The 72089-nt window shown below is 45.4% G+C and overlaps 1 long non-coding RNA gene across 1 annotated transcript; it reads left to right on the top strand.

Moving 5' to 3' along the window:
- Positions 1 to 30532: 30532 nt before the first annotated feature.
- LOC141095363 (uncharacterized) lies at positions 30533 to 58698 on the top strand. Its single transcript, XR_012233362.1, has 3 exons — positions 30533 to 30614; positions 53708 to 53760; positions 57963 to 58698. It is a non-coding gene; the product is annotated as an uncharacterized lncRNA (long non-coding RNA).
- Positions 58699 to 72089: the final 13391 nt, after the last annotated feature.

Below are 72089 nucleotides of genomic sequence, written 5' to 3'. Positions count from 1 at the left end.
GGACACTTGTGGATTGTGTGCGGCCCACTGATATCTGAGTGCTATGTGACACGCTCGATGGCACAGCTGCCTGTGACCAAAGTGACGAGAGGATAATGGAGATTTTGAATCTCTGCGTACACTTGTGGACAGTGGACACTTGTGGATTGTGTGCGGCCCACTGATATCTGAGCGCTATGTGACACGCTCGATGGCACAGCTGCCTGTGACCAAAGTGACGAGAGGATAATGGAGATTTTGAATCTCTGCGTACACTTTTGGACAGTGGACACTTGTGGATTGTGTGCGGCCCACTGATATCTGAGCGCTATGTGACACGCTCGATGGCACAGCTGCCTGTGACCAAAGTGACGAGAGGATAATGGAGATTTTGAATCTCTGCGTACACTTTTGGACACTGGACACTTGTGGATTGTGTGCGGCCCACTGATATCTGAGCGCTATGTGACACGCTCGATGGCACAGCTGCCTGTGACCAAAGTGACGAGAGGATAATGGAGATTTTGAATCTCTGCGTACACTTGTGGACAGTGGACACTTGTGGATTGTGTGCGGCCCACTGATATCTGAGCGCTATGTGACACGCTCGATGGCACAGCTGCCTGTGACCAAAGTGACGAGAGGATAATGGAGATTTTGAATCTCTGCGTACACTTTTGGACACTGGACACTTGTGGATTGTGTGCGGCCCACTGATATCTGAGCGCTATGTGACACGCTCGATGGCACAGCTGCCTGTGACCAAAGTGACGAGAGGATAATGGAGATTTTGAATCTCTGCGTACACTTGTGGACAGTGGACACTTGTGGATTGTGTGCGGCCCACTGATATCTGAGCGCTATGTGACACGCTCGATGGCACAGCTGCCTGTGACCAAAGTGACGAGAGGATAATGGAGATTTTGAATCTCTGCGTACACTTTTGGACAGTGGACACTTGTGGATTGTGTGCGGCCGACTGATATCTGAGCGCTATGTGACACGCTCGATGGCACAGCTGCCTGTGACCAAAGTGACGAGAGGATAATGGAGATTTTGAATCTCTGCGTACACTTTTGGACACTGGACACTTGTGGATTGTGTGCGGCCCACTGATATCTGAGCGCTATGTGACACGCTTGATGGCACAGCTGCCTGTGACCAAAGTGACGAGAGGATAAGGGAGATTGGATTGCTTTTAAAAAAGCAGTTTGCGGAGCAGTGGGTAAACAGCAATGCCAGCGTGTCAGGAAGCCTTAAAAGGCAGCCCAACAACCAACACCACTGATACACCACAATATAGCCTCCCCTTGCACTGCACACACAGTGACTTGTGTGTTGTGCAGGCCAAATCGCTAGCAGCAGAAGCAGTTTTTTTGTCTTCTTCCCTGCCTAACGCTCTCCCTACAGAATCAGCAGCAACCTCTCCCTATACTAAGATCGGCAGAAGTAAGATGGCGGTCGGCGTGCACGCCCTTTTATACCCCCTGTGACGCCCACCAAAGCAAGCCAATCACTTGCATGCCCTTCTGAAAGATGGTGGTGACCCGTGCCTATGTCATCACGTTGCCCACAGTGTCCGTGGATCCTGATTGGCTGAAAAAGAGCGCAAAACAAACTTTTGAAACGCGACTTTGGCGCGTAAGTCGCCGACCTCGTGGCCGACCTCATCCTAGGGTCGGGTTTCGTTTCATGAAACCCGACTTTGCCAAAAGTCGGGGACTTTTGAATTTTTTCGACCCGTTTCGCTCAACTCTACTCAACACTACTTATGACCATGTGATATTTCAGTTTTTCTTTTTTAAAAAAATTGCAAAAAAATCTACATTTCAGTTTTTTTTCTGTCAAGATGGAGTGCAGAGTGTACATTAATGAGAAAAAAATAACTTTTTTGAATTTACCAAATGGCTTCAATGAAACAAAGAGTGAAAAATTTAAAGAGGTCTAAATACTTTCTGTACCCACTGTGAGTCAGCGAATGGAGTCATATGTGAGGGTCGCTATGTGTCCCCCAGGATACGCTCAGAAGTGTACTAGATCCGCTGGAGTGCCTTGTGGTCACAGCAGTGTGTCTCTGACTCACAGGGCGGAATAAAATGTAAGTTTGAGACTGGTCAAGTTATTTGGACCAAGGAGCTTGTTCAGGAAAACCCGGTATGGGCTTTTATTTTTGAAACGGACTGCAGGAAGGTAGTGGGGTCTGGTCTATTTCCTCCAGCCCAGGTCTTATAAGTGGCCTATGGCCACAGATTGGAGAAAAGGAAATAAAACCCTGCAGAAAGAGTTTTTGGCTGTGTCAGTTCTGGCTTGCACAGACACAGAGCAGTGGTCTGCAGAGCTCCCTGTGTGAGGCAACACAGGGCAAAGCTGAGCCAAGGTCTGGCACTCCTTGCATACCCGGGCAGCGCGGTCGCTCACAGCAACTGGCCACGGACTGTTTTGTTGCTTCCCGGCTGCGATCTGGAGGATATAGCGTGTTGCTGTTTGAACTTGCTGGGTCACTGCCTCATTACTGCTCAGCGTGGACACCGCTGCTTTACATTTGGTGGAGAATGTGGACAGTGTGAACTGAGGCACACCCAAAGCGTGCTGCATGTCGCATATTAGGCCTGCAATGCTGCAGCTTAAGTCGACTGATAAGATGGAGTAAATACTGAGACAGTTGGCCGCCTACCAGGTGCGACAGCAGAAGCTGCAAGAGGAGCAGCAGCAGACCAACAATTTAATTCCGCAGCAGATTGCGGCTCTGCGAGAGGCAGGTTCCTCAGCCACCACATACCGATCAGAAGACCGGTACAAGGTCCGCTCAGCACTGAGGAAGATGGCACCTGAGGATGACATGGAGGCTTTTCTCACCATTTTTGAACTCACTGCATAGCGAGAGAGCTTGCCGGTGGCTCAGTGGGCTGAGGTGGTGGACAACTTCTTGATGGGAGATGCACAAAAGGCCTACCTGGACCTTAATCGGGATGATTCCCTGGACTATGGGAAGCTGAAAGGTGAAAGCTGAAAGGTGAGATCCTTGCCTGACTGGGGGTTAATACATACACTTAGGTCCATATATATTTGGACAGAGACAACTTTACCACAATGAATTTTAAACAAAACAATTCAGATGCAGCTGAAGTTTAGACTTTCAGCTTTCTTTTGAGGGTATCCACATTAAACTTGGATGAAGGGTTTAGGAGTTTCAGCTCCTTAACATATGCCACCCAGTTCTTAAAGGGACCAAAAGTAATTGGACAGATTAAATAATTGTAAATAAAATGTTCATTTCTAGTACTTGGTTGAAAACCCTTTGTTGGCAATGACTGCTTGAAATCTTGAACTCATGGACATCACCAGACGCTGTGTTTTCTCCTTTTTGATGCTCTGCCAGGCCTTCACTGCGGTGGTTTTCAGTTGCTGTTTTGTTTGTGGTCCTTTCTGTCTGAAGTTTAGTCTTTAACAAGTGAAATGCATGCTCAATTGGGTTGAGATCAGGTGACTGACTTGGCCATTCAAGAATATTCCACTTCTTTATTTTAATAAACTCCTGGGTTGCTTTGGCTTTGTGTTTTGGGTCATTGTCCATCTGTAGTATGAAACGACGACCAATCAGTTTGGCTGCATTTGGCTGGATCTGAGCACACAGTATGGCTCTGAACACCTCAGAATTCATTTGGCTGCTTCTGTCCTGTGTCACATCATCAATAAACACTAGTGACCCAGTGCCACTGGTAGCCATGCATGCCCAAGCCATCACATTGCCTCCGCCGTGTTTTACAGATGAATGTGGTATGCTTTTGATCATGAGCTTCACCATGCCTTCGCCATACTTTTCTCTTTCCATCATTCTGGTAGAGACTGATCTTGGTTTCATCTGTCCAAAGAATGTTCTTCCAGAACTGTGCTGGCTTTCTTAGATGTTTTTTAGCAAAGTCCTGTCTAACGTTTTGATTCTTGAGGCTTATGAGTGGCTTGCATCGTGCAGTGAACCCTCTGTATTTACTTTCATGCTGTATTCTCTTTATGGTAGATTTGGATATTGATACGCCTACCTCCTGGAGAGTGTTATTCACTTGGTTGGCTATTGTGAAGAGGTTTCTCTTCACCATAGAGATTATTCTGTGATCATCCACCACTGTTGTCTTCCGTGGGCACCCAGGTCTTTTTGCATTGATGTGTTCACCAGTGCTTTCTTTCTCAGGATGTACCAAACTGTAGATTTTGCCACTCCTAATGTTGTAGCAATTTCTCTGATGGTTTTTTTCTGTTTCTGCAGCTTAAGGATGGCTTGTTTCACCTGCATGGAGAGCTCCTTTGATCGCATGTTTCCTTCACAGCAAAACCTTCCAAATGCAAGGACCACACCTCAAATCCACTCCAGACCTTTTATCTTCTTATTTGAAAATGACATAATGAAGGGATTGCCCACACCTGTCCATGAAATAGCCTTGGAGTCAATTGTCCAATTACTTTTGGTCCCTTTAAAAACAGGGTGGCATATGTTAAGGAGCTGAAACTACTAAACCCTTCATTCAAGTTTAATGTGGATACCCTCAAATGAAAGCTGAAAGTCTGAACTTCAACTGAATCTGTATTGTTTTGTTTAGATTTCATTGTGGTAGTGTCTAGAACCAAAATTAGAAAAATGTTGTCTCTGTCCAAATATATATGGACCTAACTGTATGTGAGGGCCCAACGGGTGTTCCAGTGGTCCTTTTCTGAGACTCGGCCTATGACTTACTGCAGCTGGTTAAAAAATGGCTACAGCCTGAGACTTTGACCCCGATCCTGATGGTAGAGAGGGTGGTGGTCGACCGGCTGGTGACGGCCCTGCCAGCCATCATACAACTTTGGGTGGAGCAAGGGGACCCGGACACTCTGGACCAGGTGGTAGGACTGGTTGAGCGGTATGCAGCCACTCAAGACTTTATACGGGACACTGCCCCACTTAGGCTGTCAAGTAAGGCCCTGTCAGCTCAGGAGCCTGGGAAAAGTCTACAACCCTCAACCATGGCCAATACGGATCGTGCCTGTACTGAGTGGATATCTCGGAAGGAGAGGGTCAACCGCCCCATGTCTCCTAACGTAGCCCCAAGGTTCCCTCGAGCCCCAGTCCTTAAGTGTTGGCGGTGCCAAGAGCCTGGACATGTGGTTGCTAACTGACCCATAACAACCAAACCCATGGATGGTGGGTATACCCGCCGTGTATCTATATATGCCCAGCCAGTCTGAACTGCCACTACAGACCCTGCCGGTACCGAACCTCAGTGGTGCAAGGTACTCATTATTGGGTACCAGACGGACGCTCTCTTGGACTCAGGGAGTTTGATGACCCTGGTACACGGGTCCCTGGTTGCCAGGGATAGACCTAATGGATGGAAGGTGGGGTGTTGTGAGTTCATTCTCCCCTTCACCTTTGATGTCTGAGGAACTCCCTGTGCTGGTGAAGAGAGGTAGTGAAATTGATTGGGATGGGAAGAACCAGTCATCTGAACAGGCGGAGTGTGATTGGACATCTGGAATTTCTGAGTGGATATAAGGCAGCCGACGCCCTGCAGGGCTGCTGGTGATCCTTTCTGCTCTGAGCTCTTGCATCCAGTTTAGTTCCTGTCTACTAAAAGCTAAGTTTTTGCCCTGCTATTATTCCATGAGATTTTGTCTGGTTTCCTTAGTGTTTGTATTCAGCCAGTCCTGGTTGGGACGGTTGGGACATTTTTGGTAGGGTTTTTTGCGGATTGCAGCCAGCATCTTTTCTGTCCTGTCCTATCTAGTTAGTTGGGCCCCATCGTTTGCTCAGCCTGTCTTTCTGTCTGTGTTTGTGTTTTCATCTGTATTTCACCGGCAATACATGTTGGGGGCTGTCTATTGCTTTGGGGTCTGCTCTGGGGCAGTTTAGATGTCCCCTTTCCTTCTTTAGGCTTATGTAGTTCTCCGGCTGTGACGAGGGGTCTAGGGCACCGTAGGAACCCCCCACGGCTACTGTTAGTTGTGGTGTATAGGATCAGGGGTCTGCAATCCGATAGCTACCAACCTCTCCGGTTTTCTGGACTTAGCTTGTATTTTTGTTTTCTCCTCCTCCGGTGACTCATTCATAACAGTGGGGGTAGTGTACATACATGGGTACTTCCGTGAGTACCCGACTGAGGAGGTCCCGTTCTCCATCCCATGTGGGGAGATAAAACAGGTGGTGGGAGTGGTAAAGACTCTTCTGTATGGGACTGTATTGGGAAGAGACTTTCTGGTCCCTATGGGAGACCAGGGTTAACCCTCTCAGTGTAAATAATATTCCAGGCGCCGAGCCTGAAGATCCCAAGTCAGGGATTACTGCCGTACGGGTCACCACCATAGGGACAGAGTGTAACCCCGATAGGTTTCCCCTAGAGGTGTTGGCAGGAGAATTTGAGGAGAACTCACCGATTCCTGAGCTAGAGGTGTCATCTGGTAAGTTTCAATACAAAAAGGGTGGGGGAACAAGAGGCGCAATAGTGCCCTATCACTAGTGACACTACGATGTGAGTGGTGTAATGCAGTTCCACTCACCTATTCCGGTTGTGTGACCCACAACTGGCTTGAAGACATAACTCAGTATCAGCTGCTGCAGGACCTCCACCGACCACTCCAAAGTGGAAAAACTGCCAGAGAATATGGGAAGCAAGATGTGCCACAGTCCGCGCTGCTGAATCCACAAAATCACCTGGGATGCAAGATGTGGTAACAAAGTACTGCTTTATTCCTTCCTACGCATTTCAGCGCCCTTCCTGGCACCTTCCTCAGTGATCCCTGAGGAAGGTGCCAGGAAGGGCGCCGAAACGCGTAGGAAGGAATAAAGCAGTACTTTGTTACCACATCTTGCATCCCAGGTGATTTTGTGGATTCAGCAGCGCGGACTGTGGCACATCTTGCTTCCCATATTCTCTGGCATCTGGTAAGTTTGGAACTGCCCAGCTCCAGGACAGAGCCGGGCCAGGGAAAGAGTAATTGTGGTGAATGGGGTGGCTCAACAACCAGGTGCATAGAGGGAGTTTTCCCCAATGGAGATCAACCAGGAGTTACTGTACAGGGTTGATAAAATCTGGGATGATGTGGTAGAACAGATGGGGGTGCCTCAACCCTATCGTTGGGATGTGCTGGATATGGCTCACTCTCACATGCTGGGAGGGCATTTGGGGGCCAAAAAGATGCTAAAGCGCATATTGCAGTGTTTTTTATGGCCTGGGGTCTATGTTGAGGTCAAAAGGTATTGCGACACATGTCCAGAGTGCCAACCCACCACGAACTACCGGAGTCTTTTGGTGCCTCTGCCCATTACAGAGGTACCTTTTGAGCGGATTGCGATTGATCTGGTAGGGCCATTAGTAAAGTCTGCCCGTGGCCACCAGCACATATTAGTAGTCGTAGATTATGACACCCGGTACCCAGAGTCGATACCACTCCTCCACACTTCGGCTAAACTAATAGCCCGTGAACTGTTCACCATGTTCTGTCGCCTAGGGCTACCCAAGGAGGTCCTTACCGATCAAGGTACTCCATTTATGTCTAAGGTGACCAGGGAGCTGTGTAAGCTACTCCAAATCAAACAGCTACGTACGTCGCTGTACCATCCACAAACCGACGGGTTGGTGGAGAGGTTTAATAAGACCATCAAAGCCATGCTAAAAAAGGTAATCGCCAAAGATGGGAGGGATTGGGACATGTTACTGCCCTATCTAATGTTCGCCATTTACGAGGTACCGCAGGCATCCACAGGGTTCTCCCCGTTTGAGCTATTGTAAGGCAGGCACCCAAGAGGACTGCTAGATGTAGCCAAAGAGATGTGGGAACTGGAGCCCACTCCCCATAAGAGTGTCATTGAGTATGTGACAAAATGCAGGATCGGATTGCTGTTGTACGGCCCATAGTAAAGGAGCATCTGTCAGATGCCCAGGCCACTCAGAGCCACACGTATAATAAAAAGGGCCGCAGTCAGGACCTTTAAAGAAGGAGACCGGGTGTTGGTACTAGTACCCACCCCAGAGAGTAAACTCATGGCCAAGTGGCAAGCTCCTTATGAGATACGGGGAAAAGTGGGGGGAATTGAATTATAAGGTGTACCAACCTGGGAAAAGAAAAGCCGAGCAGCTGTACCATGTAAACCTGCTAAAGGCCTGGAAGGACTGAGAATGTTTGATTACAGAAGTGACTCTGGTCATACAAACGGAAGTCCCTCTGGCTATGGCTAAGGACACAGTTGGGTGTGAGGTAAAAGTCAATGACGCCCTCACAAAACAGCAGCAACGGGAGGCTCGAGCTTTAGTGCAGCAGAATACGGATGTATTCTCAGAGCTGCCGGGGCGAACCTCGGTGATACAGCATGACATTGTCACAGATCCCCAAGTAAGGGTACGGATGAAGCCATACCGAGTGCCAGAAGCCAGGAGGCAAGTGATAGCAGCTGAAGTGAAGCAAATGCTTCAATTGGGAGTCATTGAAGAGTCCGGGAGTGAGTGGGCCAGCCCCATTGTGTTAATACCAAAACCGGACAGGTCATTGCGCATCTGTAATGACTTCAGGAAGTTAAATGAGGTGTCAAAATTGGACCTCTACCCAATGCCTTGGGTGGACGAGCTAACTGAAAGATTGGGGAAGGCCCAGTACTTCACCACGCTCGACCTCACCAAAGGGTAATGGCAGGTTTCCTGACAGAATTGGCTAAAGAGAAGACAGCATTTATCATGCCAGAGGGTCTGTTTCACTATGTTGTCTTACCCTTTGGGTTACATGGGGCTCGGCCACATTCCAGAGGCTGATGGACATAGTGTTAGAACCGCATCGAAAATACGCATCGGCCTATTTAGATGACATAGTCATATTTATTACCAACTGGGAGACCCACCTGTCCCAGGTACAAGTCTTGTTAGAGTTGCTCTGAGTCGCGGGGTTAACAGCACACCCAAAGAAATGTGCAATAGGGCTCACAGAAGCTCGGTACTTGGGTTACGTGATCGGTCGCGGGCGATCAAACCCCAAGTAAACAAGATCGAGGCAATCCAAAACTGGCCTAAGCCCTTAAGTACTAAGCAGGTGAGGGCATTCCTTGGCATCATTGGCTACTACCGCCAGTTTATACCCAATTTTGCGGGGCAATCAGCACCCCCAACGCACCCCTTAAAACGTAAAAGGACAGTCATGGTCTGATGGAATCCTCAGGCGGAGAAAGCCTTCCAGTCCCTGAAGTTGGCGTTGTGTGGACAGCCGGTCCTCATCAGATCTGACTTCAAGAAGACCTTTATTGTCCAAACTGATGCATCGGAGGTAGGTCTAGGAGCGGTGCTGTCACAAGAGGTGAATGGGGATGAGCATCCAGTCACCTACTTGAGCAGGAAACTGACCTCGGCTGAGAAAAATTATAGGGTAGTGGAGGAGTGCTTGGCGATTAAATGGGCCTTGGAGTCCCTATGCTATTATTTGCTCGGGCGTCAGTTTAGTAATGGACAATTCCTCCCTCGACTGGATGAGAAATGCAAAAGAGAGGAATGCCCGAGTCACCTTATGGTTCCTGTCCCTACAAAACTTCAGTTTTTCAGTGGAACATAGGCTAGGGCAATCACAGGGAAATGCGGATGCCCTGTCACGGGCCCCCTGTATGGTGACAAATGCTCAACCCCACAAATTAATGTAATGCCGCTCTGATAGTGTAAAATTAATGAAATCCAAGTTGCTAGTGTATCTGGAAGAAAGTCTTGAGGGGTCTGTATATTGTATATTGTGCAACCACTCTCCATCCTGGAAGTAAGACCTTTATGATGTTCACTTGTGAAACTCTTTTCATGCCAATACCAATGTGGTAATAGCACCATAACATATCCCCCGTGAGTTGCAATGGGTATACTTCTTTTCTGACCCTAGGTGAAACACATCTGTTGTTTGATACATCATAACAAGTCCATAAAATTGGCAGAACTAGAAGCATATCAGTGTTTTAGAGATTCAGGTTCAGATCGTTGCCTACCATTATGCATTAAGAGATCAGAACTGTCTTTACTTGATATGGTGAGCACAAGTCTTCAATACTCTGGTATAGCATTTAGTATTTTATAGGTGCTTTGACTTTGTGAAAAAAAACCTTAAACATAATGTAGAAGATTTATATTTTTTATTAGACTGTGAGTAAATATGATATCATAACCAGCCTGATCAGTGTAGCATTTCACAAAACTGCTTTATTCCTAATCTTAAAGAGACATCAATATGGTCAGGCTCATATAAGTTGAAACTTTACATAGTGGATTTTCCAGAAAAGGAATTATGTAGGGATCTATGTTTATTCCTTGAGAATGTTTGTGGTTGTTAAAGCATTTTATTTCACAATAAGGTTTAGTTTGTTGCAGCTTGACTACTTTGTCAAACCTGAGAGAATCTGCCATAAAAAACAGGTTTATAAATCTAGAGTTTACACATAAATCCCCCAGGATCAGACAAGTTTTAGAGGAAATGTTTAAATAATGGAGCATAAATGGCCAAAAGAACCCAACACTGGTAAACTGCAATCTGGAGAAGTGAATATAAATTCTCCACACCTGATTGGAACAAAGTAGTTTTCCTTCTTTAGAGGAAAAAATGAATTCAGGCAATGGAAAAAGTCTATTGTCAAACTCGTTAGTAACTTTCTGAATTACAAAGAGGTGTTTCCATTTGTGGGAGGACAATTCTGTAAAATGATGCCTGCTATACTGATATTGTGTTCTAGTGATAATGTGTAATTATAAATAGAAATCTACATCTTGGACTGGGGAATTCAGGATTTGACTGGATAACCCAGGCATGAGTAATCTGAAGTGTGGGCTGCCGCATCCTTAACTTTTGGTGGGGGTGAAGGACACAAGGAAAGGGGTTTTTTATGATCAGAACCCTGAACTGTCGACTCCGTGCTTGCAGTTTTCGAACGTTCAGAAGAAGAGGCAATTGAGCTGGTGGCTGTTTTGGCAATGTACGCCAAAACCTGTTCCTGATGCTTCGGCTTTAAAAGTGGTTTTCCTACTTCAAGAAAAGGGAACCTTACAGGCCTTCTTGGGCCAGACGATGATACAGGCTCAACACCTCCTGCCTTAGCTGCTATTGTGCTTTTGCCAGAACCAGCCAATGCACCACCACCATCAGTACCAGCTGCGCCCCCCTGCCCATGTCCGTGGCCTCTTCCACCATACTTCCTCATGTTTGGGAAAATATACCAAAATTACCAGCAGAGAGATGGTACTGTATGAGGAGCGTCCACCTGTGTAAGGTGTATTAAAAAAATTAAATCTACGTATATATTTTGTTAGTCACAGATGCTCTCAATATACGGAACTGTATCAGAAGTGTACAGCTGTATGCATTTTTTGTGTAACTAACAACCTCTGTATATGTATCTATGGAGTGTCACACACACGCTGACTCTATAGATGTGACTGAAATGCGAACGGCAAATATACAATACTGTTTGAGAATCGGACAGTTCTATACGGTGTCTGTATGGAAAATTGTCAATCTCCGTCTATTTTTATACGGACCTACACACGCTGTCTCTGTCTAGTTTTGACCATTATCAAACAGCAGATATATGAAACTGTTTGAAAAGCGGACAGCTCTCTAAGGTGTAGGTCTGGAAAAATGGAAAATCTCCTCGGCTTGTTTTTCCAGAGTCACACACAGATAGCTTCTATTTGTCCGTGATACCAGCCGGTACATGGTAGTGTGTGAGGAGCATACACCGCTATACGGTGTGTATGGAAAATTGTCAATCTCCGTCTATTTTTATACGGACTGACACACGCTGTCTCTGTCTAGTTTTGACCGTTATCAAACAGAAGATATACGAAACTGTTTGAAAAGCGGACAGCTCTATAAGGTGTAGGTCTGGAAAAATAGAAAAACTCCTCGGCTTGTTTTTCTAGAGTCACACTCAGATAGCTTCTATTTGTCCGTGATACCAGCCAGTACACGGTAGTGTGTGAGGAGCGTACACCTTTATACGGTGTGTGAAAAAATGAATGCTCAGTAACTCACCAGAGCAAAATAATAAAAGTTGGAGTGCTTTGAAAAAAGCAGTTTGAATAGCAGTGTGCACACAGCAATGCAGCTAGCAGGTAGCCTTAAAAGGCAGCCTAATCACCACCAGAGCTGCTGCACACAACAAAAATCTTCCCCTTTCACTGCACACTAACTGTACAGTGAAAAACGCTATCAGCAGAAGCAATTATTTTTTTCTTCTTCCTTGCCTAACGCTGTCCCTTTTCAGAATCTGCAGCAGTAGCAGCACCTCTCCCTATTCTAAGATTGGCAGAAGTAAGATGGTGTTCGGCGGTCACGGCCTTTTATACCCACTGTGACGCCACACAAAGCCAGCCAATCACTTCAATGCCCTTCTCTAAGATGGTGGTGGCTGTTGCGCATGTCATCGCATTGCCCACAGTGTGCGTCCTCCATCATTGGCTGAGAAAAGGCGCTGGAAGCATTATTTGAAACGCGACTTTGGCGCTCTGCTCGGTGACCTCATGGCTGACCTCACGCTATGGTCGGGTTTCGATCGTCGAAACCCGACTTTAGCTAAAGTCGTCTATTTTTGAATTTGACCGACCCGTTTCGCTCAACTCTACATATCAGTATATGAGTGAAATATATCCAAATATGATATCAGATTAAAAAATCACATTGTAGCTTTTCACAAACTAAATATGCACTGTGCAAAAAATTAAAGGGAACACTTAAGCAACATAATATAACTCCAAGTAAATAAAACTTATGTGAAATCAAACTGTCCACTTAGGGAGCAACACTGATTGACAATCAATTTCACATGCTGTTGTGAAAATGGAATAAACAACAGATGGAAATGATTGGATATTATCAAGACACCCTCAATAAAGGAGTGGTTCTGCAGGTGGGGACAACAGACCACATCTCAGTACCAATGCATTCTGGCTGATGTCTTGGTCACTTTGGACTGTTGGTTGTGCTTTAACACTCGTGGTATCATGAGACGGACTCTACAACCCACACAAGTGGCTCAGATAGTGCAACTCATCCAGGATGGCACATCATTGCGAGCTGTGGCAAGAAGGTTTGCTGTGTCTATCAGCGTAGTGTCCAGTGGCTGGAGGTGCTACCAGGAGACAGGCCAGTACACCAGGAGACATGGAGGGGGCCATAGGAGGGCAACAACCCAGCAGTAGGACCGCTACCTCCGCCTTTGTGCAAGGAGGAACAGGAGGAGCACTGCCAGAGCCCTGCAAAATAACCTCCAGCAGGCCACAAATCTGCATGTGTCTGCACAAACGGTTGTAAAATGACTCCATGAGGATGGTCTGAGGGCCTGACATCCACAGATGGGGGTTGTGCTCACAGCCCAACACCGTGCAAGATGCTTGGCATTTGCCACAGAAAACCAGGATTGGCAAATTCGCCACTGGCACCCTGTGCTCATCACAGATGAAAGCAGGTTCGCACTGAGCACATGTGACAGACATGAAAGTCTGGAGACACTGTGGAGAGCCATCTGCTGCCTGCAACATCATTCAGCATGACCGGTTTGGCAGTGGGTCAGTAATGGTGTGGGGTGGCATTTCTTTGGAGGGCCGCACAGTGTTGGGCTGTGAGCACAACCCCCATATGTGGATGTCTGGCATTCAGACCATCCTCATGGAGTCGGTTTATAATTGTTTGTGCAGACACATGCACATTTGTAGCCTGCTGGAGATCATTTTGCAAGGCTCTGGCTGTGCTCCTCCTGTTCCTCCTTGCACAAAGGCTGAGGTAGCAGTCCTGCTGCTGGGTTGTTGCCCTCCTATGGCCCCCTCCACATCTCCTGGTGTACTGACCTGTCTCCTGGTACCGCCTCCAGCCTCTGGACACTACACTGACAGACACAGCAAGCCTTCTTGCCACAGCTCGCATCGATGTGCCATCCTGGATGAGCAGCACTACCTGAGCCACTTGTGTGGGTTGTAGAGTCTGTCTCATGCTACCACGAGTGTGAAAGCACAACCAACATTCAAAAGTGGCCAAAACATCAGCCAGAAAGCATTGGTACTGAGATGTGGTCTGTGGTCCCCACCTGCAGAACCTCTCCTTTATTGAGGGTGTCTTCATAATTGCCAATCATTTCCATCTGTTGTCTATTCCATTTGCACAACAGCATGTGAAATTGATTGTCAATCAGTGTTGCTTCCTAAGTGGACAGTTTGATTTCACCGAAGTTTGATTTACTTGAAGTTATATTCTGTTGTTTAAGTGTCCCCTTTATTTTTTTGAGCAGTGTATATATATTTGCTAATGAAATCAGATTGTCAAACTGGCTCATCTTTTTTTTTTCATTAAACTTTTGATTGGGAAGGAGTTAAAACAGCCTGCAAAGTTGGTAGATCCCCTGGGGAATGTAAGTCCCAGTAACTACAGAAGTCTTACATTTCATGGCTGCATAAAGGGAGTAGACAGGTCCAAAGACAGTGGAACTTTATTATCCCCATGAATTTTAGTGTATGCCACAAATGAGCACAGGCTTGTAATGATCCAGGCCATAGGACCTATTCATCTGCTTACTGGAATCACAAAGGGAGTTTAAAACCGAAAAGGTGCATGTGTTTCTATAATTAATGGGCTCATAAAACAAAATTCAGAACTCACTGATTGGTTGAATTATAGTATTCAGATTCAGTGTTTAATTCTTAGTGGTTGCGGTTGATAGAGGCCATCTGCTCTGATGGGGGAGCAATAATGAGTAATATGCAGGTATGGGCTGGGCGGTGAATAATTCCGTGAGAAATTTCAGGCTGTGCAGATATTAGTGAAGGTCCTGCTAAAGATGTAGGCTGTGTAGTTGACATTTTGATTATGAATCAGAACAGATGGCTGAAGTTTTAATTTTAGATCAATACAGTGATATTCCTCTGAATGTTAACATCAAATAAAGGGACTTTTGAACAATTTTATAATTAGTACCTCTTTCTACCTTGTGTTCATTCTTTCACATGCCTGTGTGCGTGTGTGTTAATTTTGTGCACCCCCTGCTTTTAAACTTTCCATATTATATATAAAGATTATATATAGATGAACGTTATGTTCAATTTGAATATGTTCTTTAAATGTTCATAGAAAGGAACTTGAAACAGCAGAGAAAGAAACATAACCATTTTGTACTAAAACAATAAGTTATGTAAAATAACATTTACTACAGAATAGTAATGTTACAAATCTGTCCCGGCATCGGCAACAGGCCCTGCTCCCTTCTATTATAGCCACGTCCATTTGATATAGTCCAGGGCAGGTTTTTGAAGTAACCTGGTCAGCTCTTTTGACATTTGACATCATCATCCAAAACCTTTTCAGGCTGAGCCAAACAACTATGTGATTTCTAATAATTTGTAGCTTTGTAATCAGTTACAACATGTGCATCAAGAGTTCTCTTCATCATCCATTTTTTTCAGTTAATTAATCATCTTTTCAGTGAGTTCATGCTTTTATCATTTACATGCATTAACCTCCTTCGGCTGTTAACCATTCATCTGCTGTAAGCATAAAAAACTCTTCTGTTGCTCACACCGGTATGCTGCTGCAACAGTGTGCAATCTTGGTAACAACAAAGATTGTGTACCTCCATGCACCTTGCCACAAATCTTACTTCGGTCATGAACTGGAGAAACATTTTGGGAGTAAGATACAGGATAACTTGTCAAGTAACAATTATGATTTCTGCCATTAAACACTTATCAAAGTGTTTTACGACACAAATCCTGGTAAAAAAAAAGTTTGACTAATCAGAACCTTAGTGTTTTCTAGATCTATTCTAGAATGGCACTTGCCCTTTGTCCTACTGATTTATTTACAATTACAAATCCTAGTAAAAGATGAAATGATAACTTTCAGTGCTTCTATCCTTGTGGGTGCTCTCTTTAATTGAATTGTTGCTTTTGAGTATTTTTACAAATGATGCAATTATAAATAGAATGCAATCTGTATAAAACAGTTTTATTCTATCACGAAAGCTGAGCTGATCTGCCATAGAGTTTTTACAGATAATAAATCTATCAAAGCTCTGGTCTCAAGACTCATCGTTGCTAACCCACTTTGGGTTTTATAGAAAATCTGTTGCACAAAATAGCAGCTAAAACAGCTAAGAGTTTTGCTGTGGATTGGTTACAATATTTAGCCTCCTTCTTAGACCACGTCCTGCAGATCGACTATAAACTGCTAGCAGGTGATTATTCCAGGATTAGTGAACTTTGAACTGCTTATTCTGATGTTCACAGTTCTGTAAAAATATTAATGGGCGATTGAAAGTGATCTGTTAGACTCACTGTCTTGTTTAGGCAGTAGCAACCTGACTGCAGCTTCCTACGCCTTGCTGATAAACATAACCATTACATATATAAGAAAAAGAACAAAGTAAGGAGAAACAGCGAAATTACACTATATTAAAATAATAATATGAATAAACAATAATATATCGCTGGCGAGTGTTGGACTGTTAATAGGACAGTCGTGTTGAAAACACCAAACTTACAGAAAAAAACGACCAAAAAGTCCCAGAAAGGTAATATATTTATTAAGTCATTATAAAAAATTATTAAAAAACATTCCATTAAAATATATAATACATATACTGAACAAAAAAGAGGGGTTATGCTACCCAGGTATGAAGCATAAAATATATGTGACAAAAATGTATAAAGATAAGTGGTGATTAGACAAAATAAATATTGATATTTATAAAAAATAATAATAAACAATAAACAATATAAAGTGCACAGACACCAAAAAGTGTATACCATGAACCATAAACATAAGTGTAAACCGCTACCACTGTAAACCTGTATATATCAATATGCCAATATAGTGCATCTGTGTGGTAAAGCTGAAAAAAGACAAAAGACACAATATGTGTCACCGTGAATTGAGGTGTCTACCGACCAGGAAAGGGAAAAATTGTACAGAAATAATAAAAATATGTGAAAATACATACAACCTCTCCTGGTCTCCTGGGAAAGCAACCCGGTCCCGACGCGCGTTTCGGCGCTAAGCCTTCATCAGGGGGTGAAGGCTTAGCGCCGAAACGCGCGTCGGGACCGGGTTGCTTTCCCAGGAGACCAGGAGAGGTTGTATGTATTTTCACATATTTTTATTATTTCTGTACAATTTTTCCCTTTCCTGGTCGGTAGACACCTCAATTCACGGTGACACATATTGTGTCTTTTGTCTTTTTTCAGCTTTACCACACAGATGCACTATATTGGCATATTGATATATACAGGTTTACAGTGGTAGCGGTTTACACTTATGTTTATGGTTCATGGTATACACTTTTTGGTGTCTGTGCACTTTATATTGTTTATTGTTTATTATTATTTTTTATAAATATCAATATTTATTTTGTCTAATCACCACTTATCTTTATACATTTTTGTCACATATATTTTATGCTTCATACCTGGGTAGCATAACCCCTCTTTTTTGTTCAGTATATGTATTATATATTTTAATGGAATGTTTTTTAATAATTTTTTATAATGACTTAATAAATATATTACCTTTCTGGGACTTTTTGGTCGTTTTTTTCTGTAAGTTTGGTATAACCATTACATAGAGGATCTCATGGACATCTGTATGGAACCATTTTTACTGCCAACAAGGAGGAATCTCCCCCAAGCCAAGCCGGTGCATCATTTTTGCCTAATCAGCTCTCGAAGGTATCATGCACTAGGCAGCAATATCTACCCTTGAAATAAACTGTCATTACAAGTGACATTTGCAATAATCATTACTGATCAATATTATTTTTTTTAATTCTTTTTGAATTTCAATGGAATTTTAGAAACGATTACAATGATTGGTCAATGTACAATGGGATTTTGGAAAGGTGCACCATGAGTTTAGTATGTGAAGAGAATCCAGACTCCCTATCACAGACGGTGTGGTTGACACATAGGTGCATTTTGCCTTTTTTTTCGTGGGATGGGGTATATCAATTAATCATACTAGAAATAAAGCACTTACCCTATTGCTTTGTACTGTTTGTCTGTTGTAACTGAGAATCCTACTGGGCATATTTTACCATGGGTCAAAGCTGTATTATATTCATTTAGTTCAATTTGCATCATTTTACCACTTGCTCATTTCTTCTCCCTCCCATTCTTTTGTTTTTAATGATTTCCCATCTGTGTTTCGCTTTTCTCAGGGTTATAACCACACAAATACCGACATTAAATGTAACAGGTAGAATTCAGCTCTGGTGAAATCCTCCAAGTTGTGGATTTGTTTTTCTAGCACCAGTGATTTAACTGCGCATGCTGCAAAATAACTTGCAGTGTCTACGCCAAGGTAAATCATGACAACATATTTGATCTAATGTGTTGCTTTCTGGACCTGCCAATAATAAATCAATACCCCTAGGCTTATATAACAATCAAATGGAAGTATTTTGGTCGACAACGATAGCCTTTTTAACCTCAGAGTACATTACTGTGCGAGCGTAAACTGATGGATTTCAATGAAAGCCAGCTGCCATAACCTCTGGACCATCTATTATCCTTGCAACACGTGAAGAGAAAACTGCCACAATATGGAAACAATTAAGCAATCGGTGGACCTCATTCCACAGTTAAAGCAAACTAAACGCCACTGTGCATAAAACTTCTCGTTAGGAAATATGTTTCTAGTTGTGGCTTCTAAAGTCAGCTTTTAAAGGTAAAGCTAAACCATCCTAAAACAAATTGCCTCTGATATTTACTTATGTTTAGTATTTTTTTAATAAAGGTTTCTCAAGGAAGGAGATGAAGTGAGGGGCCCAGGGTATGAAAGGAGCATATGAGACCAGCTTCAATGCACAGCTATAAAACACGCCATTAAGCCCCATCATATGCATAGTGTCAGATGGTGTAGATATCTGAGTATAGTTCTTTTTTTATCAATAAATGGGCACAAAAAGAAAACATTAAAATACTACAAAAGTGCCCGCAGCATAAATTTTACATTACAATGTTATTGATACGCTTTTGTTCCAGATTTAGCGGGAAACATTGTAGGAGGATTAATCCTTTAGCTTCACATTTGATGGAATTTCCTACACAGCCATGGACATTTCCTCACTCAATCCATGGCAGAAGACCATGACCTGCTGTTGTACAATATGTAAATTAATAAACAAACTTCACTCCAATTCCTTAACTGATAGTTTTGTCAAATCATCTTATTTCATATTGCAGCTAAACTTGAAAAATCTAGAATATATATGTATTTTTATGTGTAAATAGTACAACACAATCTAAGACTGTGAAACAACTGGCTGAATAGGAGCCTCCCCTTTCCTATATCTGGCATAGGATGCCAAGTCAACAACGTTGCTCTTCGTCATCAGGTTTTGCCCCCCAAAATAATTTGTCAGCAAAAACGGAAAGGATGTGGAGTAAATAAACCAGTGGAACTACTTTTCTGCACCTTAAACCATAGCTTTAGGATTCTTTTCTGAGAGGAAATTCCACAACTGCTCCATACCTTGTTCATGCCTCCTTCCCACTTCCTACACTTTCCATAATCGTAAATTTGGGTGCTGACAAAGCTTTCCAAGCCTATTTTCTGGTATGTTTTGGCAAGCCATGAATGAACTCTAAAGATTGTCAACTTCTCTGGAAGTCTTGAACGTCTCTTCTTTTTCTAGAAGCCTCCCAGACAATTCATGAATGTTTGCTATTGCGTCTTAACTTCTGGGCCACACATGGTAGTATGGCTGAATTTATACCAATACCTATTGTAGAAATTATCCCTCATGTTATAATATGAATTTATCCTAGAATAATTATTTTAATATAAAAATATTGTATTCCTTACCATCATTTTTAAACACGAAAACCAATAATTGGTTCTGATGCACCAAAAAGATGACCTCAAACTTAAAAAAAGAAAATAAAAGATTTGTTGCCATTTCTTACTTCAAAAAGTGATATTTATAGAAAAATACTGTGGCCTTTATTGAAATTCTCATGGTTTATTGTGTTTATTTTGAAATATTTCATACTGCTCTACTGTTTTGTTCTTAATTTTTAAAACATAGTTCAGAAATTAGTTTTGTATTGTGAAGTGATAGGAGAATTATATAATAGCTCAGACAGGTTTACAAGCAACATACTACTGCAGTGTATGCTGATCACTTAGACTACAGAGCGCAGAAGATGATAACCAATGTGTGCGCTAGTGTTTCATATCCTGACATAAAATATAAAGAGAAAAATACTTTGGACTTCACAAATCAGTTTCAAAGCCAAAATGTTGCTTCAATTAGATGCCATGATATGTAATATAGTGCTAGATTGTGACTCCCATTTCTGAAAATGCTCTGCATCATGGATTAAAGAATAAGATTTGCCCTGTGAATATCTGCAGACGTCTGTTTACTGTCAGCTCAACTTTCTTTGCTAATTTTTTGGGGTATTATATTACTGGTTTCATAGACAAAAAAAAATTTCTTGAAGTTATAGTAAGAATTAGTCAATTTGTGGTAATACATAGATAAACAATTTGGGCCCGATTCATCAAAGCCTTTGAGCTAGAATTCTTGTACAAAAGCTTGGACAAAATTGCAAAATTTAGGTGCAACTCAGACTTGTACCTAAATTTTGTGACTTTTCGCATTTTTAATCCAGTTTCTTCAAATTCCACCTAAATGGGTAGAGCTGGGGCGGGGTGGTGACATTGTGCGGATGTGACATTACAGCTTGTCTAATTCATGATGAGCTGTGGCGTTGTTCCGTATGTGCACGCCACTCGTCTGGTGCTCCAGATTCATGAACAGGTATGCACCTCTCCAAGAATCAGAAGCAGCATCTCACTCCAGCATACTCCCTTATCAAAACCAGCTTGAACAACAGCAGTTAGGTACTTACAGGTGTCACGCATGCAGGTGGAATAAGTGGTTCGGGGACCCACTGTGCAACAAACTGGACTTACCATGGAGGGGTATGACTAAGCAGCTACCTTGATGTTCACTGAAGCCTCTAGTGGTGAGGTCAGGCTTGTGCAGCAGTTAGCTTCCAGATGCCACTCCAGGACAATGTCCGGCAGTAGCAGCTGACCCCAAGAGTCTAAGCAATTAATCAGATTATAAGATGGGGCAGGATGCCACTTGGGACAGGTTCAGATTATGCAGGCAGGTTGGCCACTTGGGACAGGTTCTGATTGAGAAGACAGTACGGTCATTTGGGACAGATTCTGATTGAGCAGACAGGATGGCCATTTGGGACAGGTTCTAGTACTGCCAATGTGGCCACGGAGTACAGATACCACAGATGTAGTTCCATGATACGTGTGCTACCGTAGCAGACAGTAACAAGGACAAATTATACTGACTAACGGGACACAGGATACAGGAATAACTTTATAATATACTATGGGAGCACAGGACATAGTACAATAATAGCAAAAACAGACTAGGGATGGGGACCTGGCAACATACAGTTTCACACATCAAAATCACCTAGCAGAAAACTATAGGGGTTGCTCAAGCACCTCCCAAATAGGGAGGGTGTCTTTTATACAAGATGCCTCTCAGTTATTACCTGGCAGACACCTTGTATGTACACATATAAACTAAATGCCTCCCAGCTGCTAGCTGGGGACATTTTACCATGTGTGCACGCTGCCTTTTTAAGAACACGGGAGTGCATGTGGAGCGCCCGCCAGGGCCTTGGGGATAATCGGTACCAGGCCGTTTCTTAAGGGGATGTGTCATGGCAGTAGTGACCCGGTCCGTGTTCCTGGGCATCCAATAAAAATGATGGAAAGGGGAAATAATAGTTTATAAGGGATAATTTATGACGCCACCTGTGGTATTCGACAAATAATGTGTTAGCCAACCCTGCCGATTCAGTCCGCTGGGACCGTTGTTGATGCAGCAGAGTTGGTTCAGCTCTCCACAGGCAGAACTGGGCCACAGGGTAGTTGTACTGATATGATTTAAGATGGTGGTAGAGGTGGTAGTGCAGTGCAGGGTGGATGACGCAGTAAATAATTCTGAGGACACAGCAGAGTGCAGTCTTCACACTTTTACTCACAGTTCAACTGTTACAGTTCCCAACTGGGGTGCTGTGTCCTCCAGTCTTGTGGTCCAGACAGCTCTCAGGTAGCTTGGGGTGTGTGTTGCCAGGGCTCCCTTTGATGTTCCTTTCCTGGCTATCTCATTACACTGGCTACCACCTCTCCTGCCCTGCGTCTTCACACACAGTGTCCCGAGCCAGCAGACATAGATCTTGTCCCGCAATGTCGGTCAGGTCTCGAGATCCTATGTCTGCCTTTTCAGCGAATGAGTGTGGATTGGCTGTAGCACTTACAGATACTGCCGCTTCTGGTTTCCTAGCTGAATCCTTTGTTTCTCCACTAGTTTTGGGGTCAGTCCCCTAACTGCGACCTGGTCTCTCCACTGACCACGCCGGTGGATGCGGGCCCCACGGATGGATGCTCAATATCCATGCCCCTAAGACCTCTTCTTTCTCTCCTTCTGGAGTTTTCCTTCTTTTCTTCTCTATCTTCACTTCCACTCTCTCACTCTCTTTAGTCTGGAGACAAGCTGCACTCAGCTTCAATCTCCACAAGCGACTCCTCTCTCCCTCCTGGCTGACTGCTGTCCTCTCACACCACTCTCTGACTGACTCTTTCCAGAACAATCTCCTTAACGCAGCACTATCTCCTCCCACCAACTGTCACTCCCTTAAGCTCTGCCCCTTCTCTACTTTCTCCACCCACACCCTCTAATTAACTTCCCCCTGGCCAGATGAGGACTAATGTTGGGTGCTGGTGTGTGAGTTCTGATAGTACCCCTTCCTTACCTGAGAGCAGAATACCACACCTCTGGAAGTGCACTACCGTGTGGTGGCTGAGACCACAGGGGCACCACTCAAGCACACTGCCAAAAACAGCATGACAAGCACAGGGAAGGAGGCATATGGAATAGCTGCTGCAGCCAGGGTGATGAGTAAGCTTGCATCACTGCAAGGATAGGGGAAAGAGAACCATGCAGAGATGCTAGCAGACATTACAACAGGACAGAAAAGAATAGTTTATTTGCTCACTAAAGTGTATTATTATCTGCAAAAGTTTTATTTCTGTGCTGGGAGACAGGGTAGTCAGAGAGGCCAGTCACCTATTGTGAAACATCTAAAATATGGGATGCAGTTTTTGGCTCCACATTTTAAATAAGGATATTCAGAAGTTAGAATCAGCTCAAAGGTTGGCAACTAGATTATTAAAAGGGATGGAAAGCCTCACATAAGAGGATAGGTGATAAAGTTGGGCTTGTTTAGCTAAGAAAAAAGACGCCTCAGAAGAGATCTCATTTACATGTATACATCGGCGGACATACCGCCGGTTCAACCGCTGCAACCGCACCCGGGCCCAGAGGTGGAAGGGGACCCCTGAGCATACTGCCCATAGCGGCAGAGTATGCAGCCGGTATGGGGCCAGAGTCAAGACTGTGGGTGGCAGGAGTGTAAGGGGCCCGGTATTATGCTGCATCGCCCCCTCTCACTTCTTGCTGTATTCACGTGAACACCCAGAGCTGGGGAGAGAGCTGCACGGGAGAGCAGGAGTTCAATAAGGCTGGACAATGAACGCTTTCCTCTCCAGACTGAGGAGTGCACTCACTGGCTGCAGTCTGTTCTCCTGCATAGCATGTCACAAAGGTTAGTACTCACCGGTTGTCAGGGGCCCGGGCCGCACAACACACAGGGGACTGAAGTGGAGGAAGAGCAGGACTTACAGTGTGTACTGTATACTGCTTCCTCCACTGTGCCATTCCAGGCAGGCTGCAGCATCTAGGAGCACAGGTCAGGTGAAGAGGCTCACTGCATGGGACATCTCACAGAGGAGGTCAGGGGAGGGGAGCTCACTGCACTTGTGAGCTCTGCAGCAGCAAGGAGCTGAAATCCTCTGTGCTGTGTGTCCCCATCAACCACAGTGGGCCATGCAGTCCTCTCCAGGCTTCAGCTTATCTCTGCACTATGTGGCCGACCTCTATGGCTCATCTGAGCAGAACACCTGAGGTCATAGATAAGTGTGTGTTTGTTTGTATATGTACATATGTGTGTGTACAGTAAATGTATGTGTGTGTGAATGTGTGTAGCTGAGTAGGTATGTATGATATATGTGTATGTATCTATGTATGTATGGTATATGTGTGTATGTGTTGTCTATGTGAATGTATGTATGTGTGTATGTTTGGTATATATGTATGTATATGTGTATGCTATATGTGTATATAAGTGTGTGTGTATGTACGGTGTGAGTATATACAGTATATGTATGTGTATGTAGGTGTATGTGTGTATGTATCTATGGTATATGTGTATGTACGACATATCTGTGTGTATGTACAGTATTTATGGTGCATGTATGTGAATGTACTGTATATATGTGTTTATCTGTGTGTATGGTGTATGTTATGTGTATGCATGTATGGTATATATATATGTATCTGTGTGTATGTACGGTATATATATGTATGATATATGTATGCATGGTGTATGTGTATGCATGTACACATATATATATATATATATATATACAGTCATGGCCAGAAGTATTGACACCCCTGCAATTCTGTCAGATAATATTCAGTTTCTTCCTGAAAATGATTGCAAACACAAATTCTTTGGTATTATTATCTTCATTTAATTTGTATTAAATAAAAAAACGCAAAAGAGAATGAAGCAAAAAGCAAAACATTGATCATTTCACCCAAAACTCCAAAAATGGGCCGGACAAAAGTATTGGCACCCTCAGCCTAATACTTGGTTGCACAGCCTTTAGCCAAAATAACTGCGACCAACTGCTTCCGGTAACCATCAATGAGTTTCTTACAATGCTCTGCTGGAATTTTAGACCATTCTTCTTTGGCAAACTACTCCAGGTCCCTGATATTTGAAGGGTGCCTTCTCCAAACTGCCATTTTTAGATCTCTCCACAGGTGTTCTATGGGATTCAGGTCTGGACTCATTGCTGGCCACCTTAGAAGTCTCCAGTGCTTTCTCTCAAACCATTTTCTAGTGCTTTTTGAAGTGTGTTTTGGGTTATTGTCCTGCTGGAAGACCCATGACCTCTGAGGTAGACCCAGCTTTCTCACACTGGGCCCTAAATTATGCTGCAAAATTTGTTGGTAGTCTTCTGACTTCATAATGCCATGCACACGGTCAAGCAGTCCAGTGCCAGAGGCAGCAAAGCAACCCCAAAACATCAGGGAACCTCCGCCATGTTTGACTGTAGGGACCATGTACTTTTCTTTGAATGCCTCTTTTTTCTCCTGTTAACTCTATGTTGATGCTTTTGCCCTAAAAGCTCTACTTTTGTCTCATCTGACCAAAGAACATTCTTCCAAAATGTTTTAGGCTTTTTCAGGTAAGTTTTGGCAAACTCCAGCCTGGCTTTTTTATGTCTCGGGGTAAGAAGTGGAGTCTTCCTGGGTCTCCTACCATACAGTCCCTTTTCATTCAGATGCCGACGGATAGTACGGGTTGACACCGTTGTACCCTCGGACTGCAGGGCAGCTTGAACTTGTTTGGATGTTAGTGGAGGTTCTTTATCCAACATCCGCACAATCTTGCGTTGAAATCTCTTGTAAATTTTTCTTTTCCGGCCACATCTAGGGAGGTTAGCCACAGTGCCATGGGCTTTAAACTTCTTGATAACACTGCACACGGTAGACACAGGAACATTCAGGTCTTTGGAGATGGACTTGTAGCCTTGAGATTGCTCATGCTTCCTCACAATTTGGTTTCTCAAGTCCTCAGACAGTTCTTTGGTCTTCTTTCTTTTCTCCATGCTCAATGTGGTACACACAAGGACACAGGACAGAGGTTGAGTCAACTTTAATCCATGTCAACTGGCTGCAAGTGTGATTTAGTTATTGCCAACACCTGTTAGGTGCCACAGGTAAGTTATAGGTGCTGTTAATTACACAAATTAGAGAAGCATCACATGATTTTTCGAACAGTGCCAATACTTTTGTCCACCCTCTTTGTTATGTTTGGTGTGGAATTATATCCAATTTGGCTTTAGGACAATTCTTTTTGTGTTTTTTCATTTAAGACAAATTAAATGAAGATAATAATACCAAAGAATTTGTGTTTGCAATCATTTTCAGGAAGAAACTGAGTATTATCTGACAGAATTGCAGGGGTGTTAATACTTTTGGCCATGACTGTATATATATATGTGTATCTGTGTGTATGTATCTATGGTATGTGTGTGTGTATGTGCAATATATCTGTGTGTATGCATATATGATGTATGTATGTACTGTATATAAGTGTTTATCTGTGTGTGTGTATGTATGTTATGTGTATGTGTGTATGCATGTACGGTATATGCATGTGTATCTATGTGTGTGTATGTATGGTATATGTATGCACAAAGTATGCGTGATCCAGCAGATCATGGATAACTTGCTAATTACTGGGGATTCAACTCCTGGGCCCCCCAGCTCTATTCATTATCTATAGAGCTGCTGAGCGCTGCGCTCGGCTATTTCCATCAGTTCCATAGACAATGAATAGAACAGATACCAGATGATACAGGCACCAGACATAACATGTAATATATACATGGTTGGGCTCTGCTGTTTCCAGTAGTTATCACGTAACCATGAGGAGGCGCTCTGCACACTTGCTGTCATGTGCCAACTAAAGTGTCAGCCATGTCTGCAGTGTTCTAGTCACTGACATAGCGGACACTAGTTGTCACCTGACTGCAAGTCTGACTGCGCTGGAGCCAGCAGAACCGCATAATAACGGATATATATATATATATTTATTACACTCACACACAGTATATATATCTCCATCTCAGTGAAAAAATATCAATAATATATTTTTAGAGGTGTGGGGCTCAAATAGAACTTTTGCTATGGGGCCTTGTGAGTGCTATGTACGCCCCTGCTTGCAGGGCACTAATAATGAGGGCGATCTGGCTTGTTTCTCGGAGCCCGAGGCTCCAGGGGTCCCATTGCCAGATTGCTGTCATCATAAGAAATGTAGCGGACAGGGAGGGGGGCCCAGACACATTTCTTGCACAGGGGCCCCAAGCTGTCAGTGTCCGCCCCTGCATGTATAAATATATGTGTGGCAAGTAAAAAGGACTGGCATATGACTTATTGTTTCCAAGGAGCATGCCAAGGACCAGGGATGACCAATTATGCGTGGAATAAAGGTGATTCCGACAGCTAAATACGAAAGGGATTTTTACAGTTAGAGCAGTTAGACTGTGGAATGTCGACCACAAGAGTTAGTAATGGCAGACAATGTAACAGTTTTTAAAAAAGGGCTGGACGATTTGCTTGATAAACATAACATTGCGGGTTATAGTTAAATTAGTGACAAAATGCACAATTGGTGGAGAAAGATTGAACTTGATGGCCCTCGGTCTTTTTTCAACCTTTGTAACTATGTTTGTGTTAAAAAGGGCAACACTCATAAAACCTATTTAACAAAGTGTCTGAGGAACTGGTGATTCTCTAAATTCTGCAATCTAGAGAGAAAGAGCTTTTCCATTTAATTGAATTAATTTATTAATTGTCCATCTAATAACACATAATTTACAGAATTTTAGGTATTGTGGCTGGAAGGCACATTCAGAGGCCCCTGCCTGAAGCACTAAGTGTGATCATAGTGTGATCTGATTCTCTCGTGTGGGAACATGATAGCACGGGTGAGGAGAAGATGGAGAACAAAATTTCTCCATCTTTTCCATTGTGTCAGTGCACTTAAATCGGAAGCCATTCAAGTACAGTCTGATAATTTCCATGCACTCATTGACTTGTATGGCAGAGTGTGATCCGAATATCGGTTCAAACTTGAAATGCTGCGATTTTTTTTCTCAAACTGGCTGAGTTCAAGGAAAAAAATGGACATGTGCATAGCCTCATAAACTGACATTGGCCTGAGTGTGATCTGATATTTTGTCAGATCGCACACGGATGGAAAATACGGTGGTGTGCACCTGGTCTTGTGGTGCATAATTCGCTTCCATGTATTCCTATTATTTTCAAGTGTTAAAGTTACAAATACTCTTACGATTTCTAAAATAGTTTCATATTGAAAAGGTTAAAATCCCAATGAGGTTTTCATTTCCTATGCTGCAATAAGTATTCCATTTCATGTATGGAGCCTATGTATTTGTAAATGTAATTGCACAAGACTATTTATTTTGGACAATGTAACAAATCCCGGTAACAAGTAACATGTTTAATGCTCAATGTGCACTGTAAAACATGTGGCTTCTGCATTTATAATACCTGCTGAAAGTTTGAAACCACACTAATTGGAGCTAAATGCACGGACATATATCATATGTATTATTGAGCATCATGGTGAGCCATTGTATAAACAGTTCAGCACATGAGTGAGTGAGGTGGAATAAACAGGAGCCTGTGGAAAGAAGGGAAAGATGAAACTGTTTACATAGTGAAGAACCATTCCATATTTCATCAAAAGGAACGAGTTTCCCTTAAGATGTTTAGTGTTCTGTTGTTTATGTTCAGCAATGCTTGGTACACATGATACTTGTCCCTATGGGTTCCTGTAGGTATCCTTCACTAGAAAACAGACCGTTACTTTATGGTTAAATATTGCGGTGTGTAATCCAAATAACATGACTACGACTTTAATTGAAGAGATTTATGACTTTGCTTTCACTAATGGTTTTAAATGACACAGCAACAAAGTAAGAAGCAACAATTCCTTAAAATCCGTATATATTAATTTATTCAGAAGCAATATGATGATTACATTAAAGAGGCCATCAACCCCTTTAAAAAGGGGACCTAAGAAGTCTTAAAAAAAAATGAATGATCATTCATCGATCCCTGGATTCCCTTTCATATCGTTGCCTGGATCCCCTACCAGTACAAAGCTTCCAGTGGGAATGGCACATGACCACTGTGGCCAAAGCTAACGAGTTGGTCACCGTGCACATAGCATTACAAGCTCCAACCTCACAGCCCGTGGCCTTCGAGGTACTCTGCGCATAGCCAGAGCAGGGACACTTAACCAATTGCTCCCAGAGCTGGCATTTGTCTTCTCATAATTATTTTGACAATATAATGTACTTTTATATGCATTATTTCTATAAAACCTTAATTGTTTTAGCCATATAAAAGTCCTTTCTTTTTCTTGATACTCATTGCATTTGGAGCAGCTGGTTGGTCTGTAAGCTATGCATTGTTTTACTTTATGGTGTAGTTCGTAAATTAGATATGCTTCCCCTGGATTTGGTATTAGATGTATTTACATGTTTTAGATTTGTTGCAGAGATTTTTGCCGCTGAAAATCTGTTGCATTGAATGGGGTTGCTTGGATTTTTGCTGTCCCATTCAGATGACTGAAATAGCATCAGAAACTAGCACGGCAAATCTGCCATGTGTAACTATACACTGATAGAACAATTTCCTAGATTGATCATGATTTGAATCATTCCTGCCACAAGATGCCTCGATAGAGGTGCCATCTAGGGATGCAATCTAATTTAAAAGGGTCATTCTAACCTTGCGTCCCAGGAGCGCTCTGCTCCTCTGCCTCCCAACTCCCTGCTTAATAGGGGGCAGTGCGCTTCTGATGACTGACAGTTCAGATCAGTTGCATGTTTGCGCTGCTGGTCTGAACTGTGCACTCTCCGATGCTGATATATGAGGCAGCTTTGCCTCTTCAGTATCAGAAATGTGTAGGGGTAGCGAAGCTACCGAATCCATTGACGATGAGAAATCCTGAAATGCCAATATCTTCCAACCACAGTGCAGCATTTTGATAAGTCAGGCTCACTAGGCAGGTTCATAGTATATGCCACAGACTCATATTAAACACGTTCATGCATTTTAAAAAATACATAGTGTTTAAAGTGATAACTCATCTTAAACATTAATGCGCTAATGTCCTAAATGTCTGATTCGGGTCTCACTTTTGGGACCTCCTAGTAATAAATGCCGTTTCATGCAATGTAAAAGATGTTTTATTTTACACTCATATCCACAGATCCTTTTCTATATTTCCACGTAAAAGGTTTGTTTAATACATGTGCTGTAATGAAAGTTTCTTATTTGATGAGTGGCTTATAAGGCAAAGTATTTGACTATTTTCTACTTCTTAGACAGGATTCTGTGGGGGACACAGCTGGGAAATAACATGGAGCATTAGACTGTATCAGCTTACTTAGATCACATACTTAAAAGATGTTGTATTTGGAGCTAATATTTATTGAAATAAAATACAGTGTATTGAAGATCAAATATTTTGAGAAAAGCAGCTCACTTTTCTGTGCAGCAGAACCTTGCCGACAGTATTGCGCAGTACATGTGAAATATATTGGAAAAACGAATTTAGGGATTGCCTAAGGCAATATCTAGGAACTATATCTCCCAGCATGCAATGCAGTCCTGGTCCACATTTCGCAGTTATAATTGTAGAGTTGCAATATTAAATGACTATTACTATTCAATTACTATAGCAACATTTTACAAACGCTCCAAATTATTGTGCTAATTGGATTTAAGTGTCGTAAAAACATAATTTTTTGTTTTTCCAATAGACTCATGGATGTTATCGTGTCTCAGAGCTGTATGGATCACTGAAATCAATCTCAAACGCCGGTGATAATTAGCTTGCCAGGTGAGTAGTATAAAGAAAAACTACTTATAAAGGACGTTCCACATTATTAAGCAACCACAGGTTTCATTTAGTATGGGAAAGAAAAGGGATCTCTCTGCTGCTGAAAAGTGACATATAGAGCAATTACTTGGACAAGGTATGAAAACGTTAGATATTTCATGAAAATTTAAGTGTGATCATTGTGCTATGAAGTGATTTGTGGCTAATAGAGAGCAAAGAGTCGTTTGTGCACATAAAGGCATATTGAGTTAAGGCCCCGTCTCACTAAGCGATCTCGGTAGCGAGATCGCTGCTGAGTCACAACTTTTGTGACGTAACAGCGATCTCACCAGCGAGATCGCTGTGTGTGACAGCGATCAGCGAGCGGCCCCCCTGCCGGTATCGCTGATCGCTGCAAGAAACCTCTGGACATTTCTTTGGTCGCTGGTCTCCCGCTGGCCAGCACGCATCGCTGTGTGTGACAGCGGGAGACCAGCGATCAGGTGTAAAAAAATAATAAAAAAAAATATAGTTATTCTCACCTTCCGACGTCCAGTTTAGCCATCCCGCCTCTCTCCACACTCCGGTCCCAGTGATCCTTTGCATGAATGACTGCGAGACTTTGTTATCCCGAGAGACCGTGACATCTCGCGGTCATTCGTGCAAAGGATCACTGGGACCGGAGTGTGGAGAGAGGCGGGATGGCTGAACGGGACGTCGGAAGGTGAGAATAACTATATTTTTTATTTTGATACTAATTTCTACAGCGATAGCCAGCGATGCCGGGCGCTCGGCATCGCTGTGCTGATCGCTGGTGAAGCTGTCTGTGTGACAGCTCACCAGCGATCACATAGCGACTTACCAGCGATCCTGACACCTTGATATCGGTGTCGGGATCGCTGGTAAGTCGCTTAGTGTGACGGGGCCTTAAGGTTTCTACCAGACAAAAACAAAGGCTTAAGTGAGCAGCTGCTAAAATACCATTACAAAGCAGCAAACAGGCACTTGAAGCTGCTGGTGACTCTGATGTCCAACGAACCTCAGGGTGTAGGAACCTCTAAAGGCTTGCAATACCATTTTAATTGAGAGTTTTGTCCAATAAAGTTTTATTTTTCCTCTGATGGTTAATGATTTGAACTTCATATTGACTCATTTACATCAATCATTTAGGAAAATCAAAGAAAAAAAAGCATTTGCATAATAATCTTGGGTCTAGGAGAAGGCAGCGGTAGGTGAGTATATTAACACATATAAACTACGGTACATATACATACATACGCACATTTACTATAAGAAAAATCTTCATGTGATGGCTTCTTTAGGTTCTATTCAATTTCTATCCTTGAACAATGAGGTTGGTTGCTTTTTAACATTTACATGCTGTGATTGTCTAAATGCTAATGAATTGAGATGAATGGATCAATTGAAATTGGAATGCATTGACTTTGCCGCATTTTTACCAAAAATTCGATCTACATTAAATAAATTTGCATGACTCTCAATACTGGAAGATTGTGATTGCTCAAAAATGCATGTTTGGGAGAGGAAAGAAAGTGAGAACCCTGCTGATCATAAGAGCTTACACTCTACAGAGGAGAGAGAGAGGACCCCACTGACCATAAGAGCTTATACTCTACAGGAGAGAGCGAGAGGGACATGACTTCACTTATCATAGGAGCTTACACTCTACAAAGGAGAGAGAAATGACCCCACTATCCATAAAAGCTTACACTCTACAAAGAAGAGAGATGACCACACTGACGATAAGAGCATACACTCTACAGAGGAGAGAGATGACCCACTGATCATAAGAGCTTACAGTCTACAGAGTAGAGAGATCATAGAATCATAGAATCGTAGAGATGGAAGGGACCTCCTGGGCCATCTGGTCCAACCCCCTGCTCAAAGCAGGATTCGCTAAATCATCCCAGACAGATATCTGTCCAGCCTCTGTTTGAAAACTTCTATTGAAGGAGAACTCACCACCTCTTGTGGCAGCCTGTTCCACTCATTGATCACTCTAACTGTCAAAAAGTTTTTTCTAATATCTAATCTGTGTCTCCTCCCATTCAGTTTCATCCCATTGCTTCTAGTCTTTCCTTGTGCACATGAGAATAAAGATGATCCTTCTGCAATGTGACAGCCCTTGAGTTATTTGTAGTCAGTTATTAAGTCTCCTCTCAGTCTTCTCTTTGCAGGCTAAACATTCCCCAATTCTGCAACTTTTCCTCATAGGACATGGTTTGCAGACTGGTCACCATTCTGGTCGCTCTGTTCTGAACTTGCTCCAGTTTGTTGATGTCTTTTTTAAAATGTGGCACCCAAAACTGGACACAGTATTCCAGATGAGGTCTGACCAAAGAGGAGTAGAGGGCATTAATGACTTCACGTGATCTAGACTGTATGCTTCTGTTAATACATCCTAGAATTGCATTTGCCTATTTTGCTGCTGCATCACACTGTTGACTCATACTCAGTCTGCGATCTATTAGTATACCCAAGTCTTTTTCACATGTGCTGTTGCTTAGCCCTATTCCTCCCATTCTGTATATGCTTTTTTCATTTTTATTGCCCAGATGTAGTACTTTGCATTTTTCCCTGTTAAAAACCATTCTGTTAGTTGCTGCCCACTTCTCCAGTTTATTTATATCTTTTTGAATCTTCTCTAGTATAAGCTATCCCTCCTAGCTTTGTGTCATCAGCAAATTTAATCAGTTTACCTTCAATTCCTTCATCTAAATCGTTGATAAAGATGTTGAACAATACAGGGCCCAGGACAGAGCCCTGTGGTACCCCACTTGAGATATTCTTCCAACTGGATGTGCAGCCTGTTATGATCGAGTCACCATAGGAGGCAAAAACAGAAATGCTAGCTAAGTCCTGAAAACCAGAGAAGTTGGCAACTATCAGATTGCAGACCCCTGAACCGATCAACACAACTAGCAGTAGCCGTGGGGGGTTCCTACGATGACCTAGACCCCTCGATCACAGCCGGAGAGATACATAGGCCTAAAGAAGGAAAGGGGAAATCTAACTGCCCCAGAGCAGACCCCAAAGCAATAGGCAGCCCCCCACATATAATGACGGTGAAGCAAGATGAAAACACTTACACAGACAGAAAGACAGGCTGAGCAAAGACGGGGCCCAAAAACTACCTAGATAGGAACGGATAGGAAGGCTGCTGTCTGCAATCTGCCAAAACCCTATCAGAGACAAAAGCCAACAAGCTGATATAAAAATGGCCCTGAAGCAACTAAGCTTCAAAAACTAAATCAGCACTCAGGTACCTTCAGAAGACAGAGCTCACGGAACACTGCACACTCCAGCAGGGAGTGGCAGAATCCAAAAAGCAAGAAAAACAAAAACAAATCTTAGATGCAAAAATGCAAAACAGAAAACTTAGCTTTAGGAGAGCAGGAATCAGACTGGTGTCCAAGAGTCCACAGAGAAATCACCCGCAGGGCAGAAATGTTTATAAAATGGAAAGAGGGAGGCATATCTAAAGAAGAATATAATGCTGTCTGCAGAACCTGCAGGGCACAAATCAGATTATCTAAAGCTGAAAATGAATTGAGGCTTGCAAGAGATGTCAAAAACAATAATAAAGGATTTTGGGGATATGTCAAAAGTAAAAGAAAAGTCAAAGATGCTATAGGATTTTTACAGGATGAAAATGATGAAATGGTAAGACAGGATGTTGAGAAGGCTGAACTTTTAAATTCCTATTTTGCATCTGTTTTCTCTCAGAAAGGAAATGTAACATCAACTGTTATTCACTGTCCTATTAAGGGAATAGAAGAATCCAGGATATCTATAAACAGAAAGATAGTGAGGAAACACTTAGCTAACCTAAATGAATTCAAGTCTCCAGGTCCAGATGAATTACACCCCAGAGTACTGAAGGAGATAGCAGAAGAAATTTTTGAACCACTCTCCATAATCTTTGAAAATTCTTGGAGAACAGGAGAAGTGCCAGAAGACTGGAGAAGAGCAAATGTTGTTCCTATCTTCAAAAAGGGGAAGAAGGTGGACCCAGGGAACTATAGGCCGGTGAGTCTGACTTCTATACCAGGAAAGATCTTTGAACAAATTATTAAACAACATGTATGTCAATACCTGGATAAGAATGAAGTGATTAAACAGAGTCAGCATGGGTTTGTAACTAATAAGTCATGTCAGACTAACTTAATTTCCTTTTATGACGGTATCACTGATTGGGTGGATCAAGGAAATGCTGTAGATATAGTATATCTTGACTTCAGCAAAGCATTTGACAAAGTCTCTCATACAATCCTTATTGAAAAAATGACTAAGTATGGAATGGACAAGGCAACTGTTAGGTGGATTCATAACTGGCTTAGTGATCGGACCCAAAGAGTGGTCGTAAATGGCTGCACATCCAGTTGGAAGAATGTCTCAAGTGGGGTACCACAGGGCTCTGTCCTGGGCCCTGTATTGTTCAACATCTTTATCAACGATTTAGATGAAGGAATTGAGGGTAAACTGATTAAATTTGCTGATGACACAAAGCTAGGAGGGATAGCTAATACTAGAGAAGAGAGAGAGAGGATTCAAAAAGATTTAAATAAACTGGAGAAGTGGGCAGCAACTAACAGAATGGTTTTTAACAGGGAGAAATGCAAAGTACTACATCTGGGCAATAAAAATGAAAAAAGCATATATAGAATGGGAGGAATAGGGCTAAGTGACAGCACATGTGAAAAAGACTTGGGTATACTAATAGATCACAGACTGAATATGAGTCAACAGTGTGATGCAGCAGCAAAAAAGGCAAATGCAATTCTAGGATGTATTAACAGAAGCATACAGTCTAGATCACGTGAAGTCATTATTTCCCTCTACTCCTCTTTGGTCAGACCTCATCTGGAATATTGTGTCCAGTTTTGGGCACCACATTTTAAAAAAGACATCAACAAACTGGAGCAAGTTCAGAAAAGAGCGACCAGAATGGTGACCGGTCTGCAAACCCTGTCTTATGAGGAAAGGTTGCAGGATTTGGGAATGTTTAGTTTGCAAAACAGAAGACTGAGAGGAGACTTAATAGCTGTCTACAAATATCTAAAGGGCTGTCACATTGTAGAAGGATCAACTTTATTCTCATTGGCACAAGGAAAGACTAGAAGCAATGGGATGAAACTGAATGGGAGGAGACACAGATTAGATATTAGAAAAAACTTTTTGACAGTTAGAGTGATCAATGAGTGGAACAGGATGCCACGAGAAGTGGTGAGTTCTCCTTCAATGGAAGTCTTCAAACAGAGGCTGGACAGACATCTGACTGGGATGATTTAGCGAATCCTGCTTTGAGCAGGGGGTTGGACCAGATGGCCCAGGAGGTCCCTTCCAACTCTACGATTCTATGATTCTATGATTCTATGAAATCCAGTCAGTGACTCCACTCAGCCAATCGTCTTCATTAGTCCCAAGTGTCTGATAATCAGGCTCACCACCTTCCTTCACTAGAATAGGGAGTTCACCAGGCCTCAGTGACGGAGGGGAAAATGAACTCACAACAGTACCCCCCCCTTGAGGAGGGGTCACCGAACCCTCAACAACGCTACCAGGACGATCAGGGTGAGCCCGATGAAAGGCACGCACCAATCTTTTGGCATGAATATCAGAGGCAGAGACCCAGGAATTATCCTCCTGACCATAACCTTTCCACTTAACCAAATACTGGAGTCTCCGTCTAGCCAGACGGGAATCCAGAATTTTCTCTACCTCATATTCCAAGTTACCTTCAACCAATACAGGGTCCGGAGGTGCCACCTCAGGCACAACTGGCTCAACAAACCTCTTCAACAAGGACTTATGGAACACATTATGGATCTTAAATGTGACAGGAAGAGCCAAACGAAAAGAGACCGGATTAATAATCTCCAAAATCTTGTAAGGTCCAATAAATCTAGGCTTAAACTTAGGAGAAGCCACCTTCATAGCAATATTTTTTGATGATAACCACACCATATCACCAATCTTAAACTGGGGACCAATGGTCCTATGTCGATTGGAAAACCGCTGGGCCTTTTCCTGGGAGAGAGATAACTTATCCACCACTTGGTCCCAGATCTGGTGCATTCTCTCCACCACAGTGTCAACACCTGGGCAGGCAGAAGGCTCCACCTGCCCTGAAGAAAATCAAGGGTGAAAACCAAAGTTACAAAAAAAGGTGACATCAAAGTGGCAGAACTAGCTCTATTATTTAAAGCAAATTCGGCCAAGGGCAAAAATGAAACCCAATCATCCTGATCAGCGGAAATAAAACATCTCAAATACGACTCCAAGGTTTGGTTTGTTCTCTCTGTCTGCCCATTGGTCTGAGGGTGAAAAGCAGAGGAGAAGGACAACTGAATTCCCAACTTGGAACAGAACGTCCTCCAAAATTTAGACACAAATTGAACTCCTCTGTCAGATACAATGTTCTCAGGAATCCCGTGCAAGCGAACCACCTGTTGCAAAAACAGAGGCACCAACTCAGAGGAAGATGGCAACTTAGGGAGTGGTACAAGATGAACCATCTTAGAGAACCTATCACAAATCACCCAAATAACAGTCATTCTTTGAGAGACCGGCATATCAGAGATGAAATCCATTGAAATATGGGTCCATGGCCTCCTGGGGACCGGCAAAGGCATCAACAACCCACTAGAGCGAGAACAAGATTTAGACCGGGAGCAAGTCCCACAGGACTGCACAAAATTCCTGACATCATGAGACAAGGTGGGCCACCAAAAAGAGCGACTCACCAGATCTCTAGTACCAAAAATACCTGGATGACCAGCCAATGCAGAGCAATGAACTTCAGACATCACTCTCTTCTTCCACTGGTCAGGAACATACAACTTTCCACTGGGGCAACGCTCAGGTTTGTCCTCCTGGAACTCTTGCAGAGCAAGTCTCAAATCGGGCGAGATGGCAGAAAGAACTACCTCTTCGCCTAAGATGGTGGCAGGCTTGGTCACCACAGGAGAATCAGCAAAGAAACTCCTAGAGAGGGCGTCTGCCTTGACATTCTTAGTTCCAGGAAGGAAAGAGACCACAAAATCAAAACGTGTAAAAAACAAGGCCCACCTAGCCTGTCTAGGGTTCAAGCGTTTAGCCGACTCTAGGTAAATCAAATTTTTGTGGTCAGTGAGGACCACAACTTGATGTTTGGCTCCCTCTAACCAATGTCTCCACTCCTCAAATGCCCATTTCATGGCCAACAGTTCCCGATTCCCCACATCATAGTTACGTTCAGATGAAGAGAACTTACGGGAAAAGAAAGCACAGGGATTCATTTTAGATGTAAACGGATCCTTTTGGGACAACACCGCTCCTGCACCAATCTCAGAAGCATCCACCTCTACCTGGAATGGGAGTGAGACATCAGGTTGCCTCAGAATCGGGGTGGAGGTAAATCTACGCTTCAGCTCCTGAAAGGAAGCAACCGCCTCCGGAGACCAATTCAACACATCTGCACCCTTCCTGGTCAGGTCAGTCAATGGTTTGGCAATACTAGAAAATTTTGCTACAAATTTCCGATAAAAATTAGCAAAACCCAAAAACTTCTGGAGGGCCTTCAAAGAAGTGGGCTGAACCCAATCATAAATGGCCTGTACCTTGGCCGGGTCCATTTCAATAGTTGACGGAGACAAAATAAATCCCAAAAAAGAAATTCTCTGTACTCCAAAAAGGCATTTTGATCCTTTGACATACAGAGAATTCTCTCTCAAGATCCGGAACACAGTCCGAACATGTTCCACATGAGAATCCCAATCCTTGGAGAAGATCAAAATATCATCCAGATAGATAATCAAAAATTTATCGACAAAGTCTCGGAAAATATCGTTCATGAAGCACTGGAAGAAAGAAGGGGCATTAGTGAGCCCAAAAGGCATCACCAGGTACTCAAAATGTCCCTCCGGAGTATTAAACGCCGTCTTCCATTCATCCCCCTGCTTAATGCGGATAAGATTATACGCCCCCCTGAGGTCAAGCTTGGTAAACCAGCAAGCACCTCTGACTCTAGAGAATAGATCCGAAATCAGGGGTAACGGATACTGATATTTAATAGTAATTTTATTGAGGGCACGATAATCAATACAAGGCCTTAAAGAACCATCCTTCTTGGCCACAAAAAAAAAAACGGCACCTAAGGGTGAAGAGGATGGTCTAATATGACCCTTCTCCAACGCCTCCTTAATATAGGACCGCATAGCCTCGTGCTCGGGTACAGATAAATTGAAGAGCCGACCCTTAGGAAATTTACACCCCGGGTTTAGTTCAATTGCACAGTCATAACTCCTATGAGGAGGCAAGGACGCAGACTCATTCTCACTAAATACATCATAGTAGTCCGCCAAATAGTCAGGAACCTCATGCGACTGAGGAGAGGTGGAAAAAACCAGAGCCTCACTAAAGGTACACCGGCAACCCCAACTCACCACAGACACAGACTTCCTGTCACGCGGCGGCTGCCGCGCGCTCCTCTCTCTGCCTCCTCCCGGCCGCAGCTTACCCTTCCTCCGGCATCCTGCTTCCCTCTGCGCCGGCGTCCGCGGTCTTCTCCACGGTCCTCCCCGGCTCCTCTTCTCCGTCCGGCGGTCCCCTTCGTCCGGTCTTCCGGACCGTGCCGGGTGCACGCCCCCGCCCCTCCTGCTCGGCGGGCGCGCGCACATACTGTGCCTGGGCACGCGCGCGCCTCCCCCTCCTCCTCCTACTGAGGACGCGCGCCTGCTCTCTCTCCTTTAGGTCACGACCCGGAAGTCCTCCTACCAGTCCCTATATCTGGCCGCCTCTCCCTGCCAGCGGTGCCTGAGTATCACTGTTCTTTCCTAGTGATTCTGGCCGTCCTCTTTGCACGCCTTCGCGCCCTGTCCATCCGTTGCTCGTTCACCTCTCCATTTTCCTCTCTCCTAGGTCCTGTGTCTTCCAGCCGTGCCCGCCTATCCGGTGTCTCCCAGCCGTGCCCGCCTATCCTGTGTCTCCTAGCCGTGCCGCCAGTTCTGTGTCTCCCAGGCCGTATCCACCTGTCTCGTGTCTCTAAGCCGTGGCTGTCTGTCCTGTGGTTCCCAGCCGGTACCGTCAGTCCTGTATCCCCAACTCGGCTCTAGCAGTCTGTCTGTCGTTACCTCCCAGGGTACCAGCTGCCATGGTAATAGTTACCCGCGGGCTTGCCCCAAACGCTCCCTGTATAGGGGGTGGTCCACCTGGTCAGCTCGCCCCCGGGAGGTTCGTTGCCACGGTCTAGCGGGTCCACCCCAGATGTACCTTACAGAATACTCAGGCCCTGGATTCCGCTGGTACCCCGACCCAAAAGGAACTTTTGTTCCTTCGTGAGAATCAGGCGAGGATCATGTCGTTCCTCAAGTCAATGGAGTCCAGACTTTCATCTCTACAAACCTCCGATCTGGGGATTGCCTCCCAAATCTCCGGCTTACAGCAGGAGCTTGCTCAGCAGCGCGACACCCAGGCCCATATTTTAAACTACATAGCCTCTGTAGATAACCGCCTTCTAGCTCTACAGACGGCGGCCGCTGTCCCTGCGCCTGCGGCAGCTTCCCAGTCCTCGCCCCGCTTGGCTAAACCCCCACGCTATAGTGGGGATCCCAAGCTCTGTCGGGGGTTCATTAACCAGTGTCAGTTGCACTTCGAGCTGGCATCCCTGCAGTATCCCTCCGACCGGGCCAAGGTGGCCTTTATGATTTCCCACTTAGAGGGTGAGGCATTGGCTTGGGTGAATCCTTTGTGGGAGCGAGATGACCCGATAGTCTCCCAGCTCGCAACCTTCTTGGAGACATTCCGCAAGGTCTTTGATGAGCCCGGGCGTCTGGTCTCCGCTACCGAGTCCTTATTTTGCCTTCGCCAGGGTGCTCTCTCTGTGGGACAGTACGCCATCCAGTTCCGTACGTTGTCTTCTGAACTAGGATGGAACAATGAGGCTTTGGTAGGGGCTTTTTGGCGTGGCTTGTCGCCCCGAATCAAAGATGAGTTGGCAGGCAGGGATACACCTACGTCTTTGGAAGATCTCATCTCGCTGGCAACGCGAATTGACCTGCGTTTCCGGGAGCGTTCCCGCGAGGCCGTCAGGGAGAGAAGACCCACTCGGTTCTCTCCTCTGATGCGCAGTCCTCCCCGCGCTCGGCCTTCCACCTCGGCGTCAGCCCCTGAACCCATGCAGGTTGACCGACTCAGGCCCGCAGAGCTACGCCGCCAGGAGAGACTCACTCATGGTCTCTGTCTCTATTGTGGCAGTGCCTCCCACCTTCTACGTTCCTGCCCTGTGAGGCCGGGAAACTCCTCCGCCTAGGACAGGTAAGAGAGGCCTCCCTAGGTGCCTTCGACACCTCTCTACCTTTGACCCTTCCTGTTTTGTTTATCCATGGATCCAAACGTTTCTCGGAGCTAGCCTATATTGACTCAGGGGCTGCTGGTAATTTCATCCAACTCGAGGCGGTGAAGAGATTGGGGATACCTGTTAGGTCCTTGGAGGTTCCCCGGCAGTTAGCCTCAGTCGACGGGATTCCCTTGCGCGAGACCGTAACGTTGGTCACTGAAGAGCTGGAATTACAGATCGGGGTCCTGCACCGTGAGAGAATAACCTTCTTCGTGCTGCCGTCTCTGTCCCACACCTTGCTCCTGGGCCTTCCGTGGTTGAGGATGCATGAACCTGTCCTGGATTGGCGGACCGGAGACATCCTTCGCTGGGGCTGCGTTTGCCAGACTAGATGTCTTCGTCCAGTACAACCCCTCAAATGCTCGTCTCCTGTCTCGGGTCCTGCGGATTTGCCCTCGGCCTATTGGGCTTTTTCAGATGTCTTTGATAAGAAAGAGGCAGAGGCTCTTCCACCGCACCGGCAATATGATTGCCCCATCGAGCTTGTACCCGGCTCGACTCCGCCCCGGGGGCGAATCTATCCGTTGAGTCCACTCGAGTCCCAGGCCATGTCTGAATATGTACAAGAGAATTTGGCCAAAGGCTTCATCCGAAAGTCTTCTTCTCCCGCTGGGGCTGGCTTCTTTTTTGTTAAGAAAAAGGACGGGTCTCTCCGCCCCTGTATTGACTATCGAGGTCTTAACCAGATTACCATCAAGAACAGATATCCTCTGCCTCTCATCCCCGAGCTGTTCGACCGGCTGCGAGGTGCGCGAATCTTCTCTAAATTGGATCTCCGTGGAGCCTATAATCTTGTCCGTATTCGCTCCGGAGATGAATGGAAGACCGCCTTCAACACCAGGGATGGACACTACGAGTACCTCGTCATGCCCTTCGGGTTGTGCAACGCTCCCGCAGTTTTTCAAGAATTCGTGAACGACATCTTCCGAGACCTTCTGTACTCCAGTGTGGTTGTATACCTTGACGATATCCTGATCTTCTCTCCCGATCTGTCCACCCACAGAAGAGATGTCCGCCGAGTGCTGTTCCGATTGAGGGAGAATCGCCTGTATGCCAAATTGGAGAAGTGCGTTTTTGAACAGTCCTCCCTTCCATTTTTGGGATATATCATCTCCGACTTCGGCCTGCGTATGGATCCGGTGAAGGTGTCTGCCGTGCTCAACTGGCCACGTCCCCAAGGGGTGAAAGCCGTTCAGCGATTTCTCGGCTTCGCAAATTATTATCGGCAGTTCATCCCTCATTTTTCCTCATTGGCCGGCTCTATCTCATCTTTGATTCGTAAAGGAGCCAACCCGCACGTCTGGACCCCTGAAGCAGAGGAGGCCTTCCTATCTCTAAAACGAGCTTTTACCACGGCTCCCGTACTCCATCGTCCTGAGGTCAACAAACCGTTCGTCCTCGAAGTGGATGCATCAGCAACTGGAGCCGGAGCGGTTTTGTCTCAAAAATCTTCTTCCGGTAAACTCGTCACGTGCGGCTTCTTTTCCAAGTCCTTTTCCACCCCAGAGCGGAATTATTCCATAGGGGACCGAGAACTGCTGGCCATCAAGTTAGCTCTAGAAGAGTGGAGATACTTATTGGAGGGCGCCGCACATCCCTTCACAATCTTCACAGATCATAAGAATCTAGCTTACCTTCGGTCTGCGCAGAGACTCAACCCACGCCAGGCCAGGTGGTCTCTGTTCTTCGCTCGATTCGATTTTGATCTACATTTTCGCCCAAGCAACAAGAACCTCAAAGCTGACACCTTGTCCAGGTCCTTCCTTCCCGCAGATGTCGAAGAAGAACCCATGCATATCTTGGATCCATCCCGGCTCATCACGGTGGCACCACTTTCTCTTCTCTCACCTCCACCTGGCAAGACTTTTGTGCCGGAGAAGGACCGAGGACGAATCCTCCACTGGGGACATGCTTCCAAGCTGGCTGGCCATCTCGGGCTTAAGAAGACACTTCACCTGACATCCCGCTACTACTGGTGGCCGACTCTTCCCCAGGATGTCCGGGATTTCGTCGCCTCCTGTCTCTCCTGTGCCAAGATCAAGGTGCCTAGGCAGCTGCCTTCTGGGCTTCTACACCCGCTTCCTATACCCTCGTCCCCCTGGCAACACATTGCCATGGACTTTATTACGGACCTACCCCACTCTGCCAACTGTACAGTCGTCCTAGTGGTGGTTGATAGGTTTTCTAAGATGGCACACTTCGTTCCCCTTTCCGGCTTGCCATCGGCCCCAGCCTTGGCGAAGATCTTTGTTCAGCACATCTTACGTCTTCATGGACTGCCCCAACATATTGTTTCTGACAGAGGAGTCCAATTTACCTCTCGCTTCTGGAGAGCCCTATGCAGATCGATGGATGTCACTCTCGACTTCTCCTCATCTTACCACCCCCAGTCCAACGGTCAGGCCGAACGGACAAATCAGTGCTTGGTGAACTACCTCCGGCATTTTTCCAATGTCCACCAGAACGACTGGGCTGAACTTCTCCCGTGGGCTGAGTTCGCCTATAATAACCACGCCAGCGAGTCTTCAGGCAAGTTCCCTTTCTTTATTGTCTATGGGCAACATCCTGGTGTACCTCTACCGGTTCCTCCTGCCTCGGGTGTACCGGCGGCTGACCTTCTGACCGGGGAATTCTCCAGGATCTGGCAGGAGACCAAGGCCGCTCTCGAGTTGGTACGTAACAGAGTTAAGAGACACGCCGACAAAAGACGCCTGGATGCTCCGCCATATCACCCTGGTGATAAAGTTTGGCTGGCCTCCAAGTTTATTCGCCTCAAGATCCCTTCCCATAAACTGGGTCCCCGTTATATTGGACCTTTTGAGATCTTGTCCCGTATTAATGATGTCTCCTATAAACTACGGCTTCCTGCCTCTCTCCGTATCCCTAATGCCTTTCATGTGTCCTTGCTAAAACCAGTCGTCTTCAATCATTTCCTTTCTAAGGCCCCTCACTCACCTCCGCCTGTCTCCGCAGACGATGTATTTGAGGTTAAAGATATTTTGGCCATGAGGAAGCAAAAGGGGAGAACCTTTTTCTTGGTTGATTGGAAGGGCTTTGGTCCCGAGGAGAGGTCCTGGGAGCCCCAAGAGAACATCCAGGCCCCTCGAATCTTGGCCAAATTCTTTTCCGGACTGCGGAGGGGGGCGCGTAAGGAGGGGGGTACTGTCACGCGGCGGCTGCCGCGCGCTCCTCTCTCTGCCTCCTCCCGGCCGCAGCTTACCCTTCCTCCGGCATCCTGCTTCCCTCTGCGCCGGCGTCCACGGTCTTCTCCACGGTCCTCCCCGGCTCCTCTTCTCCGTCCGGCGGTCCCCTTCGTCCGGTCTTCCGGACCGCGCCGGGTGCACGCCCCCGCCCCTCCTGCTCGGCGGGCGCGCGCACATACTGTGCCTGGGCACGAGCGCGCCTCCCCCTCCTCCTCCTACTGAGGACGCGCGCCTGCTCTCTCTCCTTTAGGTCACGACCCGGAAGTCCTCCTACCAGTCCCTATATCTGGCCGCCTCTCCCTGCCAGCGGTGCCTGAGTATCACTGTTCTTTCCTAGTGATTCTGGCCGTCCTCTTTGCATGCCTTCGCGCCCTGTCCATCCGTTGCTCGTTCACCTCTCCATTTTCCTCTCTCCTAGGTCCTGTGTCTTCCAGCCGTGCCCGCCTATCCGGTGTCTCCCAGCCGTGCCCGCCTATCCTGTGTCTCCTAGCCGTGCCGCCAGTTCTGTGTCTCCCAGGCCGTATCCACCTGTCTCGTGTCTCTAAGCCGTGGCTGTCTGTCCTGTGGTTCCCAGCCGGTACCGTCAGTCCTGTATCCCCAACTCGGCTCTAGCAGTCTGTCTGTCGTTACCTCCCAGGGTACCAGCTGCCGTGGTAATAGTTACCCGCGGGCTTGCCCCAAACGCTCCCTGTATAGGGGGTGGTCCACCTGGTCAGCTCGCCCCCGGGAGGTTCGTTGCCACGGTCTAGCGGGTCCACCCCAGGTGTACCTTACAGAATACTCAGGCCCTGGATTCCGCTGGTACCCCGACCCCGACCCAAAAGGAACTTTTGTTCCTTCGTGAGAATCAGGCGAGGATCATGTCGTTCCTCAAGTCAATGGAGTCCAGACTTTCATCTCTACAAACCTCCGATCCGGGGATTGCCTCCCAAATCTCCGGCTTACAGCAGGAGCTTGCTCAGCAGCGCGACACCCAGGCCCATATTTTAAACTACATAGCATCCCTGCAGTATCCCTCCGACCGGGCCAAGGTGGCCTTTATGATTTCCCACTTAGAGGGTGAGGCATTGGCTTGGGTGAATCCTTTGTGGGAGCGAGATGACCCGATAGTCTCCCAGCTCGCAACCTTCTTGGAGACATTCCGCAAGGTCTTTGATGAGCCCGGGCGTCTGGTCTCCGCTACCGAGTCCTTATTTTGCCTTCGCCAGGGTGCTCTCTCTGTGGGACAGTACGCCATCCAGTTCCGTACATTGTCTTCTGAACTAGGATGGAACAATGAGGCTTTGGTAGGGGCTTTTTGGCGTGGCTTGTCGCCCCGAATCAAAGATGAGTTGGCAGGCAGGGATACACCTACGTCTTTGGAAGATCTCATCTCGCTGGCAACGCGAATTGACCTGCGTTTCCGGGAGCGTTCCCGCGAGGCCGTCAGGGAGAGAAGACCCACTCGGTTCTCTCCTCCGATGCGCAGTCCTCCCCGCGCTCGGCCTTCCACCTCGGCGTCAGCCCCTGAACCCATGCAGGTTGACCGACTCAGGCCCGCAGAGCTACGCCGCCAGGAGAGACTCACTCATGGTCTCTGTCTCTATTGTGGCAGTGCCTCCCACCTTCTACGTTCCTGCCCTGTGAGGCCGGGAAACTCCTCCGCCTAGGACAGGTAAGAGAGGCCTCCCTAGGTGCCTTCGACACCTCTCTACCTTTGACCCTTCCTGTTTTGTTTATCCAGGGATCCAAACGTTTCTCGGAGCTAGCCTATATTGACTCAGGGGCTGCTGGTAATTTCATCCAACTCGAGGCGGTGAAGAGATTGGGGATACCTGTTAGGTCCTTGGAGGTTCCCCGGCAGTTAGCCTCAGTCGACGGGATTCCCTTGCGCGAGACCGTAACGTTGGTCACTGAAGAGCTGGAATTACAGATCGGGGTCCTGCACCGTGAGAGAATAACCTTCTTCGTGCTGCCGTCTCTGTCCCACACCTTGCTCCTGGGCCTTCCGTGGTTGAGGATGCATGAACCTGTCCTGGATTGGCGGACCGGAGACATCCTTCGCTGGGGCTGCGTTTGCCAGACTAGATGTCTTCGTCCAGTACAACCCCTCAAATGCTCGTCTCCTGTCTCGGGTCCTGCGGATTTGCCCTCGGCCTATTGGGCTTTTTCAGATGTCTTTGATAAGAAAGAGGCAGAGGCTCTTCCACCGCACCGGCAATATGATTGCCCCATCGAGCTTGTACCCGGCTCGACTCCGCCCCGGGGGCGAATCTATCCGTTGAGTCCACTCGAGTCCCAGGCCATGTCTGAATATGTACAAGAGAATTTGGCCAAAGGCTTCATCCGAAAGTCTTCTTCTCCCGCTGGGGCTGGCTTCTTTTTTGTTAAGAAAAAGGACGGGTCTCTCCGCCCCTGTATTGACTATCGAGGTCTTAACCAGATTACCATCAAGAACAGATATCCTCTGCCTCTCATCCCCGAGCTGTTCGACCGGCTGCGAGGTGCGCGAATCTTCTCTAAATTGGATCTCCGTGGAGCCTATAATCTTGTCCGTATTCGCTCCGGAGATGAATGGAAGACCGCCTTCAACACCAGGGATGGACACTACGAGTACCTCGTCATGCCCTTCGGGTTGTGCAACGCTCCCGCAGTTTTTCAAGAATTCGTGAACGACATCTTCCGAGACCTTCTGTACTCCAGTGTGGTTGTATACCTTGACGATATCCTGATCTTCTCTCCCGATCTGTCCACCCACAGAAGAGATGTCCGCCGAGTGCTGTTCCGATTGAGGGAGAATCGCCTGTATGCCAAATTGGAGAAGTGCGTTTTTGAACAGTCCTCCCTTCCATTTTTGGGATATATCATCTCCGACTTCGGCCTGCGTATGGATCCGGTGAAGGTGTCTGCCGTGCTCAACTGGCCACGTCCCCAAGGGGTGAAAGCCGTTCAGCGATTTCTCGGCTTCGCAAATTATTATCGGCAGTTCATCCCTCATTTTTCCTCATTGGCCGGCTCTATCTCATCTTTGATTCGTAAAGGAGCCAACCCGCAAGTCTGGACCCCTGAAGCAGAGGAGGCCTTCCTATCTCTAAAACGAGCTTTTACCACGGCTCCCGTACTCCATCGTCCTGAGGTCAACAAACCGTTCGTCCTCGAAGTGGATGCATCAGCAACTGGAGCCGGAGCGGTTTTGTCTCAAAAATCTTCTTCCGGTAAACTCGTCACGTGCGGCTTCTTTTCCAAGTCCTTTTCCACCCCAGAGCGGAATTATTCCATAGGGGACCGAGAACTGCTGGCCATCAAGTTAGCTCTAGAAGAGTGGAGATACTTATTGGAGGGCGCCGCACATCCCTTCACAATCTTCACAGATCATAAGAATCTAGCTTACCTTCGGTCTGCGCAGAGACTCAACCCACGCCAGGCCAGGTGGTCTCTGTTCTTCGCTCGATTCGATTTTGATCTACATTTTCGCCCAAGCAACAAGAACCTCAAAGCTGACACCTTGTCCAGGTCCTTCCTTCCCGCAGATGTCGAAGAAGAACCCACGCATATCTTGGATCCATCCCGGCTCATCACGGTGGCACCACTTTCTCTTCTCTCACCTCCACCTGGCAAGACTTTTGTGCCGGAGAAGGACCGAGGACGAATCCTCCACTGGGGACATGCTTCCAAGCTGGCTGGCCATCTCGGGCTTAAGAAGACACTTCACCTGATATCCCGCTACTACTGGTGGCCGACTCTTCCCCAGGATGTCCGGGATTTCGTCGCCTCCTGTCTCTCCTGTGCCAAGATCAAGGTGCCTAGGCAGCTGCCTTCTGGGCTTCTACACCCGCTTCCTATACCCTCGTCCCCCTGGCAACACATTGCCATGGACTTTATTACGGACCTACCCCACTCTGCCAACTGTACAGTCGTCCTAGTGGTGGTTGATAGGTTTTCTAACATGGCACACTTCGTTCCCCTTTCCGGCTTGCCATCGGCCCCAGCCTTGGCGAAGATCTTTGTTCAGCACATCTTACGTCTTCATGGACTGCCCCAACATATTGTTTCTGACAGAGGAGTCCAATTTACCTCTCGCTTCTGGAGAGCCCTATGCAGATCGATGGATGTCACTCTCGACTTCTCCTCATCTTACCACCCCCAGTCCAACGGTCAGGCCGAACGGACAAATCAGTGCTTGGTGAACTACCTCCGGCATTTTTCCAATGTCCACCAGAACGACTGGGCTGAACTTCTCCCGTGGGCTGAGTTCGCCTATAATAACCACGCCAGCGAGTCTTCAGGCAAGTTCCCTTTCTTTATTGTCTATGGGCAACATCCTGGTGTACCTCTACCGGTTCCTCCTGCCTCGGGTGTACCGGCGGCTGACCTTCTGACCGGGGAATTCTCCAGGATCTGGCAGGAGACCAAGGCCGCTCTCGAGTTGGTACGTAACAGAGTTAAGAGACACGCCGACAAAAGACGCCTGGATGCTCCGCCATATCACCCTGGTGATAAAGTTTGGCTGGCCTCCAAGTTTATTCGCCTCAAGATCCCTTCCCATAAACTGGGTCCCCGTTATATTGGACCTTTTGAGATCTTGTCCCGTATTAATGATGTCTCCTATAAACTACGGCTTCCTGCCTCTCTCCGTATCCCTAATGCCTTTCATGTGTCCTTGCTAAAACCAGTCGTCTTCAATCATTTCCTTTCTAAGGCCCCTCACTCACCTCCGCCTGTCTCCGCAGACGATGTATTTGAGGTTAAAGATATTTTGGCCATGAGGAAGCAAAAGGGGAGAACCTTTTTCTTGGTTGATTGGAAGGGCTTTGGTCCCGAGGAGAGGTCCTGGGAGCCCCAAGAGAACATCCAGGCCCCTCGAATCTTGGCCAAATTCTTTTCCGGACTGCGGAGGGGGGCGCGTAAGGAGGGGGGTACTGTCACGCGGCGGCTGCCGCGCGCTCCTCTCTCTGCCTCCTCCCGGCCGCAGCTTACCCTTCCTCCGGCATCCTGCTTCCCTCTGCGCCGGCGTCCGCAGTCTTCTCCACGGTCCTCCCCGGCTCCTCTTCTCCGTCCGGCGGTCCCCTTCGTCCGGTCTTCCGGACCGCGCCGGGTGCACGCCCCCGCCCCTCCTGCTCGGCGGGCGCGCGCACATACTGTGCCTGGGCACGAGCGCGCCTCCCCCTCCTCCTCCTACTGAGGACGCGCGCCTGCTCTCTCTCCTTTAGGTCACGACCCGGAAGTCCTCCTACCAGTCCCTATATCTGGCTGCCTCTCCCTGCCAGCGGTGCCTGAGTATCACTGTTCTTTCCTAGTGATTCTGGCCGTCCTCTTTGCACGCCTTCGTGCCCTGTCCATCCGTTGCTCGTTCACCTCTCCATTTTCCTCTCTCCTAGGTCCTGTGTCTTCCAGCCGTGCCCGCCTATCCGGTGTCTCCCAGCCGTGCCCGCCTATCCTGTGTCTCCTAGCCGTGCCGCCAGTTCTGTGTCTCCCAGGCCGTATCCACCTGTCTCGTGTCTCTAAGCCGTGGCTGTCTGTCCTGTGGTTCCCAGCCGGTACCGTCAGTCCTGTATCCCCAACTCGGCTCTAGCAGTCTGTCTGTCGTTACCTCCCAGGGTACCAGCTGCCGTGGTAATAGTTATCCGCGGGCTTGCCCCAAATGCTCCCTGTATAGGGGGTGGTCCACCTGGTCAGCTCGCCCCCGGGAGGTTCGTTGCCACGGTCTAGCGGGTCCACCCCAGGTGTACCTTACACTTCCAATCCAAAACTGGATTATGAATCTGCAACCAGGGAAACCCCAGAACAACAGCATCATGCAGACCATGCAACACCAAAAATCTGCAATTTTCTTGGTGGTCTGGGGCAACCCGCATGACCAACTGGGGCCAAAACTGAGGTTTATTTTTAGCCAGAGGGGTAGCATCAATCCCCCTCAAAGGGATAGGCGTCTGCAGAGGTGTCAAAGGAAATCCACAACGTTTAGCAAAATCCAAGTCCATTAGGTTTAGCACTGCTCCCAAATCCACAAAAGCCTTGGCGGAAAATGTGGACAGGGAACAGATCAGAGTAATCGCCAAAAGAAACTTAGGCTGAACCCCACCAACAGAAAACGTGTGTGCAAAGCGTTTCTCACGTTTAGGACAAACAGAAATAACATGTGAGGCATCTCCACAGAAAAAACACAGCTCATTACGCCTTCTGAATTTCTGACGTTGCGCCTTAGACAAAACTCTATCACATTGCATAGGTTCAGACGTCTGTTCAACCAGTGGCAACACCTCTCGTGTAATCCTGCGTTCACGTAAACGCCGATCAACCTGAATGGCTAAAGACATAGAATCGTCCAGACCAGAGGGAACAGGAAATCCCACCATAGTATCTTTTACGGCTTCTGACAAACCCTTCCGAAAGAGAGCAGCCAAGGAACTATCATTCCAGGTAGTAAGGACCGCCCACTTTTGGAACTTTTGACAGTACAACTCTGCAGATTCTCGACCCTGGTTCAATGCTAACAGGGTCTTTTCAGCCTGATCAATAGCATTAGGTTTGTCGTACAGCAACCCTCAAGGCTTGAAAAAATGCGTTCACATTAGTCAGAATAGGGTCATCTGGTTTCAAAGAAAACGCCCAATCCTGGGGATCGCCGCGCCGCAAAGAGATGACAATTTTAACCTGCTGCGCGGGGCTCCCTGACGAGTTAGGCTTCAAAGCAAAAAATATTTTACAATTATTTTTGAAACTCAAAAATTTAGATCAATCCCCAAAAAATACATCAGGTGTGGGGATCTTTGGTTCAACAGCATGTGAACGAGCAAGATAGGCGGAAATTCCTCGCACTTCAGCAGCAAGCTGCTCCACACGATCAGACACTTGCTTTATCTCCATTGAGAGAAAAAAAAATTCCCCCTACGGCCTCAGAGATATAGAGGAAAGAATATACACACACCTTTTTTTTTTTTTTTTTAAAACACAATTCTTTCCTGCTATTGAGTACCCCAGGATCTGCGGTTCGGCGGGTGATTCTGTTATGATCGAGTCACCGTAGGAGGCAAAAACAGAAATGCTAGCTATGTCCTGAAAACCAGAGAAGTTGGCAACTATCAGATTGCAGACCCCTGAACCTATCAACACAACTAGCAGTAGCCGTGGGGGGTTCCTACGATGACCTAGACCCCTCGATCACAGCCGGAGAGATACATAGGCCTAAAGAAGGAAAGGGGAAATCTAACTGCCCCAGAGCAGACCCCAAAGCAATAGGCAACCCCCCACATATAATGACGGTGAAGCAAGATGAAAACACTTACACAGACAGAAAGACAGGCTGAGCAAAGACGGGGCCCAAAAACTACCTAGATAGGAACGGATAGGAAGGCTGCTGTCTGCAATCTGCCAAAACCCTATCAGAGACAAAAGCCAACAAGCTGATATAAAAATGGCCCTGAAGCAACTAAGCTTCAAAAACTAAATCAGCACTCAGGTACCTTCAGAAGACAGAGCTCACGGAACACTGCACACTCCAGCAGGGAGTGGCAGAATCCAAAAAGCAAGAAAAACAAAAACAAATCTTAGATGCAAAAAGGCAAAACAGAAAACTTAGCTTTAGGAGAGCAGGAATCAGACTGGTGGCCAAGAGTTCACAGAGAAATCACCCGCAGGGCAGAAAGGGCTTAGGCTGCCTTAAATCCAGTCAGTGACTCCACTCAGCCAATCGTCTTCATTAGTCCCAGGTGTCTGATAATCAGGCTCACCACCTTCCTTCACTAGAATAGGGAGTTCACCAGGCCTCAGTGACGGAGGGGAAAATGAACTCACAACAGCAGCCATTTACGACCACTCTTTGGGTCCGATCACTAAGCCAGTTATGAATCCACCTAACAGTTGCCTTGTCCATACCATACTTAGTCATTTTTTCAATAGGGATTGGGTGAGATACTTTGTCAAATGCTTTGCTGAAGTCAAAATATACTAGATCAGGGAAATGCTGTAGATATATACTATATCTACAACATTTCCCTGATCCACCCAATCAGTGATTCTGTCATAGAAGGAAATTAAGTTAGTCTGACATAATTTATTATTTAGAAACCCATGCTGACTCTGTTTAATCACTTCTTTCTTATCCAGGTACTGACATACATGTTGTTTAATAATTTGTTCAAAGATCTTTCCTGGTATAGAAGTCAGACTCACCGGCCTATAGTTGCCTGGGTCCACCTTCTTCCCCTTTTTGAAGATAGGAACAACATTTGCTCTTCTCCAGTCTTCTGGGACTTCTCCTGTTCTCCACGAATTTTCAAAGATTATGGAGAGCGGTTCACAAATTTTTTCTGCTTTCTCCTTCAATACTCTGGGGTGTAATTCATCTGGACCTGGAGACTTGAATTAATTTAGGTTAGCTAAGTGTAAGATGACCCAATTGATCATAACTATTTATACTCAACAGAGGAGAGAGAGAGAGGACCACACTGATGATACGAGCTTACACTATACAGAGTAAAGAGATGACCCCACTGGTCAGGATGTGTATGGGGTCCTGTCAATAGATCTTTTTACCAAAGCAACAGATAGAAATGGTCTTTTACATTTCAACAATTTTCATCCACCCACAGTCAAGAAATCGATCCCTAAATCCCAGTTTCAGAGGGGGGAAAGAATAGTGACTAAAGAGAGCATGAGTAACCTGAGGCTTACTGAGATGAAGAATAAATTTGCAACCAGGGGCTACCCCTCGAGACTTTTGGTGGCAGACAAACAAGTTTCAACCACCATAAGGAAAATGGACACTGGCAAACTAATTCCGATTGTAAAAACCTATCACTCCTATGCTAGACTAGTGCAGACCACCATGCATAGACACTGGAACATATTGAGCAAAAGTTATCCGGATATCCCAGAATTCCAACAGCTATTTCTTCCATGCTATTGCCACCCGGCCAATCTTAAGGATAGACTGGTAAGAGCCGACGAGGGTCCTAAGATGTCTTTACCCAAACAGACATTTTTATGAACGCAAAAACGGGGGACTTTCCCTGGTCTTAACTGTTTACAATGCAATAATGCACAGAAGGGCCCCCAAGTGTTCTATTCCGAAACAGGGCAGGGGCTCCCAATAAAAGGCTCTTTCACATGTGAGTCATCATATGTAATTTATATAATCAAATGTCCCTGTGTCCTGGCCTACATAGATGAAACTACACAAGCAATAAGAGATAGACTATCCCAGCACAAGTCCAACATCAGATGTAATAGGACTCATCTGCTTCTTCCACACCACTTCCAAAAAATGAAGCATAACATTTCACAACTCAGATTCCAGGTTCTGGAGCAGATTGACCCTTGTAGAAGGGGTCAGAATAGGACCAAGATCCTCAAACGGAGAGAAGCCCATTGGATTTTTACGCTGCAGACCTTAGAACCAAAAAGACTTAACAGAGATTTTGAAACTTCAAGTCTCTTGTAAAATGTATGCTTTAATTTGTTACAAGATATACATGTTAACTGTAATATACTGTGAGGTAACTAACTCTCTTCTTTTTTTCTTTCCTTAATAGAATCGTTAAAATATCCTTTTTGCCTTCCACCTGGGCACCTCTATTCATCCATGGTAGAGTATTTACTTAGTCACTTTTCACAATTCCATTAGGTTTCATGTATACTGTCCAAATGATTAATTGCTTAGCCCTAAAACTATGGTCCTCTAATTGTTCACGGATTCCCTGACATCATCTGTACATATTGGTATCATGAACTTCCCCATATCAAGCGTGGGTTGTACTTGCATTTCTCTTCCCTTTATACACCTTGGATAAGCCCAGTTTGCATTAGCCTGCATAGGCGCCGCACTGACCCACGGCGCATGCACATCTGGTTCCTGCACATGACCGCTATGACGCAATCAGGGGTGGGATTCAAATTTTTAACAACAGGTTCTGTGTTTGTGTGTAGGAAAACCACACCCATTTTAATCCACACCTATTTTAAGCCACACCCATTATTAAGCCACACCCATTTACACACACCTTTTCCTAGGGGCGCAGTCAAACAGTTGAGAAAAATAAATTTAAATGAGATCAGAACAGTGCACCTTCTGGCCAGCGGCTCTCCTGACCCGAGTGTGACAGCTGCATATATTTCTATGCAGCTGTCTCACTTGACTGACCAGCTGGCCAAGCTGTGCACTACATTCTGATTCATATGACAGTCTGCCTGCGTCCTAACGGTAATTAAAAGTCCCAATTGGCAGCACAGGTCCCCAATAGGCAGCATAGGTCCCCAATAGGCAGGCACAGGTCCCCAATAGGCAGCATTGTTCCCTATAGGCAGCACAGGTCCCCAATAGGCAGGCACAGGTCCCCAATAGGCAGCATTGTTCCCTATAGGCAGCACAGGTCCCCAATAGGCAGCACAGGTCCCCAATAGATAGCACAGGTCCACAATAGGCAGCATTGTTCCCTATAGGCAGCACAGGTCCCCAATAGGCAGCAGAGGTCCCCAATAGGCAGCATTGATCCCCAATAGGCAGCATTGGCCCCCAATAGGAAGCACAGGTCCCCAATAGACAGCACAGGTCCACAATAGGCAGCATTGTTACCTATAGGTAGCACAGGTCCCTATAGGCAGCACAGGTCCCCAATAGGCAGCACAGGTCCCCAATAGGTAGCACAGGTCCCCAATAGGCAGCACAGGTCCTTATAGGCAGCACAGGTCCTCAATAGGCAGCACAGGTCCCCAATAGGTAGCACAGGTCCCCAATAGGCAGCATTGGTCCCCAATAGGCAGCACAGGTCCCCAGTAGGCAGCACAAGTCCTCAATAGGCAGCATTGTTCCCTATAGGCAGCACAGGTCCCCAATAGGCAGGCACATGTCCCTAATAGGCAGTACAGGTCCCCAATAGGCAGCACAGGTCCCTAATAGGCAGCACTGCACAGGTCCCCAATAAGCAGCACATACAGTAACTGACCTGGCATTGGCCTGTACCATACACAGGCTGAACTGAAGACTGAAGTAATCCCGCGGTTGAGGCCTCCTGGATGGCCAGGTCACACACCGCCCGTCCTGCTCCTCCGGGTGTGCACAGTGCACAGAAAGCAAATCACGGTGCTGCACCGCCAGTGACCGGGCTGCCGGGGATTGAAATTCTGGCACACAGGCAGCAAAGGCAGAGAGGCAGGCCACACACAGACGACGAGTGTCCAGGCTCTGGCTCAGTGGCGGTGACTCCTCCAGCGAGCTCCAGACTAGTTACCCGCCAATAGAATCATAGAATCATAGAATCGTAGAGTTGGAAGGGACCTCCTGGGCCATCTGGTCCAACCCCCTGCTCAAAGCAGGATTCGCTAAATCATCCCAGTCAGATGTCTGTCCAGCCTCTGTTTGAAGACTTCCATTGAAGGAGAACTCACCACTTCTCGTGGCAGCCTGTTCCACTCATTGATCACTCTAACTGTCAAAAAGTTTTTTCTAATATCTAATCTGTGTCTCCTCCCATTCAGTTTCATCCCATTGCTTCTAGTCTTTCCTTGTGCAAATGAGAATAAAGTTGAGCCTTCTACAATGTGACAGCCCTTTAGATATTTGTAGACAGCAATTAAGTCTCCTCTCAGTCTTCTCTTTTGCAAACTAAACATTCCCAAATCCTGCAACCTTTCCTCATAAGACAGGGTTTGCAGACCGGTCACCATTCTGGTCGCTCTTTTCTGAACTTGCTCCAGTTTGTTGATGTCTTTTTTAAAATGTGGGGCCCAAAACTGGACACAATATTCCAGATGAGGTCTGACCAAAGAGGAGTAGAGGGAAATAATGACTTCACGTGATCTAGACTGTATGCTTCTGTTAATACATCCTAGAACTGCATTTGCCTTTTTTGCTGCTGCATCACACTGTTGACTCATATTCAGTCTGTGATCTATTAGTATACCCAAGTCAATAGCCGCACTGCGCTACAGGATTCAATGCGCGGGGGCCGACGGGGTGTGCTGTGCTCTGTCCAGTAGTCAGACAGAGCAGCAGAGCATGTATCAATGCGCGGTATCTGGTGGGAAGCAGAGCAAGAGTCCTCCTCTGCTCCTTGCCTGCAGGCAGTAACATCAAAGTACCGGATCGCGGCTCTGGATCTCCCCGGTTCGGGGAACTGGCTGCTTTTTTAACAACTGGTTCCACCAAAACGGGGAGAACCGGCTGAATCCCACTCCTGGACGCAAGCACGTCACATGTCATGGGCCACCGGGAAATTAACCCGGATATGCCCCCTAATTACACAGTGCATATCCATGGCGACGGTTGCTGCACACATGCTGTTCCTCTACAAGAGACTCCACTGTCACCAAGTAACACACCAGGGGTTCCACTATCCACCACCGCATGATATGGGCACTGCTAACTAATTATCCCTCCTTGTTTTTAAAATTATGCCCAGTGCATATCCGCAAGTGATGGTCATCGCATGACTTCGGAGCACTGCTACTTTATAAAAGTGTAATAAGAGAGAGAGAAAGCTACTGACCAAAAAACTGGGATCACCACAATAAATCACAAAAATTAGTATAAATTTTATTGCACTTCAGACAGACCAAAACAAAGTATAAAAACATTAAAATGTCACTCTATGACAATTACAATTGACCCATGGGGGTTAATAATATAACCCTGTAAGGCTCCCCAGTCACATGGATACAGTATAGGTGAAAACAGACAACTGATCAAAACCTTAATAAAACGACAAGATCATATTAAGTCCAAAGCACAGTATATGCTGTAGCGACACGCGTCGGGCATCTCTACAGGCTCCCCCCACCATTGGTATGGTACAATAACTCTATACTTAGCGCTGATCTGTTGCGCTACTCTGGAGGATACTTATTTGGTTCTGAACCATGGTTATCAGCGTTCAGATACACTTTTTTGCTTTTTTCCTCCACACTTTGTCTTGCCTTTAATTTATAGGGAGACTGGGTGATCAGTGTATCTTTCTACTTAGCAGCATATGTATTATGGGGGCTTATTGTTTCCATCTGGGCTCTATTTAAGTGTACATATACTGTGCTTTGGACTTAATATGATCTTGTCATTTTATTAAGGTTTTGATCAGTTGTCTGTTTTCACCTATACTGCATCCATGTGACTGGGGAGCCTTACAGGGTTATATTATTAACCCCATGGGTCTATTGTAATTGTCATAGAGTGACATTTTAATGTTTTTATATTTTGTTTTGGTCTGTCTGAAGTGCAATAAAATTTATACAGGAAAGATGTATATCTTTGTACCGTGTTAGCCAGTAGATAGAAAAATATTCAGGATTGAGAGTCCTCAGTACTACTGAGGACTCTCAATCCTGAATATTTTTATAAAATTTATACTAATTTTTGTGATTTATTGTGGTGATCCCAGTTTTTTGGTCAGCAGCTTTCTCTCTCTCTTATTACATTATTGAATTATACTGACTACTGGTGCATCCCCGTATTTATTGTTGGTAGTGCCCTCTTCATCCTTATTATTGCTACTTTATAAAAGCGGACATACATCATCCAGGTGATCTTATGAGTAACTTCACAACTTCTCTATAATATGTAATGTGTCTAATACGCTACCATTTGCCATTATGGCACTTAGTGCATTCATATGGACTTATATGACAATTAATACAAAACTATTGTGATTAGATCGAGGCTCTCTAAGCATCGGCATTAAGATGCTATAATTTGGTTAAAAGGTCCAGGATACATTTGGTCTTTAATTATCTTTTTATCCAATGGTCAGCATTACAAGTGCTTCTGCAACTAATATATATATTATTTCCATCTCCTAGGCACCTATATACTAGCTACCCTGAAGTCACAAAATTGACGGCGGATATATCCATCCATATTGAAACACGTTATACAGGTGCCGATGGACACCTTCACTAACTCTCTCTACCAAGGAGCACTCATATCCTTTACAATGAGCACAACTGTTCACAGATAAGCTTTTTTCAGCTTCACTCTTTCCTTACTGCTTTGGCATTATATATGAAATAAGGTCGTGTCTCATAGAATTAATTTTTGTTCTTAGGTTTAGCACTTCGTATACATTTGATGCTCTCACCTACAGTAATAGTACTGTAGGTCTAGTACGATATGAACCAATAGCTACACGCTGTATTCGGTACTTGATGTATGAATTTTATCTACAAGTTATCTTTTTGTATACCTGTGCATTATCTGACACTTCTTTTTATTTTTCTTATTTCCTCCATATGTATTTGAATTCTGATGAAGGTCCGATTGTGGACCGAAAATGTTCAATAACGGGCTGTTGTCTGGATGCAAATAAATGTAATTTTCAATATTTTCACTACCTGAGTGCCAAGTTTTCTTCTATATATTATCACACTGACGATAGAAACTTACACTCTACAGAGGAGCCCACTGATCATAAGAACTTACAGTCTACAGAGAAGAGAGATGACCCCACTGATCATAAGAGCTTACACTCTACAGAGGAGAGAAAAATGACCCCATTGACCATGAGAGCTTACACTCTACAGAGGAGAGAGATGACCCCACTGATCATAAGAGCTTACACTCTACAGAGGAGAGAAAAATGACCCCATTGACCATGAGAGCTTACACTCTACAGAGGAGAGAGATGACCCCACTGATCATAAGAGTTTACACCTTACAGAGGAGAGAAAAATGACCCCACTGACCATGAGAGCTTACACTCTACAGAGGAGAGAGATGACCCCACTGTCCAGAAGAGCTTACACTCTACAGAGGAGAGAGATGACCCCACTGATCATAAGAGCTTACACTCTACAGGAAAGAGAAGACCCCACTGTTCATAAGAACTTACACTCTACAGAGGAGAGAGATGAACCCACTGATAATAAGAGCTTACACTCTACAGAGGAGAGAGAAATGTCCACACTGACCATAAGAGATTACACTCTAAAGAGGAGAGAGATAACCACACTAACCATAAGAGCTTACATTTTACAGAGGAGAGAGATGACCCCACTAATCATAAGAGCTAACACTCTACAGGAAAGAGAAGACCCCACTGATCATAAGAGCTTACACTCTACAGAGGAGAGAGATGACCCCACTGACCATAAGAACTCACACTCTACAGAGGAGAGAGAAATGACCCCACTGATCATAAGAGCTTACACTCTCCAGGTGAGAGATGACAAAATATACAAAAATAATTTCCAAAAAAATCACTATGTATGTGGTTTTAGGAAGTTTCACCCCCAGAAGACAAAATATACAAAAATAATTTCCAAAAAAATCACTATGTATGTAGATGTGGACAAACGCCGACTTGATGTAACTACACTGTACTCTAAGGGCTAATAGAACCCAGATCTGGGTGGGATATTCAGTTTTGGTCTTGCCTTTGTCAATTTTTAAATTAAACTAAACTATGTTCTCAAATTCAGAGCAAAGTTTAGTTTCATTTGAACATCAAATTTCAAATTGTAGTGACGTCTTGTCACTTGTTTAAAGGTCTTTATGTTTCATAGGTTAAATTTCCTACATCAGAAATGTATGCAGCACATAATGTTTTTCAATTGTTTATTAGCTGTCCTTTCTTTTAGTCTGAGTCAAGTTCCCATGCTAGATCTTATAAAGAATTAGCCTCCTCATACAAAGCTGGACATTATTGTGAATTAATAAGTCGGAACCTGAAACGGCTTATGGTTCCGTCACCCTTGCCAAGTGTTAATTATCAAGACATCAATCCTTCCTTTTTTCTCAAAGCAGCAATGTTTGAGAGTTGTCTATAGCTGAAGGACGTTAATCCAATCAGTGGTTCTTGGCCAGTGGGGTGCTGTTCCTTTTAAATGTCAGAACTGCTGTACCTAGGATGTAAGAGAGAAAAAAAGCCTTAACTTAACAAAAGAACGCCAACTAAAATAAACAGGAAAATGTGTAGACTGCCAAGCGCAGGAAATCTGTCTTTTTTTTAATGGCAATGGTGTTATCTGTGCTCGCTTTCACATGTGAGATTACATACAACTCTTGTGTGTATTTCCCTTTGAACCCTCTGTTTGTTGTTGAAGAGGAGATGATGTGATCATTGAAGGGTTAGCAGGATTATGTACATTGTGTCTGAGAATGGCTTTATTATGTTCTTCTAGGTTCCAGACAGTCCTTTGTTGGTTTTTTTGTGGGGATGGCCCTAAGAAACCCACGTCTCCTTTACTGTGGAAAACTGAATATTATTATTATTTATAAGATGCAAATGTCATTTTTTAAACAATATTACGTGAGTTTAAATATAACAGAGTTCTACATGCTGTAATGGACTAAAGGGAATCTGTCACCAGGATTTTGACACCAAATCTGATGTAGGAAAAGAGACTCTGATTCCTGCAATGTGTCACTTACTGGGCTGCTTGATGTAGTTTTTATAAAATCACAGTTTTATCAGTAGGATATTATCACTCCAGGACTAGTAAACCTCCTGCCATGTAGTCCTCCATATTCATGAGCTCTATATAACCCCACCCATCCGACTGATTGGTAGCTTTCTGTTTGCACTCTACATGGGCAGAAAGCTGTCAATCAGTGGTGACCGCGGGGTTACACAGAGCTCAGGATTCAGAGAACTGCTAGATCTACAGCAAATAAAGTAGTGACTTTATCAAAACTACAGCAAGCAGATTAGTATGTTGCACAAATGTTAGAATTTGAGTCTCTGCTCCTAATTATGTTGTTCCCACAAAAACTTGGTTCCATTTAAAGCTTTAACCAGGGTCTAGCTCCTCATTAAAATAATTATTCCATAAGTGTCTAATTGGTGGAGGGTTTCATTTTTGGACCCTACATATTGGAAAAACAAAAGTAGCCTAACCCTTTTGGCAAGCCAAGGGAACTTATGGCTGCTGATACAGAAAGAGACAAAGAGAAGAGTTGAAATCGCCATTGACATATAAAGAAGTTTCAGGTCACATTCACACACTCATTATTTGGTTGGTATTTTACATAAGTTTTTGTAAGCCAAAATCGGAGGAAAAGTATTCTAGAAACACGTGCACCACTTTTTTAACCCCTTTCCGATATCAGGCACAAATTTACGCCAATGTCGGACTCCCTCCCTTTGATGTGGGCTCCGGCGGTGAGCCCACATCTTACCTGGCACATGTCAGCTGTTTTGAACAGCTGACATGTGCCCGAAACAGCCGCGGGTAAAATTGCGATCCTCCGGTGGCTATTAACCCATTAAATGCCGCTGTCAATCTCTGACAGCAGCATTTAGCATGCATTTCTGTCAATCGCGCTGGAAATCCACCCATTGTTGACCCCTGTCAGGTGATTGCTGGTCACCGATGTGTTGGCATGACAACCAGATGCCTCCTGCAAACCTCTATTGTTGTCACTGCCAGATTGCACTGGCGCTCATAGCAAGTCAGAAATTCTGCTACATACATGCAATCTGGTCATCGCCTGTATGTATGTAGCAGAGCCAATCGGACAAGTGCAGCTTGTAGTCCCCATGGAGACTATTGCACCATACAAAAAGTTTAAAAAAAAGTTTAAAAAATATTTAAAAAATAAAAAAAATACAAAAGTTCAAATCACCCGCTTTTCGCCCCATTAAAAATAAAACAATAAAAAAACAAACATACATATATTTGGTGTCGCCACGTTTTATCAATATAAAAAATTAACCCGATCGCTAAATGGCGTAACGAGAAAAAAAATCCAAAATGCCACAATTAAGTTTTTTTGGTTGCCGCAACATTGCATTAAAATAAAATGCAATAGCGGGCGATCAAAAGATCGTATCTGACCAAAATGGTATAATTAAAAATATCTGTTTTGTATGCAAAAATTAAGCCTTCACCCAGCCCGAGATCACAAAAATGGAGATGCTAAGGGTATTGGAAAATAGCACAATTTTTTTAACAAACTTTGGAATTTTATCACCACTTAAATAAAAAAGAACCTAGACATGTTTGTTGTCTATAAACTCATAATGACCTGGATAATGTCAGGTTAGTTTTAACATTTAGTGAACATGGTAAAAAAAAGCAAAAAATAAATGTGGGATTCCTTTTTTTTTTCCAATTTTACCGCACTTGGAATTCCTCCCCCCCTTTTAGAGTGCACAACAGGGTAAAACCAATGATGTCATTCGAAAGTACAACTTGTCCTGCAAAAAACAAGCCCTCACATGTCCATTTTGACCAAAAAATAAAAAAGTTATGGCTCTAGGAAAAAGGGAAGCAAAAAATGAAATGCAAAACAAAAAACACCTCTGGTCATTAAGGGTTAACCCACTTCTGGTTTTGGCTTACAAATACTGATTTAAAATACTGACCAAATACTGAATGAGTGAATGTGGCCTTAGAAACACCAACAACCCTTAATTGAGCTAAAGCTTCATTAATGCTTCAGTATAAGATCTGAAAAAAATTGAATGGATAAATAAAAGAATAGTGGGTTGTAGTTTACTATGGAGCTTTTAATATTATCCTTATACTACTTTGTGTGTGGTTAACTCTTTATTTATGTGCTTTGTATATTTGTACCTGTTTATGAATTGACATCATTCATGTCCATCAGTTATCTACATCTAGTACTACTGACAAACTGAAAATGTGCAGCAGCCTTTTAGTGCTAATACTTTGACTGAGCCAATTTTTTCGCTTTCAGAGGAATATAGGTAAATACCTTTTGTTACGTACAGTTGTGTTCAAAAGTTTACATACCCCAGCAGAATTTTTGCTTTCTTGGTCTTTTTTCAGAGAATATGAATGATAACACCAAAACTTTTTCTCCACTCATGGTTAGTGGTTGGGTGAAGTCATTTATTGTCAAACTACTATGTTTTCTATTTTTAAATAATAATGACAACCCAAAACATCCAAATGACCATGATCAAAAGTTTACATACCCTCCTGATTTAGGCCTGATAACATGCACAGAAGTTGATACAAATAGGTTTGAATGGCTACAAAAGGTAACATCCTCACCTGTGACCTGTTTGCTTGTAATCAGTGTGTGTGCATAAAAGCTGAGTGAGTTTCTGGGTTCCAAACAGATTCTTGAATCTTTCATCCAGCCACTCACATTTCTGGATTGTGAGTCATGGGGAAAGCAAAAGAATTGTCAACACATCTACAGTAAAAGGCAGCGTTCAAACTGTGATTAACAAATGGAAACTCATGGGTTCTGTAAAAACAAAACCATGGTCAGGTAGACCAACAAAAATTTTGTCCACAAGTGCCAAGAAAATTGTTTGGGATGTAAAGAAAAACCCACAAATAACATCAGCTGAAATACTGGACTATCTAAAAACAAGTGGTGTGGCTGTTTCAAGATGTACAATAAGGAGAAACTTGAAGAAATATGGGCTGCAACGTCGAGTTGCCATAAGCTAGCCATTACTGCGCAAATCCCTGTAATAACTGCTGGCATCACTGCATGGCCTCCCATCCCCCACACACCAACTTACTCACTGCTCCAGGATCTTGCTGTGTGTTCTGTCTGCTGCCGGCTCCATGCTGTGTGCATCTTGTTTCCTGCCTGCTCTCTGCATGATTCCTGGCTGTGTGCATAGGGGGCGGCGCTGGTACTCTCTGATTCTTATGGAATCAGGGTGCACCTGTCTAATATGTTTCTGGCCAATCACCAAGAGGCCTCTAGTATTTAGGGCAGCTCCACCCGGTCGTGGCTGCCTGAGCAATGTCTTAACTCAGTTAGTATCCTGTTGCTGAGTGTCACTGTCTTGCCTGCCAGTGTCTCAGCCGTGTCCACCTGCCAGTGTCTCTGCTGTGCCCACCTGCCAGTGCCTCAGCTGTGCCCGCCTGCCAGAATACCAGCCATGCCTGCCATGCTCACCTGCCTGTCTGCTGGTCGTGCCTGTCACCTGCACCAGTCCTAGCATTCTGTTCCCCAGTGGGATTAGCAGCCACAGCCAGACGCCACCCTTCCAGGATAGTTTGGTTTGTGGCAGTGGGTCCACAACCCCCTCGCTCGCGCCAACCTGCCAAGATGCGAGCCTGACAGCTTCCTCAGGCTATGGTCCCCACTGAGTCCTATGTCCTTACACTCTCAGAGCATGATGAACTTTTTTCTTGCTCATATGAGGAACCTGAAGAATTTGTTCCACCAAGGGTGGTTCAGATAATTGATTCCCCACACCCAATCATTGTTTCTATCTTCATTCAACTCCTGGCTTATGAGAAGCTCGATCCTGCAGATCTGCCAACATTCTACGGGGATCCTAAGCAGTGCCAAGGGTTCCTGGAGCAGTGCCTGCGGTACGTCGAGTGGAATGCAACCTTTTTCCCCTCTAGTTGGGTCAAGGTGGGATATATGTCCTACCTAGCAGGAGATGCTTTGATGTGGATCTGTCTCCTCTGGGAAGCAGAGGATCCTATCCTCACTGACCTAGAAGGCCTTCCTGGTGGCCTTCCATAAAGTCTTTGATGTGCCTTGCCAAGCTGCTACTGCAAAGTCTTCCCATTCTAGATCCGAGAGGCACGTCAGATGGGCAAAACCAGTGAGGGAAACGTCACGTCAGACCACGACCATCTGAAACCCTCCTGTTCCTCAACCTATTAAAGCACTTACCCAAGTAGAACTCAAGAAGGCTGATAAGAGTGGGCTGGCAAAGAAGCAGAATGAAACCAGTCTTAAGAAGGGCATATTGTATTGCTGCGGCTGTGAGGAACACCCGGACGGTCTCTTCCAAAGGATCTAAAGCTCCAGAACCTTGGGCCAGTAGGAGAGGCTGCCCTTGGTGAGAGTACCTCCCCTCAACTGTTCAGGTGCCTTGTGGGAGCTTCGGCCCTGCAGATGTATTAAAGCTGCAAGCCAGGCGGAGTCTGTGTGTGGTTCCTGTTCCACAGCTCCAGAATCCAGTGAGGGTGTATGGTGATGGCCGAGCCCTACTTATGAACAGTCCAGTGTTGAAGGGATAACTACAGCTCCAAATCGGAGCATTATATACAGAGAAGTTTGTTTTCCACTTGCTGACCAGTTTGCCCATCGGTCGTTCTGAGCCGGGTACTCTACTGCCTGTTCCAGTCCGGGGACCCAGCGTGGTGCTGTGTTTGGAACTACCAAGTCACCAGAGGTGTCTAGTTCCAATACTGCAAGGTCAGTCTACAGTGTTGTCACCTTCTCCACCTAATCTGCTGGCTATTGAGTCATGGTGTGCTGACGTCACTGAAGAAAGGGAAGCAGTGGCTTCCTCTCCACACACCTCCTGTGAAAATACCAGTGACCAGTTCCCAGGAACATCCCTGTCACTTGAAAGTTTTCCTCTGGACCATAGGCAGAAGATGGATCCTGAGAGGATTCCTTCAGATTCCATGTGGCAGGTAGATGATGAAGTTGGAACAGAAGCCTTTGAATCTCTGCCAACCAGGAGGAAGAGGTCCTGGCCCTTTTATATTCAGTGTTGGAAGCTGACCTCGCTAGGCACAAAGAGACTTGGTACTCTGGGATCTCTGATGTCACACCTACCTCATTCTACTTGAGAGATGTCATGATGGCTCTGATTGTGTGTGCCACTATTCTTCTAGAGATCACTCTGGTGGGCATGAAGAAGAGGGGGCGTAAAGGGGGGTACTGTAACAACCCTGCTGGCATCACTGCATGGCCTCCCATCCCCCACACACCAACTTACTCACTGCTCTAGGCCTTGCTCTGTGTTCTGTTCATGCTTCCTGCCTGCTCTCTGCATGCTTCCTGGCTGTGTGCAAATGTCATGATTAAGGGTGCGAAGTCACCAGAAACGCCTTGAACGCAAGTTTTGTTTTTCTATGCTGGCCTTATAACCTCACCTTGGAATGGACTAAGTGAATAAAAGGATTTATATTTTCAGTATATCCTGGTCCCTGTGCTTTGGTTTCGTGCCTTGTCTCGCACCTGTCTGCTCTGCCCTCCAGCAGGCAGTATATCCGGCTCTCTGAGTCTTTGTTCCAGTACCTTGTCTTGCACCGTTACCTTGTATGAACCCTGTCAACCTCTGTTTGTCAGTCTCCTTGTCTGTTTCTCCTTTCCCTGCTGTGTCTGCCCTTGTGTCCTCTCTGTCTGCCTGTGCTCTGCACTCTTGCGGCTTTGCCTGCTCCTCACTCTTGCGGCTCTGCTTGTGCTCCGCACTCTTGCGGCTCTGCTTGTGCTCCACACTCTTGTGGCTCTGCCTGTGCTCTGCACTCTTGCAGTTCTGCTTGTTCCGTACTCTTGCGGCACTGTCTGTGCTCCGCATTCTTGCGGCTCTGCCTGCTCAGTACTCTTGCAGCTATACCTGTGCTCAGCCCTCTTGTGGTTCTGCCTGCTCTGTAGTCTTGCAGCTCTGCTTGTGCTCCGCACTCTTGCGGCTCTGCCGGTGCTCCGCACTCCTGCGGTTCTGCTTCTGCTGCTGCAGAACCTCTTGCTGCTAACTGAAGCTCCTCACCGCAGCCTTGCAGTTCTTCTCCAGTGTTAACAGGTCCAAACCTGTTTCTTCATACCCATCTATATTTCCATCCTTCCCGTACTAGTACCAGCACCTCCTGTGTGAACAGTCCTTTACCTGTTCTATACACCACTCATTCCTGTCCGTGTCCCTGTGCCTGCCCAGTCAGCCGTGCCCGCCTGCCATTGTCTCAGCCATGCCCTCCTGCCAGTGTCTTAGCCGTGCCCGCCTGCCAGTGTCTCAGCCGTGCCTGCCTGCCAGAGTAGCAGCTGTGCCTGCCATGCTCACCTGCCTGTCTGCTAGCTGTGCCTGTCGCCTGCACCTGTCCTAGCGTTCAGTTCCCCAGTGGGATCAGCAGCCACAGCCAGACACCACCCTTCTAGGGTAGTCTGGATTGTGGCACAGTGGGTCCACAACCTCCTCACTCGTGGCGACCTGCCAAGGCGCGAGCGCGACAATGCCACAAAGTGTCTCGCCTACAATACCCAAAACAGCATAGAGACAAGCCTGAAAACTTCTGGAACAAGATAATTTGGAGTGATGAAACCAAAATTGAACTTTTTCACCACAACCATAAATGTTATATTTGAAGAGAGGTCAACAAAGCCTATAATGAAAGGATCACTGATCCTACTGTAAAGCACGGTGGTGGATTGCTGATGTTTTGGGGATGTGTGAGCTACAAAGGCACAGGAAACTTGGTCAAAATTTAAGAAAAGCTGAATGCTGGATGGAAATTTGCAATCATCTGCCCTGAAGCTGAGCATGGGATGTACTTGGACATTCCAACATTACAACGATCCAAAACATAAGGCCAATTCGACCTATGATTGGCTACAGCAGAACAAAGTGAAGGTTCTGGAGTGTCCATCTCAGTCTCCTGACCTCAATTCATGCTAGACAGCCCTGGAATTTACAGGAACTGGAGGCTTTTTGCCAAGAAGAGTAATACCAGAAGAGAAATGAGAGCGGGTGATAGTGATGGTAGTGTTCACCTGGGGTGGTTGTGTATAGCCACAACTCCTGTAAGAGCCTTAGAATGTGTGGCTGCAGCCCCATGGCTGGAGGAAAATTCTTCCAGACAGCAATTCACTTTAGCGGAGAGATCACAGTACCTGGACTGCTCTTGTGGAAATCTTCGATGGTATAAAATTAAATTTTTTTTTACTCCAACGTGATTTTGTCAAGGTAAAAGATGCCAGTCTGGTACCGAAACGTGTAGGTATACTAAAAATCTTCATTTTATACAATCAAGAATTCTTCATTTTTGTATTCACAATCCAGGTACCTGATCTCTCTACTAAAGTGAAAGACTTTGCATGTAATTCTCATTTACATGGATGGATAGTACAGTAATCCATACCTATCAGCACTTCTGTTCACAGAATGGGAACAATTAACCCCTTAATGTCCAATGACAGATATATCAGACACCGGCGCCTCCCTGTTGTGAACACTCTTAACCTGACTTCTGAGTTTGTGCTCCCTCTGGTGGTTGCTGCGGGTAGTGGAGCTGGTCGGGTTGACAGTAGTCCATCACCTGAAGACGATGAGTGGAAGTCAGGTGTTAAACACTGGGAAGATTTAAGTGAGCAAGCTTATCTCAGTTGCTGCTGGTGATTTGTTTTTTCTTCCTGTGTATCTTGAAGTCCGCTTGTCCCCTGCTTGGTCCTGCATAGGTTCAGATAAGTTATTTGTTTACTGGAATCTTTTTGTATTTGATCCAGTTTTGCCTTTCTCTGCCTTCTGCTTTGCTGTGTTGTTTCAGCATTGTTCCCTGCTGTTCAGTATTGCTAGTCCCCTGTTATATCAGTGTCTTTTGTTTTGCTTCCAGTTCACACCAGAATGCTGATCTAGTGGGGGAGAGGTCGTGTGGCCTCAGTATTTTTTGCATATCAGACGTGTTGGATTTTTTAGGGTTTTTTGCGTGATTGCAGACAGTTTCCATTCCTGTCCTGTTCTATCTAGACAGTCTGGGCCCCATCATTTGCTTGCTCTATTTTCTGCCTGTGTTTGTGCCACATCTTGTCTCACCGGCAATATATGTTTGGGGGCTACCTCTTTCTTGCTTTAGGCTTAGTTGATTCTTTGGCTGTGCCGAGGTGTCTAGGGCATCGTAGGTACGTCCCATGGATAATTCTAGTTGTGTTTTTAGGTTTAGGGGTCTGCAATCCACTAAATTACCAACTTTTCTGGTTTTCAGGTTTCCTTAGCTTATTTCCCGGCTACCCTCCTCGGTGACCTAATCATAACACCTCCCCCTGTTTGATGTGGGCTCCGCTGAGGATACTGAACCTTTTCCGGCACATGACAGCTGATCTGATCAGCTGTCATTTGCCCCCAACAGCCGCAGATGGAATCGCAATCCACTCGCGGCTGTTATATTAAATGCTGCTGCCAAACTCTGACAGCGGCATTTAACATGCACGCGCAGGGATCGCATCATTAACGCCGTCCATTGGCATTCGTCTCACATGACCATGGGTCGCCAATAGGTTGGCATGACAACCTGGGGTCTGCATGAGACCCTTTTGTTGTTATAGCCGGATAGTTATGAGCACCGCCCAGCGGCCGGTGCTCATAGCAAGTGAGCATTTCTGCTACATAGAGCAGGGCTGCAGCGATCGGATGATCGCAGCATCAAGTTTCCAAAAAATACTATTAAAGCAAGTGAAAAGTAAAAAAGAGTTTTTAAAAATATAAAAAAATTATTAAATATACAGTAAAAGTTAAAATCGTCCCCACTCGCCCCATTCAAAGTAAAACAATAAAAAAAGTCAAATATACACATATTTGGTATCACGGCGTTCAAAATCGCCCGATCTATCAATATATAAAAACAATTAATCCGATTGGTAAACGGTGTAGTGAGAAAAAAATCAAAACGCTCGAATTATGTTTTTTTGGTCACTGCAACATTGCTATAAAATGCAATAACAGGTGATCAAAAACTCGTATCCACACCAAAAAGGTATCAATAAAAACATCAGATTGGCACACAAAAAATAAGCCCTCACTCAGTGCAAGACCCTGAAAATTGGAGACGCGACAGGTCTCGAAATATGGCGACTTTTTTTTTTTTTACAAACTTTAGATTTTTTTTCACCTCTTAAATAAAAAAAACTTATACATATTTCTATGAACTCCTAATGACCTGGAGAATCATAATGGTAGGCAATAGCGTAGCTACTGGGGGGCAGAAGGGGCCATCGCCACGGGGCCCATGCTCTGAAGGGGCTCACCTGGAGCTATGCTATGTAACTGTATCAGTGAGCACATTGCGGCAATACAGTTACATTCTGCGGCAGAGCAGGGAGAATCGATCTCCCTCCTCTGCCACCCAGCCGCTATGGGGCTCCTGAGCAGGCGGTGAGGGGCCCGATCCCAGCAGATGCCCATACAGCTGACCACATTGATGAAAGAAGGAGCATTACACTTACTCTCCCATCATCCCCCTCTCAGGGTGTGACATCACAGATGCCAACACTGACAGGGGGTTGCAATGATGTCAGTACTCGGCGCCCACTCTCTGGAGATATGCGGGCACTCAGAGCACCACGGGAATAACAAGGAGGAAGAGAGGTGAGTATTGGATTTATTTATTTTTTTATCTTGGTGTGATATACCATACGGGCTGCCTATGGGGGTGCATTATACTATACAGGCAGCCTATGGGTGTGCATTATAGTGTCCTGGCTGCCTATGGGTGTGCATTATACTGTACTGACTGTCTACAGGGGTGCACTATACTATACAGGCTGCCTATGAGGGTGCATTATACTGTACTGACTGCCTATGGGGTGCATTATACTCTTCTGGTTGCCTATGGGGGTACATTATACTGTACTGGCTGCCTATGGGGGTGCAATATACTGTACTGGCTGCCTATGGGAGTGCATTATACTGTACAAGCTGCCTATGAGGGTGCATTATACTGTACTGGCTGGCTATGGGGGTACATTATACTGTACTGGTTGCCTATGGGGGTGCATTATACTTTACTGGCTACCAATGGGGGTGCATTATACTGTACAGACTGTCTATGGGGGTGCATTATACTGAACTGGCTGCCTATGGGGGTGCATTATACTGTACTGGCTGTCTATGGGGGTGCATTATACTGTACTTTCTGCCTATATGGGTGTATACTGTACTGGCTGCCTATGGGGGTGCATTATACTGTACTGGCTGCATATGGGTGTGCATTATATTATACAGGCCTATGGGGAGAGCAGTATAGTATACAGGCCTATGGGGAGTGCATTATGCTATATTGAGGACTATTTGGTACATTATTCTATGTGGATGCTATCTAGGGGGCCATAATACAGTGTGGAGATTACAGTGAAGGGGCGCCATCAAGTAGTTTGGGGGCTACTAAGAGGTCAGTATACTGTGTGGGGGTACATTACAGTGAGGAGGCATCATGTTATGTATTAAGAGAGCATCATTCTGTGTATAGGGGAGCTGTACAGGGGGGAAATTCGGGACATCATTCAACGTTAAGTGAGCAATTATTGTTATAGGGGAACTCAGGTTACTGTGACAATCAAAGGGGCACACAGGGCACTATTACATTCTAGGGGGCAAAATGTGGACACTGTTTTCTAGGGCACTTGCACCCGGCATAACTATATTCTAGATAGCTGCTTTAGAATTTAGAGGACACACAGAACCACCCAGCAGGTGCAGTAAGAGGGGCACATATGGCAGCAGCGGTTCAGCATTGAGGTACCAGCAGGATGAGGAGTTTGTGCAGGTTGGGAATAGATGGTGACATGCTGAAAATATGAGATGTGAAATGTGTCTTTATTGTAATCTCTGCAGCCAAGTCCTGGCTGGAGAAGTTGTCAATGTCGGTCTGGGCCAGATGGAAAAGATGTGAAAAGTAAACGATCCCATAAGAAAGAACATCAGCGGTAAGTCACCATCTGTAACTGTGCTGTATGTTCTGTAGGACTGGTGTCTACCACTGACCATATGGTGGTAATATAATTGTTGGTCTTTATATAGAGATTATTTTCAGATACAGCGCCGTCATCTGCTGAGGTTCTCCTACATCCGCTATTATGGTGCGTAACCAGTTGTAATCAAGTTTAACCGGCTAGGGTCCCACTCAGAAGCTTCGCCCCCCCCCGAAATAAAGCCCTAGCTGCGCCTCTGTTGGTAGGTCAGTTTTAGCATTTAGTGAACATGGCAGAAAAAAAATCCAAACAACAATTGTGGAATTGCACTTATTTTGCAATTTCACCGCACCTGGAATTTTTTTCCTGTTTTCCAGTACATGATATGGTAAAATCAATGGTGTCATTCAAAAGTACAACTCGTCCCACAAAAAAACAAGCCCTCACATGGCCATATTGACAGAAAAATAAAAAAATTATGGCCGAGGGAAGAAAGGGGACAAAAAATGGAAATACCCCTGGTCCTTAAGGTGTTAAGCAAGCCTCGCAATCATATACAACAAAGCCAGGAACCTTGTCTATGAGTGTCTCAGTCTGAGCAGGACCACCCACGTTTTCGCAGAGGTTGC

This window comes from Dendrobates tinctorius, unplaced genomic scaffold, assembly GCF_039654945.1.
Source record: "Dendrobates tinctorius isolate UK_male_01 unplaced genomic scaffold, ASM3965494v1 ptg000069l, whole genome shotgun sequence".
Taxonomy (NCBI): Eukaryota; Metazoa; Chordata; class Amphibia; order Anura; family Dendrobatidae; genus Dendrobates; species Dendrobates tinctorius.
The sequence above is the reverse complement of the archived record's forward strand: the minus strand, read 5'-3'. Positions and strand labels throughout refer to the sequence as shown.